General features: G+C 42.0%; 1 protein-coding gene across 2 annotated transcripts; it reads left to right on the forward strand.

Annotated features, from left to right (window-relative positions):
- The first annotated feature begins 14,174 nt into the window (after positions 1 to 14,174).
- LOC133561971 (transcriptional repressor scratch 1-like) lies at positions 14,175 to 56,617 on the forward strand. 2 transcript variants are annotated; one of them, XM_061915717.1, is made up of 2 exons: positions 14,175 to 14,746; positions 51,794 to 56,617. In XM_061915717.1, the coding sequence occupies exons 1-2, from the start codon at positions 14,632 to 14,634 to the stop codon at positions 52,519 to 52,521; spliced, it is 843 nt and encodes a 280-aa protein (XP_061771701.1). In that variant the 5' UTR covers positions 14,175 to 14,631; the 3' UTR covers positions 52,522 to 56,617. The 2 variants fall into 2 exon arrangements, with proteins under 2 accessions (XP_061771701.1, XP_061771702.1); XM_061915718.1 differs by having other exon boundaries at positions 51,797 to 56,617.
- The last annotated feature ends 15,472 nt before the right edge of the window (positions 56,618 to 72,089 follow it).

The following is a 72,089-nucleotide window of genomic DNA, read 5'->3' on the forward strand; positions in this document are numbered from 1 at the left end:
AACAATACCACCATCTTCTTACAGAAAAAATCCTGGTGACTGAGCTGCGAGTTGTTGTTTTTTTGTTGTTTTAAAGGTTAAATCTATGAATGTTATTTTTATAGAGTAATAACATTTAAATGGAAAAATGGTACAAATTTTTTTGTATGATAACAATCTGGCAAATGAGCTATCAGTTTTTTTTTCTGTAAAATGTTTTCATTCTTACAATACATTACTTGGAAAGACTGCTTTTTATGGTAACATTTTGGCGACTGACCTGCTATTTAAAAAAAAAAAAATATTGCAAATTTTATCCGCCACCTCAGGAAGGGGAAGCAGTACACTGTCAACACCGTGTATGGTGCGGATGGTGATCTGCTGACCTCAACTGCGGATGTTGTGGATCGGTGGAAGGAATACTTCGAAGACCTCCTCAATCCCACCAACATGTCTTCCTATGAGGAAGCAGTACCTGGGGAATCTGTGGTGGGCTCTCCTATTTCTGGGGATGAGGTTGCCGAGGTAGTTAAAAAGCTCCTCGGTGGCAAGGCCCCAGGGGTGGATGAGACCCGCCCGGAGTTCCTTAAGGCTCTGGATGCTGTGGGGCTGTCTTGGTTGACAAGACTCTGCAGCATCGCGTGGACATCAGGGGCAGTACCTCTGGAGTACCTCTGGATTGGCAGACCGGGGAGGTGGTTCCTCTCTTTAAGAAGGAGGACCGGAGGGTGTGTTCCAACTATCGTGGGATCACACTCCTCAGCCTCCCCGGTAAGGTTTATTCAGGTGTACTAGAGAGGAGCCTATGCCGGATAGTAGAACCTCGGATTTAGGAGGAACAGTGTGGTTTTCGTCCTGGTCGTGGAACTGTGGACCAGCTCTATACTCTCGGCAGGGTTCTTGAGGGTGCATGGGAGTTTGCCCAACCAGTCTACATGTGCTTTGTGGACTTGGAGAAGGCATTTGACCATGTCCCTCAGGAAGTCCTGTGGGGAGTGCTCAGAGTGTATGGGGTATCGGACTGTCTTATTGTGGCGGTCCGCTCCCTCTACGATCAGTGTCAGAGCTTGGTCCGCATTGCCGGCAGTAAGTCTGACACGTTTCTAGTGAGGGTTGGACTCCGCCACAATTTTTAGGCACAGTCAAGGCGTTGAGGGGTTCCGGTTTTGTGGCCGCGGGATTAGGTCTCTGCTTTTTGCAGATGATGTGGTCCTGAAGGCTTCATCTGGCCGGGATCTTCAGCTCTCACTGGATTGGTTCGCAGCCGAGTGTGAAGTGACCGGAATGAGAATCAGCACCTCCAAGCCCGAGTCCATGGTTCTCTCCCCGAAAAGGGTGATGTGCCATCTCCAGGTTGGGGAGGAGACCCTGCCCCAAGTGGAGGAGTTCAAGTACCTAAGAGTCTTGTTCACGAGTGGGGGAAGAGTGGATCGTGAGATCGACAGGCGGATCGGTGCGGGGTCTTCAGTAATGCGGACGTTGTACCGATCCGTTGTGGTGAAGAAGGAGCTGAGCCGGAAGGCAAAGCTCTCAATTTACCGGTCGATCTACGTTCCCATCTTCACCTATGATCATGAGCTTTGGGTCATGACCGAAAGGACAAGATTACGGGTACGAGCGGCCGAAATGAGTTTCCTCCGCCGTGTGGCGGGGCTCTCCCTTAGAGATAGGGTGAGAAGCTCTGTCATCCGGGAGGAACTCAAAGTAAAGCCGCTGCTCCTCCACATCGAGAGGAGCCAGATGAGGTGGTTCGGGCATCTGGTCAGGATACCACCCGGACGCCTCCCGAGGGGAGGTGTTTAGGGCACGTCTAACCGGTAGGATGCCACGGGGAAGACCCAGGACACGTTGGGAAGACTTTGTCTCCCGGCTGGCCTGGGAACGCCTCGGGATCCCCCAGGAAGAGCTGGACAAAGTGGCTGGGAAGAGGGAAGTCTGGGCTTCCCTGCTTAGGCTGCTGCCCCCGCGACCCAACCTCGGATAAGCGGAAAAAGATGGATGGATGGATGGATGGATTTTTTCCAGTGCCTTAATGCAAATCGAAACAATGGTTACTTTGTTTTTTTACTGCAATATTCTTGCGACTGAGGTTACTTTTTTCTTTACCGTATAATCAACAGTTCTTATTTTTACAGTGTGTCATCGCGAAACTAAATATGGTACCGCTTCTTTTTTGGTAAAATTCCCTTGACTAAGCTGCAACTTTTTTTTACCATAACATCTACAGTCATTTTTACAGTGCTTTACTGTAAACTGAAACACTGTACCACCGTAGCTTACAGTAAAATCCTGTTGACTGAGTTGCCATTTTTTTTACTGTCAAATATACAGTTTTCTTTTACGGTGTATTACTGTAAACAGAAAAAGGGTAACACATTTTTTACAATTTTTTTTTTTTTTACCATTAACTCTATGAACAATATTTTTACAGTGTTTTAATGTAATCGTAAATATGGTAAGATTGTTTTTAATGGTAACATTTTGGTGACTGAGCTGCCATTTTTAACTGTAAAATCTTAATTACATGTGTAGTACTGGAAAAACGGTACCACCGTTTGTAAAACTTGCTTTGAGTGTTTGGGTATTATTTAGGTTATATTTTACAAGTGTTTATTTTTATGTAAACAACACCAAAAATAGGTATGTTCACTTTTGTGACATTATTAGATATTATTTAAATTTAAAGTAAAACATGTATGCAACTAAAGGCAGTACATGTGTTTTCTTTCTGTATAAATGGAAAAATCTAATACGTTTGCTAAAAAAATATAAAGTAGTTTACTAACCTGGCTTTCGTGGGCCAGTTAAAATAATGTGGCGTGTCGGATTTGGGCCGTGGGCCTTGACTTTGGCACCTGTGCTGTATATAAATAGATAAACAGATAGATATGTAGATGAATAGATGGATGAATTGATAGATGAATGTATCGACTGATCGATACTGTAGATAGATGGATAGATCAATAGATGAATAGAAACCATACAACTGGTTCACTTTATCAATCCATTTTCTACCGCTTGTCTTTTTCGGGGTCGCGGAGGGTCGCTGGAGCCCATCTCAGCTGCATTCAGGCAGAAGGCGGGGTTTACCCTGGACAAGTCGCCACCTCATCACAGGGCCAACACAGGTAGACAGACAAAATTCACTTTATGGATTATGAAAACACCCTTTGAACTTGTGAGTATGCAAGGAATGCATATGGGTCCACAAAAAAGAGCTGCTACATTATGTTGATAATTTTTTTGTTTTGTTTTTTCATTTAAAAAACATTGATACAGTAGTGTGTGTAGAACCCAGTCATTGTGTCCTGTGGTCCCGTGTGTTATACAGTGATGCACTGGATGCACCGTGTGGATCTATATGTGCGTTCACCTACAGTGGACTTTAACGATGATGAAATATGTTGCTAATGTTGTCGGTTATTTTTTTTAGCTGACCGTTGTTTTGGAGGTGTACACTATGTAAGTGTATGTGCATGTGTGTGTGTGTGTGTGTGTGTGTGTGTTTAATTGGACCTCCCTGAGCTATCCTCCAGGTGATGGAACTCATCTGCTCTTCCTCTGATTGAGGACAACAGATGGACTGGTAGCAGCATATACGCGCACACACACACACTTACACACACAAACACAAATGCACACACGCACACACACGCATTTACACAAAAGGGGATTAAAACCAGAAGTTAAAAGGAGTTGGAATTTACAGTATTTGCATGTCAGTATTTCCAACTAGTCATGGCTCCTTCAAAGATTTTATGATGGGTAATCATTTAAAGGACACATTCAGTTCATGGTTTTTCTTCGGCTTTTGGGTCTTCTTTGACAACAAAAGTAAACATAAAGATGGAATAGAAAATATATGATCAGGATCACTGAAAATGGTTAAAAATGAATGTGCCATAATAGAGTGGTACACACTACTAAGTAGTAATAATTATAATAATAATGCAACTACAATTGAGAATAAAATTGTAGGTTATGTCATCTCTCTTTAGGGCAGCGTGGCTCATATGGTAGAGCAGCGGGTCAGAAACTTGAGGAGCCTTGGTTCAAATCTGCTTCCGCCATCCTTGTTACTGCCGTTGTGTCCTTAGACAAGACACTACACTTTGCTCCCACTGCCACCCACACTGGTTCAAATGTAGCTTAAAGATGTAGATAATGGGTTCCAATGTGTAAGGCGCTTGGAGTCTCTAGAGAAAAAGTGCTATATAAATATATTTCGCTTCCCTGCACATGTGTGTTGACATGTTTGGCAAAGTAAAAGGTCAGCATATGATTTATTGTTGTTAAGTAGTAGTTCGCTTCTTTTTATGCCGAACCTGAAATATTTCCTGTACAGTTAGTAGAGGTAGTATGAAGGCACAAACACAAGTACAGTAGAAACAATTTAAACTGTTCATGTGATGCATGTCATTTCCCTCGCTTCTCTCCCCAGTTATGAATGAAAACTGCCACCTGTCACGGAACAAATCACAGCCACAAAGTCATAGCCTCCAATACGCTCTCTGACACACGCACAGTCACACAATAATGTAATGAATGCAATTGCTCATTTCACCATTTATACATCAAATACACAAAAACAGGCCACTAAGTTAAAGCCTCCAATATGCTCCCTGACACACGCACAGTCACCTGTATGATGTAATAAATGCAATTGCTCATCCAACCAGTTCTTAATGATAACTGCCACCATTTCTAAACTTAACACACAAAAAGAGGCCACAAAGGTGAAACCTCTAATACACTCCCTGACACACGCACAATCACATGCATGATGTAATTAATGCAATTGCTCCTCTCACCAGTTGTTTATGACAACTGCCACCATTCATGAACAAAATACACACAAATAAGCCACAAAGTTAAAGGGGAACATGATCACCAGACCTACGTAAGCGTCAATATATACCTTGATGTTACAGAAAAAAGACCATATATTTTTTTAACCGATTTCCGAAATCTATATGGGTGAATTTTGGCAAATTAAACGCCTTTCTGTTTAGCCCTCTTGAAGCGATGACGTCAGTACGTGACGTTGCCCAGGTAAGAAAGCCGGCATTTTCATTTTCTCAAACACATTACAAACACCGGGTTACAGCTCTGTTAGTTTCCGTTTTTTCGACTATTTTTTGGAACCTTGGAGACATCATGCCTTGTCGGTGTGTTGTCGGAGGGTGTAACAACACTAACAGGGAGGGATTCAAGTTGCACCACTGGCCCGAAGAGGCGAAAGTGGCAAGAAATCTGCCGCCAGACCCCCATCGAATGTGCCGGAGTGTCTGCACATTTTACCGGCGATGACAGACATGGCACAGAGATGTATGGATAACCTGCAGATTCATTTGCAATGATAAAGCCAACAAAATCACAAAGGTACGTTTTGTTGATGTTGTTGACTTATGTGCTAATCAGACATATTTGGTCGCGGCGTGACTGTCAGCTAATCGATGCTCACATGCTATTTAGGCTATAGCTGTATGTACATTTGAAACTATATTACGTTTCCTTCCACTCACATTTAATGCGAAAAAAACACTTACCAATCGACGGATTTAAGTTGCTCCGGTGTCACAAGATGCGAAAGTCCTGATCGTTTGGCCCGCACATTTTACCGGCGATGCTAACGCAGCTATTCGGCAATGCTATGGCTATGAATAGCGTCAATAGCTATTCGCTCAATAGCTTCAGTTTCCTCTTCAATACTTTCATACTCCAACCATCCGTTTCAACACATGCGTAATCTGTTGAATCGCTTAAGCCGCTGAAATCCGAGTATGAATCCGAGCTAATGTCGCTATATCTTGCTGTGGTATTCGCCATTGTTTGTTTACATTGGCAGCACTGTATGACGTCACAGGAAAATGAACAGTGGCTTCGAGAGAGGGAACATAAGGCACTTTAAAGCTTTTTTTGGGGATATTCTGGGACCGGTAACATTTTGAAAAAAACTTGAAAAATACAACAAGCCACTTGGGAACTGATTTTTATTGTTTTTAACCCTTTTGAAATTGTGATAATGTTCCCCTTTAAAGCCTCCAATACACTCCCTGACAGACGCACAATCACCTGTATGATGTAATGAGTGCAATTGGTCCTCCCACCAGTTGTTAATTAGAACTGCCACAGTTCATATACACCCCACACAAAAATAGGGCACAAAGGTAAAGCCTCTAATACACTTCCTGACACACGTACAATCACAAGCATGATGAAATGCATAAAATTGCTCCTCACACCAGTTGTTGACGATAACTGCCACCCAGGTGAGGAGCCTGAGCTAGTGGGCGAAGTAGAGAAATTACGGCTGGATATAGTCGGACTCACTTCGATGCACAGCAAGGGCTCTGAAACCACTTCTCTTGAGAGGGGCTGGACTATCATCCACTCTGGCGTTGCCGGCAGTGAGAGGCGACGGGCTGGGGTGGCAATTCTTGTTGCCCCCTGGCTCAAAGCCTACACATTGGAGTTCAACCCAGTGGACAAAAGGGTAGCCTACCTCCGCCTTCGGGTGGGGGGACGGGTCCTGACTGTTGTTTGTGCTTACGCACCCAACATCAGAGTACCCACCCTTTTTGGGTACACTCGAGGGAGTACTGGAAAGTGCTCCCCTGGGTGATTCCCTTGTTCTGCTGGGGGACTTAAACGCTCATGTTGGCAACGACAGTGAAACCTGGAGAAGCATGATTGGGAAGAGTGGCTGCCCGGATCTTAACCCGAGTGGTGTTTTGTTATTGGACTTTTGTGCTCGTCACAGTTTGTCCGTAACAAACACCATGTTCAAACATATTGGTGTCCATATGTGCACTTGGCACCAGGACACCCTAGACCGCAGTTCCATGATCAACTTTGTAGTTGTTTCATCGGATTTGCGGCCTCATGTATTGGACACTTGGGTGAAGAGAGGGGCGGAGCTTTCTACCGATCACCACTTGGTGGTGAGTTGGCTGCGACGGTGGGGGAGGATGCCGGACAGACCTGGTAGTCCCAAACGGACTGTGAGGGTCTGCTGGGAACGTCTGGCAGAGTGTCCTGTCAAAGAGAGTTTCAATTCACTTCCGGAAGAACTTCGAACATGTCACGAGTGAGGTGCTGGACATTGAGTCCGAGTGGACCATGTTCCGCACCTCTGTTGTCGAGGCGGCCGATTGGAGCTGTGGCCGCAAGGTAGTTGGTGCCTGTCGGGGCGGTAATCCTAGAACCCATTGGTGGACACCAGCGGTGAGGGATGCCGTCAAGCTGAAGAAGGAGTCCTCTCGGGTCCTTTTGGCTCATAGGACTCCGAAGGCAGTGGACAGGTACCGACGGGCCAAGCGGTGTGCAGCTTCAGCGGTCGCGGAGGGAAAAACTCGGACATGGGAGGAGTTTGGGGAAGCCATGGAAAACGACTTCAGGATAGCTTCGAAGCCATTCTGGACCACCATCCGCCGCCTCAGGAAGGGGAAGCAGTACACTGTCAACACCGTGTATGATGCGGATGGTGATCTGCTGACCTCAACTGCGGATGCTGTGGATAGGTGGAAGGAATACTTCGAAGACCTCCTCAATCCCATCAACACGTCTTCCTATGAGGAAGCAGTGCCTGGGGAATCTGTAGTGGGCTCTCCTATTTCTGGGGCTGAGGTTGCCGAGGTAGTTAAAAAGCTCCTCGGTGGCAAGGCCCCAGGGGTGGATGAGACCCGCCCGGAGTTCCTTAAGGCTCTGGATGCTGTGGGGCTGTCTTGGTTGACAAGACGCTGCAGCATCGCGTGGACATCGGGGGCGGTACCTCTGGATTGGCAGACCGGGGTGGTGGTCCCTCTCTTTAAGAAGGGGGACCGAAGGGTGTGTTCCAACTATCGTAGGATCACACTCCTCAGCCTCCCGGGTAAGGTTTATGCAGGTGGACTGGAGAGGATGCTACGCCGGATAGTCGAACCTCGGACTCAGGAGGGACAGTGTGGTTTTCGTCCTGGTCGTGGACCTGTGGACCAGCTCTATACTCTCGGCAGGGTTCTCGAGGGTGCATGGGAGTTTGCCCAACCGGTCTACATGTGCTTTGTGGACTTGGAGAAGGCATTCGACCGTGTCCCTCAGGGAGTCCTGTGGGGAGTGCTCAGAGAGTATGGGGTATCGGACTGTCTTATTGTGGCGGTCCGCTCCCTGTAAGATCAGTGTCAGAGCTTGGTCCGCATTGCAGGCAGTAAGTCGGAAGACGTTTTCAGTGGGGGTTGGACTCCGCCAAGGCTGCCCTTTGTCACTGATTCTGTTCATAACTTTTATGGACAGAATTTCAAGGCGCAGTCAAGGCGTTGAGGGGTTCTGTTTTGGTGGCCGTGGGATTAGGTGTCTGCTTTTTGCAGATGATGTGGTCCTGATGGCTTCATGTGGCCGGGATTTTCAGCTCTCACTGAATCGGTTTGCAGCCGAGTGGGAAGGGACCGGAATGAGAATCAGCACCTCCAAGTCCGAGTAAGTGGTTCTCTCCCGGAAAAGGGTGGAGTGCCATCTCCGGGTCGGGGAGGAGACCCTGCCCCAAGTGGAGGAGTTCAAGTACCTCGTAGTCTTGTTCACGAGTGAGGGAAGAGTGGATCGTGAGATCGACAGGCGGATCGGTGCGGGGTCTTCAGTAATGTGGACGTTGTACCGATCCGTTGTGGTGAAGAAAGAAGGAGCTGAGCCGGAAGGCAAAGCTCTCAATTTACCGCTCGATCTACGTTCCCATCTTCACCTATGATCATGAGCTTTGGGTCATGACCCAAAGCTCATGATCACCCAAAGGTGAGGGAGGCTAAGGACAGCTACATGATCACCCAAAGGTGAGGGAGGCTAAGGACAGCTACAGGAAGAAGCTGGAGCAGAAGCTGCAGCAGAACAACATGAGGGAGGTCTGGGAAGGTGTGAAAACCATCACAGGCCACAAGACAAAGACCAGAGCTGTTGTGGGGACAATAGAGAGGGCCAATGAGATGAATAACTTCTTTAACCGGTTTAACCAGCCCGTGTCCTCTCCGTCCCCCACTTCCCATCACAGCCAACCCCTCTTCTGCTCCCCTCAACGCACCCCCCCCCCCCTCCCCCCCCCCTCCATGGCAGCACCCCCCTCGACCACCTCTACGCAGACATTAGTCATCTCTGCGGACCAGGTCAGAGGTCAACTGAGGAAGCTACAGCCAAGGAAAGCAGCAGGCCCAGACAAGCTGTGCCCCCGACTCCTGAAGACCTGTGCTGCAGAACTGGGTGAACCACTTCAAAGGATCTTCAACCTCAGCCTGCAGCTGGGAAGAGTGCCCACCCTCTGGAAGACGTCATGCATCGTTCCAGTTCCCAAAAAGAACTGCCCCAGTGAGCTGAACGACTACAGACCAGTGGCGCTCACCTCTCATCTAATGAAGACATTGGAGCGGCTATTTCTCAGCTTCCTCAGACCACAGGTGAAACATGCCCAGGACAGCCTGCAGTTTGCGTACTAGGAAGGCGTTGGTGTGGAGGATGCTATCCTTTACCTGCTGCATCGAGCCCACTCACACCTGGATAAGGGAAATGGCACTGTGAGCATCCTGTTCCTGGACTTCTCGAGTGCCTTTAATACCATCCAGCCCCGCCTCCTTCAGGACAAGCTCTACAAAATGCAAGTGGACCCCTGCCTGGTTGCCTGGATTTTGAACTACCTCACCGACAGGCCACAGTACGTCAGACTGAAGGACATCACGTCTGACACTGTGATCAGCAGCACCGGAGCACCGCAGGGAACGGTGCTGGCCCCTCTTCTCTTCACCCTGTACACTGCTGACTTCTGCTACAACCCAGAGCTGTGTCACATCCTGAAGTACGCGGATGACACAGCCATCGTCGGGTGCATCAGGGACGGCAGAGAGGAGGAGTTTCGGAACCTGGTGAGGGACTTTGTTGTCTGGTGCCACACGAACGTCTTGCAGCTCAATCCATCAAAGACCAAGGAGTTGGTCATTGACTTTGGGAGGTCGAGTCCACGGTCACAACCTATTGTGATCGAGGGAGTTGAGGTACAGACCGTGGACTCATTCAAGTACCTCGGGGTTTGGGTGGACAATAAGCTGGACTGGACTGTTAACATGGACCATCAGTACAAGAAAGGACAGAGCAGGCTGTACTTCCTCAGGAGACTGCACTCCTTCAACATTTGTAGAAAACTCCTGTGGATGTACTACCAGTCTGTGGTTGCCAGTGTTCTGTTCTACATGGTAGTGTGCTGGTGGGGCAGTACATCTAAGAAGGACAGCTCCAGACTTGAGAAACTGATCAGGCGGGCCGGTTCTACAATCGCAATGAAACTGGACACACTGGTGACGGTGGCAGAGAAGAGGACTGTGGACAAACTAGTGAGCATCCTGGATGATGCCAGTCACCCTCTGCATAGCGTTATCAGTAGCCAGAGGAGCCTGTTCAGTGCTAGACTGCTTCATCCCAAGTCTAGGACTAATAGACTCAAAAACTCCTTTGTCCCACACGCCATTAGACTGTACAACTCCTCTCTGGGACAGGGAATGGGGGGTATTAGGATGACAGGGGATGCAAAACATTAACAGTGCAATACGTTTTCATAACATGGTCACTACTGCCTACTTTGTCTTGTTATATTCTTATTTTACTGTTATATTGTTATTCCCATTGTTTTTATTCTTTTTGTAATATTTCTCTATTTTGTTTCCTTTTAAACCCCCATTATTTACTTTTTACTTTTTTTTAAATTAATCTCAACTCTGTACACTGCTGCTGGAATTTTAATTTTCCTGAAGGAACTCTCCTGAAGGAATAAATAAAGTACTATCTATCTATCTATCTATCTATGAAGGAAAAGACAAGATTACGGGTACAAGCGGCCGAAATGAGTTTCCTCCGCCGTGTAGCGGGGACCTCCCTTAGAGATAGGGTGAGAAGCTCTGCCATCCGGGAGGAGCTCAAAGTAAAGCCGCTGCTCCTCCACATCGAGAGGAGCCAGATGAGGTGGCTCGGGCATCTGGTCAGGATTCCACCCGAACGCCTCCTGAGGGAGGTGTTTAGGGCACGTCCAACCGGTAGTATTCCACGGGGAAGACCCAGGACACGTTGGGAAGACTATGTCTCCCGGCTGGCCTGGGAACGCCTCGGGATCCCCCGGGAAGAGCTAGACGAAGTGGCTGGGGAAAGGGAAGTCTGGGCGTCCCTGCTTAGGCTGCTGCCCCTGCGATCCGACCTCGGATAAGCGGAAGAAGATGGATGGATGGATGGTGATTGCGCCTTCTGCCAGTTATTTAGGAAGACTACCACCTCTGATAAAACAAGATGCATAAATAAACAAAGCCAAATCCCACACTAAGCTTATCGACATCAAAACTAATGAGATTGTTCCTCCCGCCAGTTAAAGATAACTGCCAATTTAAATACATGAAATACATAGAAATAAACCCCAAAGTACACAATTTGCACATAGGCACACAGATTGCAAGATATGTGGAAAACAATTTATGTAATCACTCGTCTTGCCAGTTGTTAAAGATAACAGCCAACTTGCACAATATAAATTAAAATAATAACTTATATTCTAGCGTTGTATTATGAAATAAACATTTTGTAGAACAGTGTTTGTAAACTCCTACTTAAACTTTTACACGCACTTTTTCTACGGTAGGTTATTTGTACCCAAGTCAAAGGCGCGACCAATTTTAGTCTCATAACATTGATGTTAACTGACTTGAAGAAAACCTCAAATTCAAATCTATATACCCATTCTTCTTGTGGGATTGTCTCACTGATGAAGCTATACTTCATCTTTTCAACGAGACCATTTTTTTGTCCCTCAAATGTATCTCTCCAAAGACGAAAAGACTTGTATGAACTTGACTTTTCCACCCAAAAAAATAGATCGTTATTAAACATGATAGAGACCATCAGCAAGGTGAGGGAGGCCCGCCTCAAACTTGCCCAAGTTGCTCTGGCAAGCACCAACTTTCACATTACTTCAAATTCTTCATCTTTAAGTCGTTTCCCTGTAGATGAAAGACATGCAGTAAAATGAATCCAAACCTTAACAGATGACCGACAACTTGACCCCGCCTGCAATTATGAGCTAATATATATATATATATATATATATATATATATATATATATATATATATATATATATATATATATATATATATATATATATATATATATATATACGTATATATATATTAGAGCTGTTAAAAAATAAAACTCCACACAGAGAGATCCCAAACCCGGGATTGAACCCAGGACTGCTCAGGACCTTCATATTGAGAGGCAGATGCATATTCAACTGAATATGGGTTAAACATTTTTTGCAAATCATTGTATTCCGTTTATTTTTACATCTAACATAATTTCCCAATTCATATGGAAACGAGGTTTTGTATATTGGCCCTAGTGTGTGAATGTGAGTGTGAATGTTGTCTGTCTATCTGTGTTGGCCCTGCGATGAGGTGGCGACTTGTCCAGGGTGTACCCTGCCTTCCGCCCGATTGTAGCTGAGATAGGCGCCAGCGCCCCCCGCGACCCCGAAAGGGAATAAGCGGTAGAAAATGGATGGTTGGATGGATATATATATATATATATATATATATATATATATATATATATATATATATATATATATATATATATATATATACCGTATTTCCTTGAATAGCCGCCGGGGCGCTAATTAATTTAAAAGCTCTTCTCAGTCCTGCGCCTATTCAAAGCATGCGGTAAAAGTAAGCAGGCGCTAATAATTTTAAAACCTCTTCTCACCGCTGCGCTTACCAATGGCTTGCAGTAAAAAATTGAATGTGATATAAAAGAAAAACATTTTTAAAAATGGTTCTGCGTCTTCTGCCCGGTGGTTGGAGACCACTGCACTACAACATGTCATCATGCCCACTTTTACACCATGCTGTCTGCGTGCCTGCCGGACGCATGCATTTCGCTGCTTTGTATACGAGATTGCAATGCATACTTGGTCAACAGCCATACCTTTTACACGGATGGTTGTGATATAAACAACTTTAAAACCCAAACACTAACGCATATGCGCCACACTCTGTGAACCCACATCAAACACATTTTCTGGAGAGCATTGGCTCTGTGGCACATTATAAATGCAGCATAAGGATTACCCAAAATGCCGTGCATTCGTGACCTTGGATATATTATACACGCGCCCCCAACCCCGCCCACCTCAACCAACATATATATATGTGGTTTTGTATAGTTTAATAGAGCATGTTGGATTCTCCTATATCAACGAAAAATATTAGATGAGAACAAACATAACAATAGATGTTTTTATGCAACGGACAATGGTATGTATAGTTCCAACTGAATAGTTTGTTAGTTCATCCTTCATCAGAATCAGCTTTATTGGCCAAGTATGTTTAAAAAACAAGGAACTTGACTTGGTAGACTATAAAGAAGAAGAAATTAAATAAAAGAAATCAAAAAACCCCTTTCAGGAATTGTTGTTTTTTCGCTAAGAGATCATGATTTTTTTTTGGTTTCTTGTTATACAATTGCATCTTTATAAATAAAAATACTAACAGAAAAAACATGATGCCTATAACAGAGGATATTGGAGAAAATGTGTTTTTTCAAATTTTATCTTTTCTTATCTGTGTCTTTGAAAAACACCTCAAACTATCAAACGGACAAAATATAATGAATATACAAACTAACTTGCATATCTTTTGACCTTTAGTCATGCTGGTTGGCTTTGCAACTAATTTTGGTGAGACATCTCTTCTATTTTATTGTATAAAACATTATTTATGAGTGAAATATAGTGTGAGACACATGTCCTTAAAAGAAAACATTGCTGGCTGAGAAACCAGTCGACTAATTTGAATGAATTGTCTCGAAGCAACAGAGAGGAAATATTGTGCAGTACTTATCTGCAACCAGCAGAGGTGCTGTTGAGTCACGCTCAACTAATATAAAGAGAAACCTGATGATTATACAATATTTCATTTTTGGGGTTTTCTATCACTCCCAGAACGAAAAAACAAAAGAGAAAGAATGAAACAAAGATAGAAAATAGAATGTTGGAAGGCTTCAATAAATCATTCGGGCCAGTCAGCTCTCCCTGGAGAGGTGGGATGGATTAAATTAAGCACTCTCTCTCTCTCTCTCTCTCTCTCTCTCTCTCATATAAATGCAGTCAGCTGATCGCCAGACGCCACACGCACCGAGCAGCTCACCGCACAGAGCGGGAGAGGAGAGAAGAGAGAGGGAAGCAGCAGAAAGAGAAGAGGACGTGGAGAGGATGCAATGAGCCTCCCACTATAGTCGCAGCCCACCGGCGGACTACAGGACTACATCTGAAGGACTCCAAATTCTCACATCCCTCCCTCTTTCTCCTCTCCTATTCTTTAAGAGGCAGACTTATATTCATCTTTTTTTTTTTTGCTGAGTTTTTATCCAAGAGGACTTCCATCTGTCGGGTGCACACAGAAGGCACAGGTTCAGCACCAGGAGCTGTCCGGTGCTGAACTTGCTTTCGGAAGGAGCCAGCAGAGGAATTTCCCTACAGTCTTCCAAATCTCCAAACAAAGGTCACGCTGGACAGGCTGGACCGCTGTGTTTGGGTGTGTGTGGACTTGTGTGTCTGAGCGTGTGTGTGTGTGTGTGTGTGTGTGTGTTTTGCACAACCATGCCGAGGTCTTTCCTGGTGAAAAAGGTGAAACTGGATGATTTCTCCACCGGGTCTGATTTGGAGCACGCATACCGGCCCAGGACAGCGCTCAGTTTGCGGCTCCATGACAAAGGTAGGTGTGCTTGAACGAGTGTGTGCTCCACCACATACTCGCTTAGTTGAAAACAACACAATGGTGAAGGATTCTTTCAATCAACTTATTATAATTGTGAGCAAAACTGAACAATCTTTAGAAAACACACCTCAAGTGCAGATATTAGGACGAAATAGTCCCTGCACATCCTTGAGATGTTCCCGGTGTATCGCAGCTGTAAGGTCACATGACAAATCAACTCCATCATGCATTCCATGTTTCATCGATTTTCAGCTCACAGTCAACACGGGACCAGCCCCTCCCATATCCACATCCTCCCACGCGGGCTAAGTAAGGTTAAAGTAGCGAGGAGACAGGTGGTTATTTGCGGATGTTGAAAACAGTTGTGTGGACAGGACGACGCTCAACAGGTTTTTTGCGTTTTTCTTTCTACAGTTTTATATTTCTTCGACAAAAGTTGTATTTCAGTACACTTTACGGATGGTGAAAGTCGCCTAGCTGACTGAACCACGGATGACGGCGTGGCGCAGTGGGGAGAGTGGCCGTGCGCAACCCGAGCGTCCCTGGTTCAATTCCCACCTAGTACCAACCTCGTCACGTCCGTTGTGTCCTGAGCAAGACACTTCACCCTTGCTCCTGATGGGTGCTGGTTGGCGCCTTGCATGGCAGCTCCCTCCATCAGTGTGTGAATGTGTGTGTGAATGGTAAATGTGGAAGTAGTGTCAAAGCGCTTTGAGTACCTTGAAGGTAGAAAAGCGCTATACAAGTACAACCCATTTATCATTTATGAAACATTCAAACAAAACGGACAATTGTGTTTGTGTTTATGGAAACAGTAGCACAACAATATGCAGTAAAGTTGCAGATTACTCCAACTGCCGTCTTACATGACATCGTGTGGGACTAAGACTGGGTACTGTTCACCAATTCCCAGTACCTGGGAAACAATAACCCGTACTCAACAGCATGAACTTTTGTGTGTTTTAATGAATATAAATTGGTTATTGACAATAACATGTATTTTTTGTTGCTACATTTGTACTCATTTAAAAATGAGCTGATTTTGTTAATGCTGTTGTTATATCTTGATATATTATCACATATCTCAGTCTCATTTGAAAGTATGACATAAGGTTGCAACTGCAGCTGCAAGCCCAGGACGTTAGATGGCAGTAGTGTATAGTTTATGGTGTGTTGTTTTTTTTGTTTTTTTGCTGCTGTCTAAAAAGTGTTAATACTGTAAGTATTGTACTAGTTACTCGCCAGCTGTCTGCGTGTAATGCATGTCTTAGTTGTAGTCTTCATTAACAAATATAGAGTACACAGAACAAAAATTATGATGAACATCTTGAACCCTTTTTTTTCCTTTTTTTATTGAGACAGAGATTCTTTATGTATTTAATATTTGTTTGCTTACTTTGGTATATTATTATTTTTCACTGTTCTGTTACGGACAACAAAGAAATTGGGTAAAGTTGCTTTGGTATGAAATGCGTTATCATTACATAAGCTCTGGAAATGAGTTGTGCATTACATTGTATTGTATGCATGTTCGAAATAAACTGAATTGAACTGAACTGAGGTTGAAATCACCATGAAAAATTGCTAATGCTAATCAGTAGCATGTCAATAGCAACGCCTATGTATATTAGCATCAAGATTTTTAGGAAAGTGGGGCCTTTTTTGAGACAATTATTTTGTTGGCATTGGAAATGGTAAGGTACAGGTAGATTGGTTGCCGGCGTAATCGACAAGTGCTGAAGTCCGAAGAGCGGGCGCAACGTCGCGTGCAACCCAGGTATCGTTGGATTTGAATTCAATTAGGACCGGCGTGTTTCGGTCCGTGCCAGAAAAGTACCAAATTTGGTAACCATCCCTTTGTGAGACACTCACATAAAGACAATCAGGATGTTTGTCCCAATTCCCCCTTCTGATAAAAAAAAAAAAAACTCCTTATTATGTCTTCAAAGGTTGTCTTGTAAGATTGTCCTGTGGTCTGAGATGTCTTTAAAGCAAGTTTGTCCCAATAATTGTCACCAAAACGGGTCGGGGCCGACACAATCCAAACTTCTCTGGTCTGCCTGGAAAGCCGAGTAGCAATGGGATTAATGGCTCTTTGAGGGACAACAAATCTTGAGGAACTGTTCCTTTCAAAGAGCCATTCAAAAGATTGCTTATTTAAGCGAGATTTGGGGCTTGAGGGACAAAAATAGTGGTCTCAGTTCAGAATTAGGTTTTAATCATGCATACTGTTAATTAGCAGCTATATTAAATGTACAATTGTTTGTAAAAAAAGTAACATTTTGACACGTTTGAGTTCCCCAGGGGATGTTCAGACCCACTTTCAGCTTGCTTACAAGAAGTTGCACTTTGTGTTGCACAAAGTTTTTGTTGTGCTCTAATGTTTGTGTTTTCACTGTTATTCTATTTAAAGTTGTATAATTTACAGTGGGACTCAAAGTTGAACACTTTCAGCTTGCTTACAGGAAGTTGCTCTTTGTGTGGCACAATGTTTTTGTTGTGTTCTCATGTTTGTGTTTTCACTGTTATTCTATTTAAAGTTATATAATTTACAGTGGGACTCAACGTTGCCAAAATGTACAGAATTCAACTATTAGCCACCCCGGGTGGGTGGGCTTCAATCACACTAAACTTTGAAGTTAAGTTGAGGGCCACAACATGTGGGCATGAAGGCTGCGAGTTTAAGCCCCTGGGACTACAGTAGAGTCGAGTTTGGTGCTGGCACTGATTAGTTAGGTGTCTGCTGTTTTGTGCCAGTAATATTGTAGCACACCACACACATAATAACCATGACAACTGTTCAATGCCTTATTTTATCATTATATGTGTAACATATTAACAAATCCACCTTATGTGTGTATCCCACTTTTGTTATGAACTTTTGTAGTGTTTTCATTTGTTTTATTGTGTTAGGGGGTTGACTTTGCTCTACATTTGTGTAACATTGTTTGTAATTAAGATTGAGGGCCTGATCTAATAACGTTTTGTGTGTATAAAAACCAGGGATGTCAAATGATTGAAATATGTAATTGAAATATAATTTCATTTCATTTTTTAATCATTAATTGCTGTACCATTGACGAATAATTATCAAGTTTTAAAGGACATGACTGGACAAATAGTTTTCTTGGATGACGTTTTTTAAATAGATATTATGCTTGTTTAAACAGCTCAACACATAAAAGACAAAAACAGGATTTTAAAGAGGATTAAAACACAATGGCCTGCAGTGCGTGCGTTGGTCTTTTACCAGATGTTTACGTACCGGAGTCAGGTATGAATACAAAACAATTGTTTTGCGATGATCACAATTTGATTGTCAAAGATGTTTGCAAATATATATATATATATATACATATATATATATATATATATATATATATATATATATATATATGTATATATATATATATATATATATATATATATATTTCTATCTGAGTATATTCTTCTGATATTCCATACATTCCATGTTGTACAAGTTAATGGTCTTCATATTGCTGCATGACAATGTTTCAACCTTCTCTATTTATGAATTAATCATAATAAATAAAATGAAATAAATAAAAGCCTGTTAAAAATTCTGTAACTGAGGGGTATCAACCAGAACAGGTAATAAAATTAATTTGCAAAATATTTCAGCCAGTCATTAAAATTCCCTCATATTCCTTGAATACTAGCATTTATTTAGGTGCAAATATCACAGATTTTTTTTAAAACAAGGCAATTTAAACATTTTTGTTTTGTTAATTTAGTTAAAACAGATGTAACGTGTAGCACTTTTATTTTGAAGCCAGAAAAGTGTGATTGGTTTGAGAAAGTGTCTTGACCTGCTTTGAAGACAAATATTTTGCAAAGAAAAAAAAATGTCCCATTTCAACGTCCTGCTTTACATCTTTCATTTCTGTTGATCTGTAATGCCATTTTACTAAAGCAATCACAGTAACAATCTACATTTCAAGTTATCATTTATCTTTCCCGTAATCCAAACACGGAAGCAAAGCTCCTCTCTGAAGCGGCAATGCGCGTCAGCAGGCGTTCGCTCCAATGATGTCGTCTCACAGCGTTTGAAAATAAAAGGGTATTTTCTTGTTGGGAGAACGATTCGCCGTGGCTTTGAATTTGATATTTCCATAATGTCCCCCTTTTTCTTTGTGCATATCTGTTCCCTATTTACAAGCTGGTGGCTCAACACCAACTGAAGCAATGACAACTTCTTAAGCTACAATAGAGCCCCCAGGGTCAAAAGGAGTCAGGACGCATGGTCCTCAATAGCACGTAAAAACAAACAAACATATATATCGCCGTTAAAACACAACAACTTACAGTTAACACATTTTTGTTTGTTAACTTTGACAGCCTTAAATAAATAATGTACAAAATTGATCCACTAAACTAGTGGGCAGAGGATTTCGTCTTTTTTAAGTGGGCAAAATAAGGAGCGCAATTAATTTAGCATGTCTGTCTATAATGTAAATGCAGCATACATGCTCATTCTCAGAAAACCCATAATACTGACAGAAGAAAATGCACAAATAATATATTAGCACCTGCAATATGATTCACTAAGACAACATTTGTTTTTGCATCAATGCTTAGTATGTCTAGAATGTTTTTGCAAACCTGCACAGCTACGCACAAATGGTTGTAAGAAATGAGGGGATCGCACTGCACAGACAGACGATGGAGAGAAACGATATTTCGTTCTACCTGTTGGTCAACTGTCAGAAATAAACATCCATCCATCCATTGTGTACTGCTTGTCCCTTTCGGGGTCGTGGGGGGTGCTAGAGCCTATCTCAGCTGCATTCGGTGGGGGTACACCTTGGACAAGTCGCCACCTTATTACAGGGCCAACACAGATATACAGACAACATTCACTCTCACATTCACACTCTAGTTGCCAATCAGCCTATCCCCAGGTGCATGTATTGGACATTTTTCTATTCAGCAATATCATTTTATAATTTCATAGATGCTGGATGATTTAAATGGCTGAATTTGATAATGTTGGTGCCTGGTGGTGTTTTTTTTTTTTTAAATGGCATGCCTTTTTTCATTTAAGAAATATATTATTAGAACATATCTCCTAATTAAAAAAAAATAATGTTTTGCAATATGCACTTCTGGCATCTGGTTCATTTTGGACTCACCATCACAACACTGCACAGCGCACTTCCAGTGTGCTAAAAAATAGGCTTTGTTGTATAGATTGCAATTCAAGTAAACATGGAAAAAGTGACACTTATTCATCAACATGTACAAAGTGCCACTGGTTGGACCATATGATGTCATAAATGTGGAAGGAAATGAGTGTCTCCATGGTGACAGACGGTATACACACACACTCTTCATTTTAATAGGGCAGTCTGCACCACTTTTGCACTTTTTATCAATTCTACATGTAGTCTTAGACGATCAAAACGTCCACAAATGGTACTGGGGATGTATCAATAAGAAATTTTCATACCACAGTTAACAAATTGACGGACAACATACTTTTTACATTTTATTGTTGCATGAGTTTTTAAAAAATGTTTATCTTCTTTCGCTTTCGTTTGTCGTTTCGTTTTAAAGTGTTTTACTAATGATAGATAAAACAAGGGATCATGTGAGTTCACGTCCTGTTGCCAATATTCCTTCGAGTGTTGATCGATCACAGTTCTAAGATAGCAGAGTCTGTAAGTTCAATGTGCAAAATTGAATAGTTTAGTATAGTTGCTCGGACAGCATTGTTGTATATTGGATAATGTCCTTTCTTAATGGGGAAGGCTGTAAATATATATCGTATTTGTGTTCGCATTTAAGTCAAATCAAGTCAAGCTTTTGACCGAAAACAAAAAAAGCAATAAACAGTGAATAATACAACAAACAGTAATAATATGACAGCCTATTTTTGTAAATAAAAATCAAAAACAAACCCTCCAAATTCCCATTCTTATCCAGTGAATGAAAAGTATTATCGGTCTGTGAGTTTATCAAAGTTAAAGTACAACTGATAGTTACACACACACTAGGTGTAGTGAAATCACCCTCAGCATTTGACCCATCCCCTTGTTCCACCCCCTGGGAGATGAGGGCAGCAGTGAGCAGCACCAGTGACCGCTTGGGAATCATTTTGGGTGATTTAACCCCCCAATTCCAACCCTTGATGCTGAGTGCCAAGCAGGGAAGTAATTGGTCACATTTTTTTTTTGTAGTCTTTGGTATGACTCGACTGGGGTTTGAACTCACAACCTACCGATCTCAGGACGGACACTCCAACCACAAGGCCACTGAGCAGACGTTAAAGTGATATCAATCTCTTGTTTTAAGATCAGTTTAATTTAAAAAACTAACATCAACTGTCGGGAGTTTTACCGCGAGATTATGATTATACCGTTCATTATCAATCAATCATCCATCCATTTTCTACCGCTTGTCCCTTTTAGGGTCATGGGGGGTGCCGGAGTCTATCTCAGTTGCATTTGGGCAGAAGGCGGTGTACACCCTGGACAAGTCACCACAGGGCCAACACAGATAGACAGACAACATTCACACTCACATTCACACACACTAAAAGTTTACGTATATGGCCCTTAATCACAAATGTCTCAAAGGGGTGCACAAGCCACAACGACATCCTCGACTCAGGGCAAAAAAACTCAAACCAATTGGAACAATGGGAAAACTTGGAAGGGACCGCATATGTGGGGACCCCACCTACTGGTTAATAGTGTGAGAGTCTAGTTCATAGTAGTAGCATGTAGGCTACACACAATTGTATAGTTTGCACATGCTTTTGAGCCCTTATTTGGATCGTAAAACATTTAGCCTTGAGTGTTTTGTTGTGTTTACATATCAACATCATCAGTGGTTTAGGTTCTTTTACACTTGTATGACATTTTTTTTTTTTGGATAGTGACAGTTCGAGGCTTTTCACAGGTTATTTCTGTTTTCTTTCGCAAAAAAAAGCAGTGAACAAAAAGACAACGTGTTCAACTTCAGAGGTTACACAGTATCGCTGCAAATAGACTCGTTTCCTCTTGCTTTTAGTTGGAGATAAATCCATCATGCTGTCAATGTAGCCTTTAAGAGTGAAGTACCGGCATTTTTGATTAATGAAAGTGTGGGACCGTCACAAAGAAAACAATGTGTGTGTTAAGTTGTGTGTTTGATTCCTGAATGTGGTACAGTAGCAGCAAGCGGAGTGATTCATTGTTATGTGCTGTGAACTTCACTCCACCCTTGAGCAGGCGTTTCCATGCATCCTCTCGCTGCTTCCACTGACACGGTGTTGCATCAGCATGTGTTTCCCCCGCTTGTGTGCCCCTCACTGGCAAGGTTTTTTTCTCTCCAAAAAAGCTGTCAGTGGTTTATTCATCATGTCGAGGCTAACAAGGCCCGCGTGGCTCCACACGCGACCTGCAGTCGTCTTGTCCTCCGCAGCTCCTCTACCTTTTTCTTTCTCCTCCCTCCATCCTCAGAACACTCACTGCAGTGCAGGATTTAGCCTCTCTGAGCCAAAGCATGTTGGCAGCAACTTTCTGGTCAAATGAAGCAGAGTTGGGAATAATTTATACCACACTTGTGTTGCTCTGTGTGTAATTGGACTGTTATGATAGGAGGGATGCCCTGCGGATACAAACTAGTCATTTAGGGCTTGTTGCCTCTACTGAATAAGAGCAACACAAAGCCTACTGCTACAACTACTACTTCTGTGGAGCTTACATCTACAAACTCAATTGGTTTTTGACATGGTTCGTGAATCGAAAAGATTGTATGGTGAACCCAAGTTCCCCCTAAGAAACAATGTAAACATGATGAATTGGTCACACAATTCCCTATTTTTGTAAAAGAGTGCACACTTTGAACACATTAAAATGAGTTTGTGTGTGTATATATATATGTTTAATATATATACATATACATGCATGTTTATATTAAAATATGTATATATTAATATATATATATATATACACAATATACATAAACAAATACATACATCTACATATACGTATATGTACACATACATATACATACATCCATATACATATATATTAAAGTTTATTTGAAATAGGGACGGATACAAAAACATAGATATCTGAAACAGTTATCCAATGTGTGCATCATAGTGTTTGTAGCCAAAGCTAATTTAAAACACTTGTCCCCAACAACAACAACAACAACACAGATCCAACATCATTAAAACAGGAAAATAAAAATAATTAGGCAAACATTTGTCGATAATAATGATAATAGAAACAATACAGACAAAGTGCAAACTAGATAAAAGCCAATAATAATAATAACAACACAAAGTGCAGACTAGATAAAAAACAATTAATAAAAATTTGTAAAAACTAAACATGGGAACACGATTGCTGCTCAACTAGCCATAATTGTGTTTGTTTTTTGAAAGTGACAAGTGCAGATATACTTTTCAAAGTGTCTTGTAAAGAGTTCCATAGTTGCGGTCCTTTTATTGAAAAGGCAGTTTGCGCAAAATATGTTCTACAGAATGGAACGCAACAGTTGCCTTTTGACATTGCTCTGGTGGTAGCTCTGGTACCACTTTGCAGTCTTGTAATTGCCTTGCAGAGCAATTGGGGAGCAGAGTTATCCACGCATTTAAAAAAATAGTTTGACTGTATGTAACAAAATAAAATTGGTGAAACTTAAAATATTGTATTTGGTTAAAATTTGGCAATGATGATATCGTATACTCTTCTTGTCTAGGACTTTCAAGGTGCGGTTATTAAGACACTCAAAGGTCTTGACTTGTGACTGGTGTGCCTGAGACCATGTAGTTAAGCCATGAGATATGAGTGAAAGAATCATTGAATTCATGAAAGTAAAAGCACAGCTGAGAGTTAAGCAGTTTCTTATCATCTTAAAACAGCCTAGGTTGGCCTTCAGGGTTTTACACATTTTCTTAATGTGACTTGTAAAATTCAGCTGATAGTCTATGATTATGCCCAAATATTTGACTTCAGGTACTTGTTGAATAACCTCATCATTACTTTTTATATTCAGGTTTGTTTGAGGTTGCTTTTTTATGGAGACGCAGACAGAGTTAGTCTTTTTGGTGTTCAGGGTTAAACAGGATGATGACAGCCAAGATGTTATTTTGTCTAATTAAGCATTTAGCTTTTCAGCAACTAGAGCACAGGTCTTACCAGATGTATATGCGACTGTGTCATCCGCATACATCTGTAATTCTATATCTGTGCATACATCTGGTAGGTCATTGATGTATAGACTGAATAGTATCGGTCCCAAGACACTACCCTGAGGTATCCCTGTTTCAAATTTGCGGAAGGAAGATCTCACATTATTAATGGTGACACATTGTTCACGGCCCTTTAGATATGACTCAAACCAGGACAATGACTGTACTGGATAAGTAATACACAGATATACTGTATATATATATATATATATATATATATGTATTTATATATATATATATATATATATATATATATATATATATATATATATATATATATATATATATATATATATATATATATATATATATATATATATATATATATATATATACTGCAATGAGGTGACGACTTGTCCAGATTGTACCCCACCTTCCACCCGATTGTAGCTGAGATAGGCACCAGCGCCCCCCGCAACTCCAAAAGCTAATAAGCGGTAGAAGATGGATGGAGGGATATATATATATATATATATATATATATATATATATATATATATATATATATATATATATATATATGTAAAACAAACATAACAAGGGGAAAATATATTAACAATCTCTTCATTATCAAAACAACTTATAATGTGTACTCCACCTTCCGCCCAGGTGCAGCTGGGATAGGCTCCAGCATCCCCTATAACCCCGAAAGGGCAAAGTGGTATAAAATTAACTGATGGATGGACAACAACAACAACAAAAGCAAGCTAATTTGTCAAAAGTCCCTTTGGTGTTCTCCAAAACGTTCACAAACACGTTGCTACATTTATAAAAAGAAAATCATTTTCACCTGGCCACATGCCATCACTAGGCAGAGAAGGAAAGGCGGTCAGAGCCAGGTGGGAGGTTTACCGATTTCCAGGCTTATTTGTTGACTTTTCTGGACCCATATTGACTAAGCAAAATAAAAAAAACTTGTTGAATGGCGAGAAAAGAAAAACACGCACTGAAACGCTGAGAAGTGGCAGAAGTGGAAGTAATGAACTGCGTACACAAGATGTGACAGAAGGGCCTCTGCTTCTCCAAAAACGGCAACGCCCTCACAGAAAGGGAAAATGGCAGCCCACTTAGGGTTCCGGTGGCACACACAATGAATGAATTGGGTTCGCCTACAGAGGCATATATAGCGCAAAACGTTTGCAAATAGAGGGGATCATATAAAAGGGTGGAGACTGAATACTACTACTTTATGCTGTGTGAAAATACCTGCAATAAATGTGTCATATATGTACAATGTGTTTGTTGATATAATGACTCATTTAACACCTTACAGTCCGAAAGTCATCAGCTTTGTTTGCAAGACAATGAACCATATTTGATTGCTTTGATCATGAACAGACATGTCCAAAAGTGAGGCCCAGAGGGCCATTTGTGACCTAAGGATCTTTTTTTATTGGCCCGCGACAAATTCTACAGAGAGAATAAACATGTCTTGGATTAACCCAAATGGTGGACTTCCTCTGCATCTTACTTTGCATTGTCAGTGATGACTCCCTTGCGTCCTGTCATGGTCTGTACATTTTTTATGTTTCTGAGTGAGCTTAAGCCCTTGAAACTGTTTCAATTGGCAAAATAGTACTAGTAGCGAATACTAAAAATACAAAATTAACTAGTACAAGGGATTCGGTTAAACTGTTTTACTAATTTGCTTAGTTACCTACAGTACAGTATAACACAATGCTAAGTTGTGGGTGGTTTGTTCTGATAGTTTAGCATCTATTGATTGACCTGCTTTGTATTTTTTTCATTATATCTCTATTTGTTAACTGGGACAATGCACATTATTGAAGACAGAAAATGCAAATTTGCCAGATTGTAGCCAAAGGCTAATTTCCATTAGTAGTACCAGGCAGGATGATGGTTTATAGAAACCCCGTTTCCATATGAGTTGGGAAATTGTGTTAGATGTCAATATAAACAGAATACAATGATTTGCAAATAATTTTCAACCCATATTCAGTTGAATATGCTATAAAGACAACATATTTGATGTTCAAACTGATAAACTTTTTTTTTTTCAAAATAATCATTAACTTTAGAATTTGATGCCAGCAACACGTGACAAAGAATTTGGGAAAAGTGGCAATAAATACTGATAAATTGAGGAATGTTCATCAAACACATATATGGAACATCCCACAAGCGTGCAGGCTAATTGGGAACAGGTGAGTGCCATGATTTGGTATAAAAGCAGCTTCCATGAAATGTTAAGTAATTCACAAACAAGGATGGAGTGAGGGTCACCCCTTTGTAAACAAATTGTCGAACAGTTTTGGAACAACATTTTTCAATGAGCTATTGCAAGGAATTTAGGGATTTTACCATCTACGGTCCGTAAAATCATCAAAAAGTTCAGAGAATCTGGAGAAATCACAGCACGTAAGCGATGATATTACGGACGTTTGATCCCTAAGGCTATACTGCATCAAAAACCGACATCAGTGTGTAAATGACATCACCACATGGGCTCAGGAACACTTCATAAAACCACCGTTAGTAACTACAGTTGGTCGCTACATCTGTAAGTGCAAGTTAAAACTCTAACATGCAAAGCCAAACCCATTTATCAACAATATCCTGAAACATTGCCGGTTTGGCTGGCCCGAGCTCATCTAAGATGGACTGATGCAAAGTGGAAAGGTGTTCTGTGGCCTGACGAGTCCACATTTCAAATTATATTTGGAAACAGAGGACGTGGTGTCCTTCAGAACAAAGAGGAAAATAACCATTCGGATTGTTATAGGCGCAAAGTTCAAAAGCCAGCATCTGTGATGGTGTGGGGGTGTATTAGTGCCCAAGACATGGGTAACTTACACATCTGTGAAGGCACCATTAAAGCTGAAAGTTCCATACAGGTTTTGGAGCAACATATGTTGTCATCTAAGCAACATTATCATAGACGCCCCTGCTTATTTCAGCAAGACAAATGTTACAACAGCGTGGCTTCGTAAAAAAAGAGTGCGGTACTTTCCTGGCGCGCCTGCAGTCAAGACCTGTCTCACATCGAAAATGTGTGGCGCATTATGAAGCGTAAAATACTACAGCGGAGACCCCGGTCTGTTGAACGACTGAAGCTCTATACAAAATAAGAATGGGAAAGAATTCCACTTTCAAAGCTTCAACAATTAGTTTCCTCAGTTCCCAAACGTTTATTGAGTGTGGTTAAAAGTAAAGGTGATGTAACACAGTGGTGAACATGCCCTTTCCCAACTACTTTGGCACGTGTTGCAGCCATGAAATTCTATGTTAATTATTATTTGCAAAAAAAATTAAGTTTATGAGTTTGAACATCAAATATCTTGTCTTTGTAGTGCATTCAATTGAATATGGGTTGAAAAGGATTTGCAAATCATTGTATTCCGTTTATATTTACATCCAACACAATTTCCCAACTCATATGGAAACGGGGTTTGTACAACAAGGACTATAAAAAATATGTACATAAAAGTTAGACACACCAACAACAGACAAAAACACTAGAATAACATACACATGCTCGGATATAATATTAAACATGACATTAAATGGAGACCCATGTAAAACAATAGGTTGCTGTATGACCTCACTCAGATCAGGACAGATCAAGAATAAAGTCACCATAGTTGTTTATGTACTCAAAGCAGATCGAGAAATGCTATGGTGCAAAAGTGCAAGTGTGCTAAATTGTTGCATATGCAGTAAGTTAAAGTGCTGCTCTAATTGCACATAGCCCAGTTGCACAAATAGTTAGCATTAACAGATATATTTATGCATAGAAAACTTCACCAAAAGCACACATAGTGTAAGTCGATCTCTGTATGAAATATGCACAAAATATGAGCATTAAATGTTTACTGTGTAAGCATAAAAATATTGATATATTTAAACATAGTAACAATTCTGGTCTGTCTGGGGCCACACTTTCAGATTGCCTTTAAAACTTGCAAAACTGGAATATTTCCTGTATTGGTTTTAACATTTTCAGTTGGTGAAAAAAGGTTGATGATAGTAATGGAAAAGTTGGTATGTTCACGGTGTATCTCCTCATCCTAAAAATAATGATACTATTTTGTAATATTTGTATAATATTTAATGATAATATAGTATAAAGGTAGCAACAGCACGACTAATCATAGCTGACTTCATGGGAGTACTTTAGGACAAGTGATGATCCAGAACCTTGCATTGTTTTAACCTAATAAATATTTAAAAAACAAAAACAAAAACCGTTTATAAGTAAAGCACTTACACTATTATCACTTCTTAGGGTGAAAAAATACAACAAAAAAGAACCACCATAAACCATACACTACTGCTAACGTCCAGGAATTGCAACCTCCATCCATCCATTGTCTACAGCTTGTCCCTTTTGGGGTAACGGGGGGTGCTGGTGCCTATCTCAGCTGCATTCTGGCAGAAGGCGGTGTACACCCTGGACAAGTCACCACCTCATCACAGGGTCAACACAGATAGACAGACAACATTCACACTCACATTCAAACACTAGGGCCAATTTAGTGTTGCCAATCAACCTATCAATGCCATGCAAGTGAAAATATGATACAACAACAAGACAGCAGTTGTCGGACTCATTTTATTTTAAAATGGTACCGTATCGGTTAAAATGGGAATGATACCCATCCCTAATGAGAAGCACTGCTTCTACTTTAGAGTCAAAACAATCCCATAATTGCAACAATAAGAACAAAATTCAACATATTAGGTTAATATGTGGAGGGGGGGGGCACAGATTTGGTGACCACAAATGAAGCGCTAGCTGTCCAATGTGGAGACCCAGGGTGGACCACTTATCTGTGCATCCGTTGGGGACGTATCTGCGCTGCTGACCTGTCTCCGCTCATGATGATCTCCTGCTGGCCCCACTAGGGACTGGACTCTCACTATTATGTTAAATCCACTATGGACTGGACTCTCACTTTTATGTTAAATCCACTATGGACTGGACTCTCACTATTATGTTAAATCCACTATGGACTGGACTCTCACAATATTATGCTAGATCCACTCGACATCCATTGCACCAGTCGCCAGGTGGGGGTCCCCAAATCTGCAGTCCCCTGCAAGGTTTCTCATTGTCATCCCATTGGGTTGAGTTTTTTCTTGCCCTGATGTGGGATCTGAGCAGAGGATGTGGTTGTGGCTTGTGCAGCCCTTTGAGACACTCGTGATTCAGGGCTATGTAACTAAACATTGATTGATTGATTGACTTGCAGGACAATTTTACAACTTGACGAAAAGGAGACATTTTATACGACTGAATGATGCGGGGACATAATATCAGGTTTGAAAGGTTTTCTGCCATTCCTATATGTTGACTAAAGCGGTCAACTTTTATGTGTCAACACAAGTGATTATTGAAAAATAAATTGTGCTATCAAAACGGTATAATGATTGATTACAGTGTTTGTTTTGACTGCTGCGCCCAATTTCAATTCAATACAATATCAGACAGAGCTTTAGATACAATTAGTTGGTATTTGTCACATGTGGCGAGGTCGCTTTGGGGTTTGTTTCCCGGAATGCAGAACGGACGGCTCCGGACGACAGTGTGAGGTAAGAGATGATTCATTTCTCATTAATCATAAACGTACCAAAAAGACAGAACAAACAAAAGAAAAACGTGCCGATCACACGGGAAGCTAAGGAAACAGGAGCAAGAATCAAGGACATGAAAACGTAACCGTTGCGTATAGCAAACAATGAAGCCACCCCGACTGTAGCAAGCAACGTGAATAAACAGCTCTCTGATTAGTGCTCAACAGCAGGTGAACGTGCCGAGCACTAATCAGAGGCAGGTGAAACCAATTATCACCCATGGTAACCAAAACATGAGGTGGCAACTTGTTCAGGGAGTACCCCGCCTTCCGCCCGACTGTAGCTGAGATAGGCACCAGCGCCCCCTGTGACCCCAAAGGGAATAAGCGGTAGAAAATGGATGGATGGATGGTAACCAAAACAAACACCCAAAGTGCACAAAACAGGAACTAAGGGAGTCCAAAACTAACCGAACTTAACTAAACAAAACATGACCTGGACCATGGATCATGACAAATGCAGTGACAAACTCTCTTGTAATTGGCGCACCATTCATCCATTCATTTTCTACCGCTTATCCTTCTCGGTATTGCAGGGGTGGCGGGAGCCTATCCCAGCTGCATTCGGGCGGAAGACTGGGACAAGTCGCTACCTCATCGCATAGACAGCAAAAAGCTGCCAACAAACTATGCTGGCACATTTCATTTGCAGTCTGGAATATGAGTGGTGAGTGTCTTCGCTCTGCTTACTAGCAGACTGAACGCCTGTGAGTGCTTTGGCAGGGGTTCACGGCAGCACTCGTTGAGGAAAGTAAATGCAGCGTGCTTTTGCCTCAGAGCCTCCAAGACAGGAAAAAAGCCTCCAGTAACACCCGGAAAAATCAGTAGATTGGTCGCTAGTACAAAAAAAGTGATGAGTGTTGTCATCTGTAAAGGTAAATAATCGTGTTTGTTTGAACTGTTTAGACTAAAGAAGAGTAAATGCAAATGTAAGTGGTGCACTGTACATGGCACACAGTCTATGCTTTGTTGGAGTTGGTGTACTACGACAGTGGAGTGTGGTGCCTTGAAGGAGATTATAATAATTAACAGTTGTTTGAGTACACAGTCTACTTAGCATATTCTTGGACATAACATTGACGATAAGGATGGAGCTTCCTTTGCCTCCCTTTCTCGCTCCTTCGGGCGAGCCGCAGATCCTGAGGTCCCGCTGGCATTTGTGCTTTGAGACCTCTATTGCGGCCGTCAGGCTAAATGATGCTAGCAATGCTAGACTACATGCCATACACATCCACAGCTTGGATTGCAAGAGACAAAGGATTTTTAACACTCTTGGACTAGTGCAGATATACGCGGACTGTGTCGCTTTGCAGGCTGGGTATTTTGTAGCCCAAAAGAGCATTACTGTCAGGCGAATCATCTTCAGCAAAAGCACCGACAACACGCCGGCATGTCGGTACGCGACTCCATTGCCGATCTCCGCTGCCTGGCAACCCTATGCAGGTTCGACCGTTTGGAAGACGAAATGATTCGCGATCAGCTGGCTGAAAATGGGACACTCCCAAAGCTTTAGTAAAACTGTTAATGTCACCGGACGAAGACGGTGGAAACATACTTGCCAACCCCCCCGATTTTACCGGGAGACTACCGAATTTCAGTGCCCCTCCCAAAAATCTCCCGAGCAACCACTCTCCTGAATTTCTCCCGATTTTCACCCGGACAACAAATTTGGGGGCGTGCCTTCAAGGCTCTGCCTTAAGCGACCTCTCTCACCTGAAAAGAAGACTATTATATATGCCTCTGTTATCCATAGGTTTACCTACAACCCATAAAGTAGGCAGGCAGGGAGCTATTTCTCAGCGTGTGTTTATTCCAGCTGGCACGTTAATACACTGACACACAACATCCAGATTCCCATCATGCATTGCTTCAAAACTATGGCAAGTAGTAATGTCCAAAAACCTAACAGAGACAAAGCAGAAGAACAAAGAAAAGACATGGCGACGACTAGTAAGAAGAAGTACGCCTGCAAGTTCCAAAATGATGGGAAAACATAATTTCAGTTCATCCAGGACAGTTTGAAGGGGAAGGGGTATGCTGCTTGCACATTTTGTAGATCAGACTTTTATGTGTGTGTGTATATGTGTAAATAATTGAACACTGAAATTCAAATATATATATATATATATATATATATATATATATATATATATATATATATATATATATATATATATATATATAAGTTAAGTGAATTCTAGCAATAAATATACTCCTCCTCCCCCCCTTACCCCACCCCCCGGCTCCACCCACCTCAACCCCCCGAATATCCCGAATTCGGAGGTCTCAAGGTTGGCAAGTATGGGTAGAAATGGCTTTCCAACTCGAGTCTGCTGCACAATTAGCATCGCAGCCTTAGACAGTGGCCCAAGATGCACAGTTTCCTGAAAGCCCCTCCCCTCATGTGTAATTCAAGGGGAATGTCACGGTACATAAGGGCACAAAAGCAGGTAGCCTGTGTGGAAATTGTGGCTCTTTTGGGTCGGTGAGAGATGGCACAATATACGCTTCGAAGCCCTCCTGACAATGACCGGCTCAGGTCACGAGCCGCTCTGCTTCTTCAGGTGGTTCGAGAGACTGCAGGCGTAGAACTTTCCCACACCAGGCAGGGACAATGTCGTGGTGGACTTGCTCCCCAGCGTCACACCCAGCACTCAAGGTGGTCCTCGTTCTGCACACACCCCTTCAAGCAGCTGTGTCACCGCAAGCAGCATCCACAAAGCTACGTTAGTTCATCCGAGAGGGCTGGCCAGCAAAAGTGCCAAAGGACCTAGCACCTTTTCATCGGGTCAAGGGCGACATCCGCTGTTGGGACAATGTCTGTGTGACACACTGGCTGTGCACTGTGGTGCCTACGCTTTGAGGACACGAGTCCTGGTCATGTTGCACGAGGGCCTTCTGGGCATCGTCAGGGTCAAGCAATGCTGTAGGTGTCTAGTCTGGTGGCCAGGCATCGACAGAGACCTGGAGGCTCTGGTTAAGGACTGTACAGTATGCCTCACCACTAGCAAGACTGTTTTATCCGACCCTGGTCGTCAGCACCGTTGTATCACATCCAGCTTGATATCTGCAGGGAGCTCCATGGCCTCCCTCAGCACCAACACTTCCTCCATGTCATCTATGACCTCTATTCTAAGTGGCCTGAGCTGCAGCACACCGGTTCAGTCACCACCAATGTGGTCACAGACTTTCTTTGCTCTTTGTTCACCAGTTGAGGCGTGCTTGATGCCATCACCACTGACAACGGGCCCCAGTTCATCTTGGCCAGTTGTTTTACCTTTTTGGAGGAGCGGGGAGTCAACCACATTAGGACCGCCTTATATAAACTTCGTGCCAACGGCGGTGTGGAGTGGTTAAACTAGGCCCTCAAGAATGGTGGGCGGCCTACCATTCTCCTCAGCATTGTAAACGACACTGTTGCATTACAGGGCGACCACGTATGCCACAACCAGCAATTCTCCAGCCCTCCTGATGCTCGGCCGTGAGCTCGAGTACCCCTGCGCCCAACAAAGGCAGATTATCCTGCTAAGGGCAACAGAGTCGTCGAACATTAACGCCACATGAAGCAGCGGTTTGACCAGACGCACGGTGCAATAATTTTTGTACTTGCTGTGTTGGACTGGGTCCGGGTCCGTGGTCCAAATAACTGCTCTCGTTTAGTCCACAGCCCGCCAGATAATCAAACAACTAGGACTAGCCTCGTTCTGCCATCAATCAGTCAATGCTTTCCCTGTGTAGAGTCAAATTAAGGCTCCACTTAACTCCTGGTGGTGCCCTCCAGTCAATTCCTTTAAGTTTCAGCTTTGCAGCCATGCCAGCTGCTTGAGTCCACTTCAGATCAGGCAGTGGACCCGCACCACAATGAAGGTGACTGCGGTTGCTCATGCACAGTTGCCTGTGCCACCTGTCCCACCTGACCCAGGTAGGCAGGATGACCCTGTGCAACCTGAGCACCGTCCTGTCAAGGCCCGCTAAAGACCGCTCTACTTGGACGACTATGTTACAGACTTAAAAAAAAGCAAAGGCCTCCAAAACAATGATGGTGGACCGGCAGTCTATCTGGCTATCCCGTTGGGTTAGTTATGTGTTTTGTTTGCTGTTTTTGTGTAAAGTCTTGCTATCATTGTTGTCGTTGTTGACATTCTTTAAAAGGGGAGTGAATGTAACATATAGTCTATACTACATTATGTGCTGGTGGTGTGTTATGACAGTGAAGCATAGGGCTGTAAATAATGATGAACAGTCTTGTGAGCACACAGTCGGTCTGTGTATTCTTAAATATACCACTATTTTTTATGAGTGTCTCTATTATTTTACAGTACTAATAATATACTATACAATTGTACCTAGTTTGCTATATTACTGCAAAGACTGTCTAATTGGGCCATTAATTCTTGCTATAGTTCCCCGCCTTCCGCCCGAGTGCAGCCGGGATAGGCTCCAGTAGAAAATGGATGGAATTCTTACTGTACTAACTGTCACCAATTTTTTGAGCAAATCTATGACTTGTAATTTAGTTAAACATTTTAAAAAATCTTCCACATCGAGAGGAGCCAGATGAAGTGGTTCGGGCATCTGATCAGGATGCCACCCGAGCGCCTCCATAAGGAGGTGTTTCGGGCACGTCTGACCGGTAGGAGGCCACTGGGAAGACCCAGGACACGTTGGGAAGACTATGTTTCCCGGCTGGGCTGGGAACGCTTCGGGATCCCCGGGAGGAGCTGGAGAAAGTGGCTGGTGACAGGGAAGTCTGGGCTTCCCTGCTTAGGCTGCTGCTCCCGCGACCCGACCTCAGATAAGCGGCAGAAGATGGATGAAAGGATGGTTTCTGTGTGACCTTCTGACTCCAAAATTGCATTTGAAGCCAAATATTGGGGTATTTTCTTAAGCAAATTGTGTCTATGCAAGCAAACTAATAACCTGTGATTGATCTAATTAAAGCACATATACATTATACATACTGTATGTCGTAGTGAAAATGTCCTGCAACAGAAACTCCTTATATCCCTACTCTCCTCTGTGTGCTTTCAATACCAATCACAATCTAAAAGCAACCATAAACAATAAAAGGATTAACAATTTGATAATTTCTGCAACGTACAATATGCAGACAACCTTGGATGGAACAAACAACAACAAATCTTTTAAGCTGATTGATTTACAATAAGTCCAATTTAGCCATACTAAGTCTAATTGGCATATCAACATTTGTAAGTCTGACTTGGCCATTAAATTATGAATCATTCAAATTTCATAGTAAAAAAAAAATATACTAATTCAGTGTGTTGACAACATGATGACTTTGGAGGGAAATATGTTTGTTGCTACTCTGCTAAAAATTACAAGCCAGTAAACAGGCAGCAGTTATTACGTCTATTCAACTCACAGACACACACACACACACACACACACACACACACACACACATACACACACACACACACACACACACACACACACGCAAAGTCACACACACACGCACACGCACACAAAAAGGTTTGTATTTACAACATTAATAATAGATAAATAATATGCAAATAAAAAAAAAGTTTGTTGTGAAAAATGAGTTGGAACTTTTACTCAACACAAGTCAAAATTTAACAAGAAAAACTGAACATTTGTACAATATATGAGAAAAGTTAGAATTTTACTCAATAAAAGTCGCAATTTTACAAGAAAAGCTTAAAATGTTGGCAATTTTATGAAAAGGGTCGTAAATTAACTGGACAAAAGTCACAATTTTATAAGAAAACTTTAAAATGTTGGCAATATTAAAATAATAACTTGGCAATATTAAAATAATAACTTTTGTTATAATTTTACTTTGTAAAATTATAACAAAAGTCATAATTTTACAAAACAATTGGCAATATTGTGATAAAAGTCAGAATTTTATATGACAATTGTCACCATTTTGCATTAAAAACTAATAAGATAAATAAAAATGTAATAATTTTACGAAAAAATATTGCAATAATACAGAAACAAAAATAGATATGAGAAAATGTTGCCGATGTAATAAGAAAAAAAGTCGACACATTGTCAGAATAAAAAAGCTTTTTGTTAATTATTTTTTTTTGTAATTGTTTTTTAATCTTCATGTTTTTTTTAATTGATTTTGGCCAGAGGGGTCGCATTTCAATTTCTTACACACACTTGTTATTTCATATGTTGACCAGAGGGGGAGCACTTTTAAAACCGACACATTTGAAAAATAACTCCTTTTTGGGTCCACCCTAATTTTGTTAGATTTCACCACCAGGGGTGCAAATGAGACATTCTCTATTAAATGCAATGGTTTTCCGTTTTGGGCCTGTGATTTATGTTCCAACTTGTTCACCGGTCCTCATATTGAAGGTACTTTTCCTTGTTGATGTCTCAAGAAGGGTAGAAATACAAGAACACACACACACGTACACACCCACGCACGCACACACACACAAACACACACACACGTCCACTTCCTCGAACAAAAAGTCAGCTAAAACATGAAACAGAATGCTTCAAGTGCTACAGATGGGTGTGTACAGTACATTTGAGAGGAAGTGCAGTCATGACTAACAGATTTATGCACACAGGATGTGGACATACAGTATATATTTTTCTAGTAATGACATCCGATGATAGCTCGTAACATCAATCCATCCATTTTCTACCACTTGTCCCTTTCTGGGTACAGTGTGGAGAAAAACGACATTTTACCACACTGTCCTCAAGGCATTGCATTGATAATATACATCCAAATTAACACCAATCTCGCTTTGAGGTCCAAGAGCCAGCTCTAGCTTGTAGTGCCCAAGACGAAACTTAAATTGAGGGGAGACAGGGCCTTCTCTGTGGCCGGCCCTAAGCTCTGGAACACTCTGCCCCACCATGTTAGAACTGCTCCCACAGTGGAGTGTTTAAAGTCTTGTCTTAAGACCCACTTTTATTCTTTGGCTTTTAACACTACGTGAGTTGTGTGGTCCTCTGTGTTTTTAAAATGTTGATTTATATGTATTGTTTTAATTGTTTTTTACCCTTTAAAATCCTTTTTCATCATATTTATTTTTATATATTTTTTTATGTTAGTGTTATATTTATTTATTTTTTTGTTTTTATTCAGTCATTGGTGGAGCTAAGGATAATATTTGAATATTGTTTTTAATATTGTTGTGCAGCACTTTGGAAAAATGTATGTTGTTTAAATGTGCTATACAAATAAAGTGGATTGGATTGGATTGGAACAATCCATAATTAATTGGTTATTTTAGTCACCAAATTTCCCATATGTGCCTCAATCAGACTTGGTTGAGCTAAAAATTTAACAATACATCTTTTAAAAACAATACAGTCCATATTCAACATTGTTGGCACTAATTCTGCATTTCCATTTCTCGGTGCTGGCTTTGGGTATTGGCTCAGTACCCTGGCTGCAGACTGACCAAATCGTAGAAATACTACCTGGTTATATCAAGCGTCAGTAGAGCCATGTATAATATGAGTAAATAAAAACCCTAGAATCTGCTTTAGTTAGTCCAATTTATGTCAATGTTGTCAAGTTCACCATGCACCTCGACATACATGGTCGACAATTTTTTTGTGTGTTTGCGACACTGTTAACTTCATCATTATTGTTTAGCAACTACAGCATAATCGTTGTCCACTAACAAGGCATCAAAACCTGCACGCGGTGTCTTCCTCTTCACTAGAAAAGTAGGCTTCAAAATAAAAACATGGTAATATTAACCTAGATCAGTGGTCTGCAACCTGCGGCTCTAAAGCCACATGTGGCTCTATAGCGCCACCTTAGTGGCTCTCTGGAGCTTTTCAAAAATGTATGAAAATAAAAAAAGATGGGGAAAATATATTTTTGCTTTAATAGGGTTTCTCTGGGAAGACAAACATGACACACACCTTCCTCATTTTTAGAAATACCATTATTTATTTTAAACATGCTTTTCTGATGAGAGTATTTGGCAAGTGCCATTTTGTCCTACTAATTTTGGCAATTCTTGAACTCACCGGAGTTTGTTTACATGTATAACCTTCTCCAACAATGCCAGTGAAAGATGTTTTACGCAACTCCATCTTTGTCTCATTTTGTCGACCAAACTATTTATGCTGTGTGTGAATGCACAAATGTGAATATTGTTAATGTTATTGACTTGTGTGGCGTGCTAATGAGGCATATGTGGTCAGTGCATGACTTCAAGCTAATCAATGCTAACATTAGGATAGCTTTATGTACATATTGCATCATTATGCCTCACTTGTATGCATATTTGAGTTAATTTAATTTACTATGTCCTCTGTGTATTTACTTAATATCTGCATTTCTCATGACATATTATCTATATGTAATATTGCCTGCATTTCAGCTTGCATAGATTGTTATAAATCCATTCGAAGAAGATAGTCTGCCATTTTCTTTAACTTGGACCTTTGGCCATTCTAAGCCAGTAATATCTAAACATTATCTCACCCTCTGAGAAGCCTCTGTTTTACTAATATTTTCCAATGTTGTAAAAATGGGTAGAATAAATAATATATTTCAACATTTCTGTCAACAAAGATTTGTGTAAGCCTGCGACACACTCATTTTGATAGTAGGCCAATATAGCTAATACAGACACTCACGTCCTGTGTTGCCTTCAATATAACACTTATATACGGCTTTTTATTTTGTGTGGAAGATTATTATTATTTTATTTTTTTTTTGGTCCAATATGGCTCTTTCACTATTTTGGGGTGCCGACCCCTGACCTAAATTATACCACAGACACTAACAAATTGCACCTGTTTAATTGTTAGTCCTAGAAGAAAGAATTGTGCATGTACCAAGGCTTTATAGTCATTTTAGTCAAGACATACAAAAAAAGAAAATTGCACAGACATTCTGTTATATAAGAGCATCAAATATCATATGATAACAGGAGAATTTCATTTAAATATGCACACATGGAGATGATTGAAAGGATAAACTGTTGTACTGTCTCTGAAGTAAAAAAAGGTGATATTTTCAGATTGATGCTTATCATATCGACCATCGTAACTAGATAATTTTTTGAAGTGCTAAGTATCATCAAATATAATAATAATGACACACAGAGTGCAAATATTTCACCGGTAATAATATCAGCTCCACTGTGAGTAAGAACAACTGCTGAGAAGAAGAAAAACATTTTTACTTCTGTTGGCAATGTCTTCGTCCAAATAATGTATTTATTATTTAGATGTTTATTTTGTCAAGTAATGCCAAATGTTGCACGACTCAAATAGTCATCATGAGAAACAGGAGTGGATTTAAGATAGGAGAACATTCTGGGTCTTCGCCCAAGTCTAGACAACATAATTTGCATAGAAGCATTTAAGTCTCACCTTAAAACTCATTTGTATACTCTAGCCTTTAAATAGACCTCCTTTTTAGACCAGTTGATCTGCCGCTTCTTTTATTTTTCTCCTCTGTCCCTCCCTCCCTTGGTGGGGGGACAGAGGGGGTCCGGTCCGATGACCATGGATGAAGTACTCTGGCTGTCCAGAGTCGGGACCCAGGATGGACCGCTTGCCTGTGTATCGGTTGGGGACATCTCTACGATGCTGATCCAACTCCGCTTGGGATGGTTTCCTGTGGACTGAACTCTCGCGGCTGTGTTGGCGCCACTATGGATTGAACTTTCACAGTATCATGTTAGACCGGCTCGACAGCCATTGCTTTCGGTCCCCTAGAGGGGTGGGGGTGGGGGGAGCCGTAGTGGTTTTGTTGCGATCTGCTGCTCAGATCTTCACGTTTGTTTTTTCATTCTCAGTCTGACCCGTTGATTTCCTGTTTTTGTCCATCACTATGATTACATATCAGTTCACCTGCTGCTCACGCCCCGCACACCTGCTACAGATAATCTCCGTCACTTTATAAACCGTCCTCTTTTGTTTGTTCAGCCTGGGTTCATAATTTGCTTTCACGCAACAAGTTACGCCTGCACTCTACATTGTATGTATATTCTCGCTAGCTTTTCACGCTCAGCCATTTGTTTATTCCAGCTCTCATGCTGTATGTTTTGTTTTTCTCTTTAATGTGTCTATGTGGCAGTTTATTTCTCATTTTTGTATATCCTAGCTTTTATGCTAGCGTCTTTGGTTTGCCTTTTTATTAGCAGCAGTGTTTTGTTTCATAGATCATTTTCGTTAAATAAATTGTTTATATTCTTACCTTTGCTGCGTTAACTTGACGCATCCTCGAGGGAATCGAACCCGGCATCACAATGCCGAACAGACGTAACAGTATGAACCCAGCAAAAAAGAATTCCCTCGCGTCGAACCAGAGGAAGGAACCCTTCGATTTAGGGTTGTGGTTGGAGCTCATGGCTTGGGAGCAGGAAAGACTCGGCTGTGGGGCTGAAGTCTCCTCCGAAGCCGTTCGCGCTGCCCCAAAAAGGCGGGGGGTCCAGTGGAGAGGTCCCCCGCGCGGCAGTAATGTTCCAGCACCACTTATTCCTCCCCATGGACACAGCAACTGTCATTCCATTCAAGATTCACCTTCCACTACCGGTAATCCTGCTTGTTTTTTTTTTAATCATTCCTTCAGCCGCCATGACACCATCTCAGACTGTAATGATGACATGTGGGGAACGCCCACCGGTGACGCAACACCGCCCCCTGTCGTCGATATCTTTGCTGAGGATTTTTATATTGTGGACAGTAAATCTACCTCTCAACAACTTTCTAACAATAACATTTATGATAAAATACAAAATTATCAGGACAATTTTTCTTTTTATTATTCGGGTAATTCACAATCTGCTTCTCCTACACCTCCTTTAAAACCTAATTCTCCGGCCAAGTCCAAGGTGTTTCCTCCCTTTTCTAAAGGAAATTGTGGTCAAATTAAAGGGGAGGAGTCGGCCCGCCTCCAAACCTCCCACCACCCTCCCTTAAGGTCAGTCCCTGACCATAGGGAACAGGTCTGGGATCCCCGTCTGGAGGGAGGGGCTATGGCCTATAGCTGTGCTACGGAGGTAGCACAGATACTACCCTCTAAACCACAGCCACCATGCAGACCACCTTTACCTGTTTTCCCCAGGCCAAGTCTCAACGGCTTTGCAGACCTCCTCCACCGATATTCCGGTTAGCACCTACACGTAGGCCAACTTTACCGGTTCTTCAAACTGTCAAACCGCAACCTCCTTTGAGGCCACCCTTACCTGTTTTTTGGCCCGTTAAACCACTAGCTCCTCCTAGGCCGCCGCCACCTGTATTCCGCTTACCTCTTCCCCGTAGACCTCCTCCACCTGTGTTTCCCACGGCCAATTCTCTACGGCCAAGTAGACCTCCTCCACCAGTGATTAGTATTGCTAGGTCATTACCTCCAGCACGTCCTCCACCACCGGTGTTCGGCATTTCTCCCAGTCTGGTTCTTACACCAGCGCATGACTCTGACCTGGTTTTCACGCCAGAATTGGACTCTCGACTGGTTTTCGCACCAGTTTCAGACTCTAAGCTGGTTCTCACGCCAGCACCAACTCATGGGCTGGAGCCCACTCCAGCACCAGTTCGTAAGCTGGAGCCCACTCCAGTACCAGCTCCATGCCGCCAAGCACCGGTACCAGCTCCACGCCGCCAAGCACCGCCGCCGACTGGGCTGGAGCCCACACCAGCGCAGACGACGGGGCTGGAGCCCACATCAGTGCAGACGACGGGGCTGGAGCCCACATCAGCGCAGACGACGGGGATGGAGCCCACATCAGCGCAGACGTTGGGGCTGGAGCCCACGCCAGCACCACCGACGACTACGCCTGTATTCACGTCGACGACGACTCCTGCGGCTTCCACGCCGCCAATGACGACTCCTGCGGCTTCCACGCCGCCAATGACGCCTCCTGCGGTTTCCACGCCGCCAATGACGCATTCTGCGGTTTCCACGCCGCCAATGACGCCTTCTGCGGTTTCCACGCCGCCAATGACCTCTTCTTCGGTTGCAGCACCCGCATCATCCACGCCAGCTGCACTCGGGCCTGCTTTGGCGGCAGTCCCCGCACCCTCGTCTGCTGCTTCCAAGCCTGCTGGGATTTCGGTGCTGAGGCGTCGTCCACCACGTCGACCACGGGCGTGGCGTCTGCGAGGTCGTCCTCCTCGCCAGACACTCCCTCCTCCATGTCGGCCACGAATGTGGCCGTGCCCGGGTCGTCCGCCTCGCCGGGCACCTCATCCTACGAGGCGGCCACTAATGTGGCCTTTTCGAGGTCGCCCGCAGAAACTTTTTCGGCAGCGGCGTTCCACCCGCCGCCGCCACATGATGTGTCCTCGGTGGATTCGGGGACATGCGATCTGGCGACCCTCCACTGTGGCCTCCCTCCGCCTTCCCTTCGTTTGTGAACTTTCTGGTTTTGGGGGGTGGGGGGGGGGGGGGGGGGGTTCAAGTTTTTGTTTGTGTTTTTTGAGACATCTGGTATCTGTCTTTTGTTGGGGTCTGCTGCTCAGATCTTCACATGTTTGTTTTTTCATTCTCAGTCTGACCCGTTTATTTCCTGTTTTTGTCCATCACTATGGTTACACATCAGTTCACCTGCTGCTCACGCCCCGCACACCTGCTACAGATAATCTCCGTCACTTTATAAGCCGTCCTCTTTTGTTTGTTCGGACTGGGTTCATAATTTGTTTTCACGCAACAAGTTACGCCTGCACTCTACATTGTATGTATATTCTCGCTAGCTTTTCACGCTCAGCCATTTGTTTATTCCAGCTCTCATGCTGTATGTTTTGTTTTTCTCTTTAATGTGTCTATGTGGCAGTTTAGTTCTCTTTTTTGTATATCCTAGCTTTTATGCTAGCGTCTTTGGTTTGCCTTTTTATTAGCACCAGTGTTTTGTTTCATAGATCATTTTCGTTAAATACATTGTTTATATTCTTACCTTTGCTGTGTTAACTTGACGCATCCTCGAGGGAATCGAACCCGGCATCACAATGCCGAACAAGACGTGACAGGTTTGTACAGTCCTTTGAGACATTTGTGATTTAGGGCTATATAAATAAACATTGATTGAGTAATTGATTGATAATATGTTTTTAGAAATGCAGAAGGTGTGCTCTGGTAGATGTTGGTGTTGTGCCAAACACACAGACAGTAATTGTGATGCTGCACTGGAATGATCCTGTGGTAAGAACATGCATGTTGGAATATTTTTTTTCCAATTTTACTTCAGTTTTTTTTTTCAATTAAAAAAATATGCCAACAGACACCAAAACAAAGTAATCGTATTTATTTCGGACTACCCTGCCTTCCACTGGAGTGCAGCTGGGATAAGCGACCCTGAAAGCGGTAGGAAATAGATGGATGGATGGATTGTTTTGGTGTTTTGGCTTAAGTCTTCCAGCAGCTATACAATTATATATGGCATTGCTCAATAGATATCATGTCTAATATGTTTTTTATTTTTTTATTTCTGACAGTTCAACCATGTTGACATGCACACGGTTGGAACATTCTCTCTCCATTGTCTGTCATTGCAGCGTAATCGCCTCATTTGTCCCCGCCATTTGTGCGTAACTGTGCCAGTTTTCACTTTCCTTTTAAATGAGCCAAAACATAGCTGCAAAACAGCCTTGATTAATCACATTGCTGCTGCTAAATGATTATTTGGGGATTAAATCACCAAAATGATCCCAGGGCACGGCCACCGCTGCTGCCCACTGCTCCCCTCACCACCCAGTGGGTGGAACAAGGGTATGGGTCGAATTCAGAGTGTAATTTCACCACACCTAGTGTGTGTGTGACTGTCAGTGGTATTTTAACTTTATCTACAGCTCCTCCTCTCAGTATTGTGAGCACTTTAATCATCAGCATATATTCTGCATATACATAAAGACAGACACACTAAATGGATTGCTTTTTTGCTTGCACAACCCCATGATGCAGAGACGACAGGCGTAGCGCAGGTTAACATGACTTTAATGTCAAAAAAAAAGGTATTAACAGTGCAAGTGGGAAGTGCACAGGGAACATGCAATACAAGCTAAGCGACAAAAAAACAATGATTGAGCACTGTGTGGAGGGCAAGGCTGGCATATAAAGAAGCCTGATTGGCAGCTTGGAACTGGTGAGCCCAGATTGCCTTTCAGGGACAGGTGACACAGGTGAGACAGTGCTCAGACCAGAGGAGTGGTGAAGGCAAACAGGAGGTTCAACAAAAGTAAGAGCACAGGAAATTAACTCAATACAGAAATGAGGAAAATACAAAATAAAATCAGGTCTGCTACGACAGGTACTGACACATTTTTATAGAGTGCTACGGTATGCCATTCTTTAAAAACTGAGAAAAAATAATAATGCTTCGGGGATCCACCACAATACAACTGCATGTACAATATAACTACAACATTACAACTTTATAATTTTTATATTTAGGCTCTAACAAATACATTATACACGCAATTAAAGAAATGCTAATTGTGAATGGATACGTGTATATATTTGATAGTACATGTATGAACTTTATTTTGTGTTGACACTGTCAGGTTCAAACACTGATGACACCTATTAAACAAGACAAGAAGCAAAAAAATAAACAGAGACACAATTAAATTTGGTTCAATTGAGGAGAGATGTCTGGGCTGTACTCTTGCGCAGTCTCCCAGCACGCTCTGGCGAAAGTTTTATTTGGACTTTCTCTGATTACATGGAAACAGCTGTTTCTAAGGGACAGGGGTCGTAAACAACCATCGCCTTTGATTACAAACATTTCAAAGAAAAGGTTGGTTCAAGGAAAAGGTGGTAAACAGCTCACAGAAAGATTGTAAACAGCCGTTGCCCTCGGTCACAGGACATATCAAAGAAAAGGTGCCTTGAGGGGTGTCAGGCCCTCCTTCCTCTCCGATTTGTATTTCTTGGGTCAAGACACAACCTTGCTGTGATTACAATAGATGAAAGAAACAGAACACCTTCATGTTGTTTCCCATCCTACACTGTGGAGTTTTACAAACCTTCTTCTTGGTAGATTCAAAGACTGCTTTTGTCTGCTCGCCCGGGAACTCATTGAAACACAACCTTTTTTTTATAACTTAGATACAATTATTCTGACCTACACCATTTGACGTCGATAGTAAAAAAAATGTGTAGGAATACGCCAATTTTTTGGCATAGATTTTTTTCAGTATGCGTACACACTGCGAGACTTTTTTGTCTGCTGCAATCTGGGTAAATGCAGCCCCTGGTCTTAATTAAGGCCAAAACATAAAGCTTTATTCAAGGCTTGGCAAAAAATATGGAGCCAAACAAAAAGTAGCTGCATGAAGCTCAACACAAAAAAAAGGAAGTCAAACAAAAGCAAGGAAAAAAATATGTCTGCAAAAGGCGTATAGGAGAGGGTCGGTAAAATAGGGACTACCCACATGCAGCCAGTCGTCCCTCGTCACATTGTGCTTCAAGTATTACGACTTCCACCCAACCATCCATTTTCTACCGCTTTGGGATCGCGGGGGGCGCTGGTGCCTATCTCAGCTACAATCCCTGGACAAGTCGCCACCTCATCGCAGGGCCAACACAGATAGACAGACAACATTCACACTCACATTCACACAATAGGGACCATTTAGTGTTGCCAATCAACCTATCCCCAGGTGCATGTCTTTGGAGGTGGGAGGAAGCCGGAGTACCCGGAGGGAACCCACACATTCACGGGAGAACATACAAACTCCACACAGAAAGATCCCGAGCCCTGGATTGAACCCAGGACTACTCAGGACCTTCGTATTGTGAGGCAGACGCATTAACCCCTCTCTCACCGTGCTGCCCGTATTGCAACTTCACTAAGAAAAAACAAGACATAAATTACATATTTAATATTGCTTAAGTTAGGTGTTGTTTTAAGTTTTGTGTGATATGTTTATTACAGTGCGGTATTGTTGTCCAGATACCAATATTTTGGTACTTGTACCAAAATAATTTCGATACTTTTCGGTACTTTTCTAAAAGAAAAGGGTACCACAAAAAGTTGCATTATTGGCTTTATTTTATCAAAAAAATCTTGGGTTACATTAAACATATGTTTATATTTGCAAGTTTGTCCTTAAATTAAATAGCACATACAAGACAACTTGTCTTTTAATTGTAAGTAAGCAAACAAAGGCTCCTAAATTAGTCCGTTGACAAATGCAGTAACATATTGTGTCATTATCCATTCTATTATTTTTTTTAAATATTAAGGACAAGCGGTAGAAAATGTATTATTTTTCTACTTGTTCATTTACTGTTAATATCTGCTTAATTTCTCTTTAAAAAAAATAAAAAAAAAATAACTTAGATTTATATTGCGCTTTTCTAAACACTCAAAGCGCTCACAGAGAAGTGGGACTCAACATTCATTCACACCTGGTGGTGGTAAGCTACATCAGTAGCCACAGCTGCCCTGGGGTTCTACCTACACTTCTGTTAAAATTTGATAATCACTTACTCTTCCGTTGTTTGGATGCTTTACATTAGTTTTGGATGATACCACAAATTTGGCTATCACGTCTATACCAAATAGTTACAGGATCATAGATTGGTCATATTTAAAGTTCGTCATGTGTCCAGGGACGTATTTCCTGAGTTTATAAACATAATATACATTTTTAAAAAATTAAAGAAGATGTTGTGATGCCAAAAAAATCGACGTAATCAAAGTAGTATTGACTTGATACTTTTCTGTACTTGGTGTCATTACAGTGGATTTTAGGTGTAGATCCACCAATGGTGTTTGTCTACATTTTGAAGCCGGTGAGCTGAGGTGTGTAGAGAAGCTTGTTTAGCTGACCCTCGTCCTGCAGGCATGATGCTTGTAAGAAATTTGTAAGAAAAAGTTCACAACATTTTTGCGGGAAAACTTTTTCATGTACTTCCATCTTAAACTCCTACCTCATCAGAAAACAAATTTCGACCTTAGTGAGCGTTTGACGTGAGCAATGTCAAAAGATGAGATGTAGCAGTGCACAGTGTGACGTCATCAGCTCCACATGACATTGGCGAACCTTCTGCGAGAGCGATGCAAACAATAAGCAATGTTAGCAACATGGAATGCTATCAACAAATCTACTGGAAGTCCCTGCAGAGAGTGGTGAGGACAGTGGAGAAGATCATTCAGAATCCACTTTCTCCCATCCATGAGATAGCAAAAATCTGCTGTCCGAACAAGGCTCAGAAATTTAACAGAGACATCTTCCACCCCCACCGCTTCTTCCCACGGGCCATAAGACTTTAGAACCCCACAAATATTCCCTCAATTCCCCCACGAACCCCGTACAGAACTACCTCACTGGAAAAAATACAGTATAACATACATCGCAAGTTTGCAAAATGTTCATTTTATGTAAATACAAATACTGCTGTTGTTTTAATGTTTTTAAAGACTTGCTAGTGTTTTTAATATGCAAATAGTTTCTGATATTTTCATCCTGCACAACATGTAATTTGCAAGGAGATGTTGTTCTTTTCTGCACTGTAAAAAAACACATTTGAATGACAACAAAGACAGCCTAAGCTTCTTATGATCTAAGGCAGGGGTGTCGAACGTACGGCCTGGATGTGTTTGCTAAGTATAAAAATGAGCCGAAATTTTTGAATGAAAGACACTGCTCTTCTAAATGTGTCCACTAGATGTCACAATAAAAAAATTTTGTATCGTTGTAGAAAGATGTACAATAAAACACATGATGTTAGTGCACCAGTCGAGGAAAATGAGCAAACTACATAAATAACATCCTGTTAATTTTTTTTTAATATAATTCTTTATCATGATGGATTGAAAATTAACAACAATGAGTTGACTGATGAACATTACCACATAATGTATTCACAAAGTATAAATAACGACAAATAAAGATAGAATACGATTAACCGCAACATATAAGTGTAAAAAACCCCAACAACATTATGATTCGTACATTTTCAGAATGTGCTTGTTCTGTTTTTAAACAAAGAAAACAATCTATAGTTGTCTTTTATTTTTATGTTATCGTGCCGTGAGTTTACCAGTCTGACCCACTTGGGAGTAGATTTTTATCCATGTGGCCCCCGATCTAAAATGAGTTTGACACCCCTACTGTACACTGCAAAAAGTCAGTCTTCAAAAACAAGAAGAATGAGGGTTATTTTACTTGAACTAAGCAAAATGATCTGCCAATAGAACACAAACGTTTGGCTTGTCAAGACTTTCCGAAACAAGTTAAATTAGCTAACCTCAATGAACCTAAAAATACCTTAAAATAAGTATGTTCTCACTAATAACAACTGTACTACTATGTGAGTACATATTTTCTATGTTTCATTGAAAGTAAAACAGCAAAGTCCATTTGGCTGTCATCTTTTTTAATTATGAGACACAATTGTGTCAAAGTCATGATTTTTTTTTCATGCTTGAAATAAGAAATTATTACTAAAAAAATAGATTTATACTTGTGAGTGTTGATGACACTGCTTTGCAACAGTTGATATTTTAGTTTCAAGCATGTTTTAAGTCAAAACATCTCAGCAACAAGCTGCACTATCTTACTGTGATCATTTAGGACCAAAACCCTTAAAACAAGTAAAACACTCAAACATAAAATCTGCTTAGTGAAAAGAATGATCTTATCAGACAGAAAATACGCAAATATCACCCTTATTTGAGATATTTAATCTCACTTTGATTTTTGCAGTGCAGTGTGACCAATTATCAATTTGACAAACATTTTGCATAACAAACAAGTGTTTAAAATAGCAACATTACTTAGAGGGAGTTTGACTGCTGACAGCTGTCTTAGTGATTCTTTACATGATCAGGTGTTTAGTCTGAAAGCAGACGTGACAACAAAAGACATCGAAATATGGCACCGTTTGATTTAATGTAAATTGACACCCGTAAGGACGGAATACGGTCAGTGCCTCAAAAGTACCAAATTCAATACCCATCTCTACTTAGTTTGAATTTATTTCACATAATTGATAAATTGGCCCTGCGATGAGGTAGCGAATTGTCTAGGGTGTCCCCTGCCTTCCGCTCGATTGTAGCTGAGATCAGCACCAGCGCCCCCCGCGACCCCAAAAGGGAATAAGCGGTAGAAAATGGATGGATGGATAATTCATCAATTATAATTACTAATCTGTCCAGCTTGAATGTCACAAAAATAAATAAAAATTACAATATTTTTGGTGTTTTGTTTACACAAAATTGCATGTTTTCCTATTTTTTACATACTATTTCAGGCATTGTTTAATGGCCTACTGAAATGAGATTTTCTTATTTAAACAGGGATAGCAGGTCCATTCTATGTGTCATACTTGATGATTTCGCGATATTGCCATATTTTTGCTAAAAGGGATTTAGTAGAGAACATCCACGATAAAGTTCGCAACTGTCAGTGTTAAGAGAAAAGCCCTGCCTCTACCGGAAGTCGCAGACGATGACGTCACATGTGTGATGGCTCCTCACATATTCACATTGATTTTAATGGTAGCCTCCATCAAAAAGTGCTATTAGGACTGAGAAAATGACAATTTCCCCATTAATTTGAGCGAGGATGAAAGATTTGTGTTTGAGGATATTGATAGCAACGGATTAGAAAGAAAAAAAAAAGGCGATTGCATTGGGATGGATTCTGATGTTTTTTAACACATTTACTTGGATAATTCTGGGAAATCCCTTATCTTTCTATTGTGTTGCTAGTGTTTTAGTGAGTTTAATATTACCTGATAGTCGGAGGGGTGTTTCCACGGGTGTCTTGACGCGCAGTGTCTCAGGGAAGTCGACGGCAGCTATGGACAGCACAAGCTCAGCTTTTCCCCGGTAAGAAGCGACTTTTTAACCACAAATTTCTCACCGAAACCTGCTGGTTGACATTCCGTCGTGATTTATGTTGTTTTGACCGCGCTCTGATCCATAGTAACATTTCACCTCCAGGAATTTTAAACAAGGAATCACCCAGTGTTTGTGTGGCTAAAGGCTAAAGTTTCCCAACTCCATCTTTCTACTTTGACTTCTCCAATATTAATTGAACAAATTGCAAAAGATTCAGCAACACAGATGTCCAAAATACTGTGTAATTATGCAGTTAAAACAGACGACTTTTAGCTCTGTGTGTGCGCAGCGCTCATACTTCCTAAAAACCTGTGAGGTCTTGCGTGCGCGTCATCATTACACAACGTTTTCAAGACGAAACTCCCGGGAAATTTAAAATTGCAATTTAGTAAACTAAAAAGTCCGTATTGGCATGTGTTGCAATGTTAATATTTCATCATTGATATATAAATTATCAGACTGCGTGGTGGGTAGTAGTGGGTTTCAGTAGTGGGCAGCGTTTTTAGAATACTGTACTCATTTGATATACGTTGTACACAATACCATCCCTACAGGTGATAACTGGGTGTAACCTACAGTAGAACCACTCAACATTATAGTGAGTGAATTTAGTGCAAAAAGTAATTATACATTATGGGTGTTATTTCATGTCTAGAGGGCTTTAATTATGTTCAAAACATATTTTGGAGGTTGGAAACATTTTTTCAAGCTACATCAATAAAGTTAAAGTTAAAGTCCCAACCGTTTTCACCCACACACACACTCTAGGTGTGGTGAAATTATCCTCTGCATTTCACCCATCCCCATATTCATCCCCTGGGAGGTGAGGGGAGAAGTGAGCAACAGCGGTGGTCGTGCTCGGGAATCATTTTGGTGATTTAACCCCCAATTCCAACCCCTTGTTGCTGTCTGCCAAGCAGGGAGGCAATGGTTCCCCATTTTTATAGTCTTTGGTCTGACTAGGCCGGGGTTTGAACTCACGACCATAGGACACTCTAACCACAAGCATATTCAACCAACCATAAACATATTCAATTTAATATTAATCTTGCTTTTTATAAAATAATTCAACACGGTCAGGCCTGGAATCGATTCGTCGTGATAAACCATGGACGACATTACTTGCCAAAATAAGGATAAAGACTAGGAAGTCCACAAGCAGGTAGTCCGCGAGAGCCTAAAAGTGGCGAGGAGGCACCAGCACATGCAGGTTCCACTGCACGAGCCACTGGAAAAGAGGTTTAGGTAACAATTATATCTTGTCTTCAGAGTCACACTGCAAAAAGTGAAATCTAAGTGAGATGAAATATCTCAAATAAGGGTGATCTTTGCTTATTTTCTGTCTGATAAGATTATTCTTCTCACTAAGCAGACTTTATGTAAGAGTGTTTTACTTGTTTTAAGTGTTTTGGTCCTAAATGATCTCAGTAATATATTACAGCTTGTTGCTGAGATTTGATGACCTACAGTATATTGAGTAAAACATGCTTGAAACTATTTTTGTCCAAATGTCCAAAACACACCCAGCAATGGTGCGCAGGAAGGCATCAAAAGTCCTAATATTGTCCAAAATACCTCCCCGGATTCCAGTTCCACGAGTTTCACTGCCGGCCGCAGAGGTCCAGGGATGCAAAAAATGTCCAAAACGCACCTGGCAAAGTCCCACGGGAAGTGGGGGAGAAAAGTGAGAAAAGTCGGCAAAGTCCCAAAAAAGTTAAAAATACCGACCCAGGTTAGAGTCCCACCAGTCCCGCCGCCGGCCACGCAAGTCCCCGGATGCCCAAAATGTCCACAACACACCCAGCTTAGTCCCACAAGGGTGGGTGTGTTTTGGACACATTGGTAATCCCGACCGGCAGTGGGACTTGTGGGACTCGAACCTGGGTAGGTATTTTGAACTTTTTTGGGACTTTTCCAACTTTTACCCCACCCCCCCCTGGGACTAGTTTGGGTGTGTAATGGACATTTTGGGCATCCCGGGACTTGCGCGGCCAGCGGCGGGACTGGTGGGACTCGAACCTGGGTCGGTATTTTTTACTTTTTGGGGACTTTTGCAGACTTTTCAAACTTTTACCCCCTTCCTCCCTGTGGGACTCGGCTGGATGTGTTATGGACATTTTAGGTATTTTTGGGTTCATTGAAGTTAGTTAATTTTACTTGTTTTGGAAAGTATTGACAAGCCAAATGTTCTTGTTCTATTGGCAGATCATTTTGCTTAAATCAAATAAAATACCCCTCGTCTTTGTATTTTTTTTTCTTGTTTTTGAACAGTGACTTTTTGCAGTGCACTTGTCAATCAATAGCCATCGCCATTAAAACAATAACATCATAAATCATGTATTTGTCAGACATGCAATCTCACTACATCAAAAAAGTCAATATTGTCATAAAGTGGCCTTACACGGTTAGACATAATGTGACGGAGCAGAATGCTAATCTGCATTGTTTTCTTCAGCAGGTTACATCAGCGACTACATCAGTCCGTCTGTGTATGATGGCGAGAGTGACGGCGGGATCAAGGTGCCCTCCCCGGACCCCCTCTACGATGGCATCCACAGTGACTACGGAGCCCCGGATTCGGAGTCCCCGGACAGCCCGGGCTCGGAACTCACAGACGGCTACATCAACGGCGACGCCGCCGTCAGCGAAGGCTACACAGTGGACGCCTTCTTCATCACTGACGGCCGCTCGAGGAGGAAAGCCATGGGCAGCCCCCGCAGCATCCAGAGGCACACATGCAACGAGTGCGGCAAGACCTACGCCACCTCGTCCAACCTGAGCCGGCACAAACAGACGCACCGCTCGCTGGACAGCAAGCTGGCCAAAAAATGCCCCACCTGCGGCAAAGTATACGTGTCCATGCCCGCCATGGCCATGCACCTGCTCACGCACGACCTCAAACACAAGTGCGACGTGTGCGGCAAAGCCTTCAGCCGGCCCTGGCTCCTGCAGGGCCACATGCGCTCCCATACGGGCGAGAAGCCCTTCGGGTGCGCCCAGTGCGGGAAGGCCTTCGCAGACCGCTCGAACCTGCGCGCTCACATGCAGACCCACTCCACCTTCAAACACTTCAAGTGCAAACGCTGCGACAAGACCTTCGCGCTCAAGAGTTACCTGAACAAGCACTACGAATCGGCCTGCTTCAAAGGCCCCTTTTCCCCTCTCGGGACACTGGATGCATGACCCCGCCCACTTCCCTCCCTCCCTTGCAAAAAAAAAACGAATTCACTCCTGCAAACTGTTTTTATTCAGACCTCACTCTCTCTCTCGCTCTCTCTCTCTCGCTCTTCCACGCTCACATTGTGCACCTCGCTTTCCCCTGGAGCCAATTAACGCTGATGAAGATAGCACAATTTTTCCCACCTTGACATCAAGGACTGGACTGTTTTACGCATGCACTTCCAGACAAAAACAAACTGATCACCTCGTCTTTCTGCTCTGTACAGAGGCAATAATAATGCCACCGATAGGAATATAGCTTCTATCTATCCACGGATTATTATGATGAGGTTGACACGGAGCTAACGGCTGGCTTCCTCTCTGCACTATGACGCTTACAACCACTTTTTTTGGAGGAATAATAGTAATAATTATAGTAATGATGATAATAATGCACCAAGTGACCATATTCTCTCCACTACTGAGGAAAAACATATTTGTTATTATTATTTATTTATCTATTTATTTATTATGAATGTGTTTTTTATTTTGTATTTGTGTATTTTTTTTAATCACAACAGGCCAAAGCATATGCCACTTTTTTGTACTATTTTTTCTGTTTCTGTTTTTTTTTTTTTTCACAAATTGCATGCAAAAACACACAAAAAAACTATGCCAACATCATAAAAGTTTTTCTTTGCCAAAATTCCATACATAGAACCGAGGGGCAATATTTTTCTCTTGGCGCCTCTATAGGACTTTTTTCGAAGCAATAATCACACTAATGCATGGTATTTTACGAAGTATTACCTACTACTGTATAGCAGTTTGAAAAATCAGGTATGTTTTACTTCACTTATAGTCAACGAAACAGAAAAAGGCAAATATTACATACATCAGGGAACATGCCAATGTAGTGTTAGCGAAAGAAAAGAAAAAAAGAAAAGAAAAACATATTTTCCTCTGGTGTTATGCACTGCCTGCCTCTTAGTGAGTAGAACTAATGTAGGGTTTTAGGGAAGAGAGCTGGGTTCGGCCGCCTTGGTTCCTTTAAAAAACACAGTGCAATCCTAATATTTAAGGTAAAAAATAAAAAACACCCCTGCGGTGATCTGCAGGTGCATGAAGCTGAAGTGAAGTTTCAGCAAGTTGGATGTTGCACTGTGGTCAAGTTGAAATGCAATGCATTATTCAACCGCACATCCTTTCAAACCATAAAGCGTGCATTCTTAGACCGCGGAGAAAAAGCATGCACTTATATAGCTGGATGGTCTTGCACCTTCACGGTCACACTTCTTTTACGTCAGCCAGAGCCATACATTCCCAGTGATTCAGTAGATGAAGCTATAGAGAACAATGCACATGGCTGATTGCAGTGCGGCTGAGGCCAGCTCTCTAACCCCCACCAAAAAAACAAAAAAACATCCAATGCAGATACCTGGAGCTTCCCTGGAGACACACGGAGAACACATGCACGAAAAAAAAACAAAAAACGATTGCCGTTATGTAAGCTTGCATAGCCACACACTCGGAGAACATCTGTCCGATTAAACGCCTCAAATCCCTTTTCCAACAATTGGAGAATAATAGGTTTGATATGAACAAGAGATTCTCTCACAAAGACCGTGTGATGATTGCAGCACTTCCTCAGGCGTGTTTAACCTTTATTTCAGCCGAGATGAAGAGTTTGGGATTCAATCGGTGATTCAGCTTTCAGAACATTTTTTTTTTTAGGGGTTCTAAGGACAAAAGCAATGATGGCCTACTTTCACCTTCATCTCAGACAGAAAGTAACACAAACACATCTGAGAAGGTTGTGAAGACTGCAGTTTTATACGGATCTGTTATGTTGCCCATCTGATCTTGAGCCTTTGAAAAATGAGCCTCAAATGCACTGCAAATGTTTTATCCAGGACTTTAAAAAATATAATATAATATATATATATATACACACGGTATTTTTCGGATTAGAAATCGCATATATAAATCGCACTGGAGTATAACTCGCATTTTTGGGGGAAATTTATTTGACAAAAAACAACACCAACAATAGACATTTGAAAGGCAATTTAAAATAAATAAAGAATAGTGAACAACAAATAGCCAACTGAGAAGGTGCCTGGTATGTTAACGTAACATATTATGGTAAGAGTCATTCAAATAACTGTAACATATAGAACATGCTATACGTTTACCAAACAATCTGTCACTCCTAATCGATAAATCTGATGTAATCTTCTTCCTTGATGTTGCTTCTCAACAACTATGCCAACTCCAAAGGTATGCGCCGCTTCCTCTTGTCGTTTTCTGCTGCATATTTCACGACGTCCAGCTTGTAATCTGCAGTACATGATTTCCTTTTCTGTACCATTTTTGTTCACCCCTTCTCAGTGTTTATAACTTACCGCCAACGTTGAAATGATTTTAATAGCTACAGCAATAGCATATAGCATATAGCAGTTAGCATCCCATGACCAACAATGCACTTCTGCCATAACCCTCCCCCGTGATAGAGTGATTCGAGCACAAAGTTCTTCATCACAAAAAACATTCATCAAGTTTGGTTCTTTTAAGAATTTATTATGCGTCTACTGAAAATGTGGCCAAATCTGCTGGGTCCAAAGTAATCATACGGCAATGTTAATGTTTGGTCACGTGTCGCTTGGCAAGTTTCACTGCAATAAGGCAATTTTGGTAGCCATCCACAAGCTTCTGGCAAGCTTCTGGTTGAGTTTTTGACCACTCTTCTTGACAAAATTGGTGCAGTTCAGCTAAATGTGTTGCTTTTCTGACATGGGCTTGTTTCAGGACTTTGGGAAGGCCATTCCAAAACCTTAATTCTAGCCTGATTTAGCCATTCCTTTAGCACTTTTGACTTGTGTTTGGGGTCATTGTTCTGTTGGAATACCCAACTGTGTCCAAGACCCAACCTCGGGCTAATGAAGAATTTGGAGGTAATCCTCCTTTTTCATTGTCTCATTTACTCTCTGTAAAGCACCAGTTCCATTGGCAGCCGTGAATTAATTAACGTGGACCCCGACTTAAACAAGTTGAAAAACTTATTCGGGTCTTACCATTTAGTGGTCAATTGTACGGAATATGTACTCTACTGTGCTATCTGCTAATAAAAGTTTCAGTCAATCAGCCATCAAAACAGGCCCAGATCATAATACTACCACCAGCATGCTTGACGGTGAGGATGGTGTTCCTGGGATTAAAGGCCTCACCTTTTCTCCTCCAAACATATTACTGTTCTATGTTCTACCAATATGCTTAAAATGGTCCAAGTTCCTGTATACAACAGGTGCACTTCAGTGTTTTTTTAGGAATTTTCTGCAAAAATGTTTGACTCCTAAATTTTGAACTGAACTTGGCGGCTAGTGTAGTATCACTCCCGGGCTAAATTTGGCATGGCCCTGCATTCCGCCAACAACGGATAAAAACGCTCTTAATCAATTAACTTTCATGTTGAAGCTGCAATTTTACATATGTTGGATTCAAACACCTGCGCAAACCAGTGCTCTCCAGGCAAGCTCCGCACCTTTCGCTCTCTAAGCACTTCCATTCTAATCATCGCCACCTTAAAAAGAAAGTAGCACAATGAAACAAACTAGTAATTCAGGTAGAGAAGTAAAATTGAAAACTTGTACTTGCTTAACCTCTCTTCATTTTGTTTCCCCCTTTTTTTTGTATTTCCAAGCTGAAGGGCAACTAAATAATCATTTATTGGACAAGGGTTTGTTAAAAAAAATTAAAAATAAAAAAAGAATGATAATAGAAAAAGGATTGAGGCGTTTTTACTGCTGTACAGTGATATCTGACACACTTTATCTCTGGAGATCTAGAAGGATCTCCTGGGTCTTTTGAGCCAGTATTTAGACAATGTAAGCACAATGAACACAAAGCATTTTGTGGCACTTCATAATAAAGAACTATCTTAACCAACATATTGTCCATGTGTGATCCTTTTTGGAGAAGAAGCTGGATGATGACTCTCTGTGCACACAAGCACATATTAGCACAGTCAATATTGTATGTTTAAAGAGATGCAGATGAGATAGAGGGAGGGCACAGTGGGCTCATTAGCGCTCCTGAGGCTGGAGGCTGCCCACTGCCAGTAATGGGCTGCTTTGCTTTGCTTAAAGAAACACAGCAGTTTCCAAAATCAATATGTGGACATTTAGCCATGTTTAACTGGGAGTGTCATGGAGTCTCCTTGCACTTGCACGTCTATTTTGCCTCCTGTTACTTCAGTTGGATTTTTGACCTTCACTGATTTCAGTTCTTACGCACCAAACAACGGTTCAGAGTACCCACACTTTTTGGGTACACTCTAGGGCAGGGGCGCTCACACTTTTTCTGCAGGTGAGCTACTTTTCAATTGACCAAGTCGAGGAGATCTACCTCATTCCTATTTATAATTTATATATGGCGACTTGTCCAGGGTGTACCCCGCCTTCCGCCCGATTGTAGCTGAGATAGGCGCCAGCGCTCCCCGCGACCCCAAAAGGGAATAAGCGGTAGAAAATGGATGGATGGATTTATTTATTTATGAAAGAGACATTTTTGTTAACAAGTTAATGGTGTTTAATGATAATACAAGCATGTTTAACACACATAGATTCCTTTCTTTCATGAAGACAAGAATATAAGTTGGTGTATTTGATTCTGATGACTTGCATTGATTGGAATTAGACAGTGGTGCTGATAACGTCCGCATTTTCAAATGGAGGGAAAAAAAAAGTCCTCCTTTCTGTCCAATACCACATCTCATTTGTCCAACTTGCATACTCGTTTTTAAAAACTTTGTTATGAGAGTAGCATATGTGTGTGGCCCTTTAATGTATTGCAGCAGGTGAGTGACGTCAGTGAGTGTGCGGGTGGGCAAGCAAGTGAGAAAGCGGTCGCTGAGGGCGGGGGAGAAATACATTGGCACCAAACTCCGTAGCTTGCTAGCTTGTGCACGCTAGCTTTCTGAGACTCTTATTTTGTTAGCACAGGTAGGATGAAACAGGTCTTTTATGGTGAAGAAAGGAACTGTGCAGTCGGTCTTTAGAGTTCTGACAGTAGGTAAGGAGTCTCTAGAAATAAAATGTGTTTCTCTGCGTCCGCCCTGTTAGTGATTTTTTTCTTAAATATGAGCTCGCAGCAGATCCTCGGGTGCCGAGAATGTCAAACAATTGACGAAAGTGAAGTCTTGGTATGATTGATGATTGCTCATTTTTATGTATATTTTTTAATGCCTGGCTTGAGATCGACTGACACACCCTCCAAGATCGACCAGTCAATCGCGATCGACGTAATGCCCACCCCTGCTCTAGGGAGTACTGGAGAGTGCTCCGCCGGGTGATTCCCTTGTCCTACTGGGGGACTTCAACGCTCATGTTGGCAACGACAGTGAAACCTGGAGAGGCGTGATTGGGAAGAATGGCCGCCCGGATCTGAACCCGAGTGGTGTTTTGTTATTGGACTTTTGTGCTCGTCACAGTTTGTCCATAACAAACATCATGTTCAAACATAAGGGTGTCCATATGTGCACTTGGCACCAGGACACCCTAGGCCGCAGTTCCATGATCGACTTTGTAGTTGTTTCATCGGATTTGCGGCCTCATGTTTTGGACACTCGGGTGAAGAGAGAGGCAGAGCTTTCTACCGATCACCACCTGGTGGTGAGTTGGCTGCAATGGTGGGGGAGGATGCCGGACAGACCTGGCAGGCCCAAACGCATTTTGAGGGTCTGCTGGGAAGGTCTGGCAGAGTCTCCTGTCAGAGAGAGTTTCAATTCCCACCTCCGGAAGAACTTTGAACATGTCATGAGGGAAGTGCTGAAAATTGAGTCCAAGTGGACCATGGTCCGCACCTCTATTGTCGAGGCGGCCGATCAGAGCTGTGGCCGCAAGGCAGTTGGTGCCTGTCAGGGCGGTAATCCTAGAAACCGTTGGTGGACACCAGCGGTGAGGGATGCCGTCAAGCTGAAGAAGGAGTCCTGTCGGGGTCTTTTGGCTCATAGGACTCCGGAGGCAGTGGACAGGTACCGACGGGCCAAGCGGTGTGCGGCTTCAGCGGTCGCAGAGGCAAAAACTCGGACATGGGAGGAGTTCGGGGTAGCCTTTGAAAACGACTTCCGGATGGCTTCGAAGAGATTCTGGACCACCATCCGCCGCCACAGGAAGGGGAAGCAGTACACTGTCAACACCGTGTATGGTGCGGATGGTGTTCTGCTGACCTCAACTGCGGATGTTGTGGTTAGGTGGAAGCAATACTTTGAAGACCTCCTCAATCCCACCAACACGTCTTCCTACGAGGAAGCAGTGCCTGGGGAATCTGTAGTGGGCTCTCCTATTTATGGGGCTTAAGTTGCCGAGGTGGTTAAAAAGCTCCTCGGTGGCAAGGCCCCAGGGGTGGATCAGTTCCGCCCGGAGTTCCTTAAGGCTCTGGATGCTGTGGAGCTGTCTTGGTTGACAAAACTCTGCAGCATCGCGTGGACATCAGGGGGTGTTCCTCTAGATTGGCAGACCAGGCTGGTGGTCTGTCTCTTTAAGAAGGGGGACCGGAGGGTGTGTTCCAACTATCGTGGGATCACACTCCTCAGCCTTCCCGGTAAGGTTTATTCAGGTGTACTGGAGAGGATGCTACGCCGGATATTCGAACCTCGGATTCAGGAGGAACAGTGTGGTCTTCGTCCTGGTCGTGAAACTGTGGACCAGCTCTATACTTTCGGCAGGGTTCTTGAGGGTGCTTGGGAGTTTGCCCAACCAGTCTACAAGTGCTTTGTGGAATTGGAGAAGGCATTCGACCATGTCCCTCAGGAAGTCCTGTGGGGAGTGCTCAGAGAGTATGGGGTATCGGACTGTTTTAGTGTGGAAGTCCGCTCCCTGTACAATCAGTGTCAGAGCTTGGTCCGCATTGCCGGAAGTAAGTCGGACACGTTTCCAGTGAGGGTTGGACTCCGCCAAGGCTGCCCTTTGTCACTGATTCTGTTCATAACTTTTATGGACAGAATTTCTAGGCGCAGTCAAGGCGTTCAGGGGTTTCGGTTTGGTGGCCGTGGGATCAGGTCTCTGCTTTTCGCAGATTATGTAGTCCTGATGACTTCATCCGGCCGGGATCTTCAGCTCTCACTGGATCAGTTCACAGCCTAGTGTAAGGCGACCGGAATGAGAATCAGCACCTCCAAGACCGACTCCATGGTTCTCTACTGGAAAAGGGTGGAGTGCCATCTCCGGGTCGGGGAAGAGACCCTGCCCCAAGTGGAGGAGTTCAAGTACCTAGGAGTCTTGTTCACGAGTGGGGGAAGAGTGGATCGTGAGATCGACAGCCGGATCGGTGCGGCATCTTCAGTAATGCGGACGTTGTACCGATCCGTTGTGGTGAAGAAGGAGCTGAGCCGGAAGGCAAAGTTCTCAATTTACCGGTCGATCTACGTTCCCATCCTCACCTATGGTCATGAGCTTTGGGTCATGACCGAAAGGATAAGATCACGGGTACAAGCGGCCCAAATGAGTTTCCTCCGCCGGGTGGTGGGGTTCTCCCTTAGAGATAGGGTGACAAGCTCTGTCATCTGGTAGGAACTCAAAGTATAGCCGCTGCTCCTCCACATCGAGAGGAGCCAGATGAGGTGGTTCGGGCATCTGGTCAGGATGCCACCCGAACGCCTCCCTAGGGAGGTGTTTAGGGCACGTCCAACCGGTAGGAGGCCACGGGAAGACCCAGGACACGTTGGGAAGAATACGTCTCCCGGCTGGCCTGGGAACGCCTCGGGATCCCCAGGGAGGAGCGAGACAAAGTGGCTGGGGAGAGGGAAGTCTGGGCTTCCCTGCTTAGGCTGCTGCCCCCGTGACCCGACCGCGGATAAGCGGAAGAAGATGGATGGTTTCAGTTCTGTTCAGTTCAGTTCAGTTCAGTTAAGTTTTGTGTTTATTTCGAACATGCATAAGATACAATGTAAAGCATCACACATTTCTAGTTGTTTCATTACAGCACGGCCGAAAAGGAGTAGGAAGAAGCTGAGCTTATTTTATCCTATTTCCTTGTTTTCTGTAACAGACGTTTTGTTAGAGTGTCCACCCTGAGATCGGTAGGTTGTGAGGTCAAACCCCGGTCGAGTCATACCAAAGACTGATTAATACAAACACGCACAGATACGAAGCAAAATTGTTATTATAAATTGAATATGTTTATGGTTGGTTGAATATGCTTGTGGTTAGAGTGTCCCAAGGTCGTGAGTTCAAACCCCGGCGAGTCATACCAAAGACTATAATAATGGAACTGATTACGTCCCTGCTTGGCACTCAGCATCAAGGGTTGGAATTTGGGGTTGAATCACCAAAAATTATTCCTGAGCACGGCCGCAACTGCTGCTCACTGCTCCCCTCACCTCCTAGGGGGTGGAACAAGGGAATGGGTCAAATGCAAAGAGTAATTTCACCACACCTACTGTGTGTGTGTGACAATCATCGGTACTTTAACTTTAACAATGAACAAATAAATAATACATAAACAATATACCATAGTAAGCAAATAAATATTAAATAAATACATAATATTTGTCTAATTAAAAAAAGAAAATAAAACAAAATGGTTCAAGATGTCCATCGTAATTATTGTTCTATGTACTTTGTGAACACTTGTAGTTTGAACAGTCTCTTAAACTGAATCATATTGGCGCTTTGTTTTATTTATTTGGTTAATCCATTCCATAAATTAATTCCACATACTGATATGCTAAAGGTTTTAAGTGTTGTACAAGCATACACATGTTTTAAATTAGATTTTCCTCTGAGGTTTAATTCTCCCAAATGTATCCTCTAAAATTGAAGAAAACCTGCAAACAAAAACCCAAATAAGAACCATATTCTCAGGCTGAGACTTGTGTGCTTCGTATGAACTTTAATTTAAGTTTCACTTGTTTAAGTTGGGGCGGAATAGCTTGGTTGGTAGCGTGGCCGTGCCAGCAACTTGAGGGTTCCAGGTTCGATCCCCCCTTCCGCCATCCTAGTCACTGCCGTTGTGTCCCTGGGCAAGACACTTTACCCACCTGCTTCCAGTGCCACCCACACTGGTTTAAATGTAACTTAGATATTGGGTTTCACTATGTAAAGCGCTTTGAGACACTAGAGAAAAAGCGCTATGTAAATATAATTTACATTCACAATTCAGATTCACATTTTGGAATGGTAGTAGGTGTCACCACACCAAACAGAGTCAGTGGGAACCAGATTAACCACATTAAGGTCTCGTTCACTGCCGACTAATAATTTAGGCTCTCAGTTTCCATTGCCTTTAATAGTCGACAATTCCACTCCTCCATTTTCTCGACACCGTAAATCCCCTCCTAGGCTGGATCATTCTGTCACATCTTGGCGTGGTCGTGATGATCGTGATCCAAAAAATACAGATGGAAATGACAGAAAGCAGGTAAGGCTATTTCTTTGAGCAGGCAACAATACAATGAGTTGGGAAGCGCACGAGAAGCGCAGTGTAGCATAGCAAAACAAACATGAAACATAGGAAGTAGCAAACAGCTAACAAGAAACGTAAACAGCAGCACAAAGCTAGCAATTGTCCAGCACCAACTGGACGGCGAGACTGGCATACAGAGCCCTCACAGCGACAGGTGAGACTCCTGATTACCAAACAAAGGCAGGGGTGCACAATCAACACTCCTAGCAACAAGAGATAGCTAAGAGAGGAATTGAGCACTGACAACAAAAAATTAACACGAAACATAAAAGAACTATAGGAAAACACAAACAAGATATCCCCTGGGGCGAAAAGTCATGACAGTGAAAAAAGGTAATTATCAGGTGCAAATCTCAATGGAGGACCACTGCACGAATATATGATAGTAGTGGCTAAGTCAGTGGTTCTTAACCTTGTTGGAGGTACCGAACCCCACCAGTTTCATATGCGCATTTACCAAACCCTTCTTTAGTGAAAAATAAAATGTTGTTTTTTTTCAAACTCAAGAAGAACTTATGTTGTTTTTATTGGTGCACAAACTGAACCGTGCATGAACATCACCTTGTTCACAGAGCAAAACCAACACAGTGCATGATTTCACCACAAATTGCACACCTTACACACATTACCATGAATTGATTAACATGGACCCCGACTTAAATAAGTTGAAAAACCTATTCGGGTGTTACCATTTAGTGGTCAATTGTACGGAATATGTACTGTCCTGTGTAAACTCTACTGTTTCATATGATGTATTCTATTCCTTTGCAATCTGCTAGTAAAAGTTTCAATTAATCAATCAATCAATCAAAAAACCTGCAAATCAGAAGGAAAATTAGAGGGAACATTGTTTGGGGGTATCCATAATACGACGACAGGGAAAAGTTTATATTTACACGATAATTCGGATGAGTCTATACTTCCGTGGCAGAGGCTCCGCCAAACCCCTGAGGCCGACTCACCGAACCCCTAGAGTTCGATCGAACCCAGGTTAACAACCACTGGGCTAAATTGATAGCCATACAGCTGAACCTTAAAATGTTACATGTTTTAACCAAAATGTATGGCATACAAGATTAGACTCAGTGAGCATTTTAAAGATAGAGCATCTTCAAGATCTCTGCGTTCTATTAGTGAATTAGTGATTCCCAAAACTCAAAAAAAGTCTGCGGGCTATAGAGCGTTTTTTTATTCGGGCTCCAGTACTCGGTAATGCCCTGCTAGCAACTGTTAGAGATGCTACCTCAGTAGAAACATATAAGTCCCATCTTAAAACTCATTTGTATACTCCAGCCTTTAAATAGACCCCCATTTTAGACTAGTTGATCTGCCGTCTCTTTTCTGCACTCCCCCCCTTTCCTGCGTGGAGATGTTATTAGGTGACCACCATTGAACACTAGCTGTTTAAAGTCGGGACCCAGGTGGACCACTCATCTGTGCATCAGTTAGGGGCGTCTCTGCGCTGCTGACTTGTCTCCATTCAAGATAATCCCCTGCTGGCCCCACTATGGACTGGACTCTCACACTATTAACTAGATCCACTGGATGTCCATTGCACCGGTCACCCATGGGGCAGGGTCCCCATATCTGTGGTGCCCTCCAAGGTTTCTCATTGTATCCCATTGGGTTGAGTTTTTTCTTGAGAATGTCGTTGTGGCTTGTGCAGCCCTTTGAGACACCTGTGATTAAGGCTTATGTAAATAATTTTAATTGATTGATTGATTGATTGATTCAGGTACGGTATGGTGAACATATGAATGTTAAACTGTGGCTTTATCACCTACCCTTTTTTTGATAATTAATTAATGTCAATCAATCATTTATAATGTATTCATTTAGCCCTTAATCACAAGTGTTTCACAGAGGTTGACGAAGAAGTAAAGGGCAAGGAAAAACTCCAAAGACCCCAACTGGGGATAACTTTCATAAACATATTTTGATTACCGAAAACCAGGATACTTCCATTTGATACACGAAAACATTTGCAGTTTACTCAAAAATACCTTGTAATTTTACATTGCAATTTGTTATTCCTACAGGCAGAACGGTGTGTTTATTTCCGTACTCGACGGCGGTCACGTGACGACCACTGAGGAAGGCAACAGTTGTAGCCGAAACTGCCAGGTATGGAAATAAACACACAGGTCTAGCTATAAGAATAATAAATTGCATCATTTTTTTAAAGTCCTAATGAACATCTTTGGATTACCTTATAATGTTAGTACATTTCACATATGCCTTCTCTGTATGGATAATTGGGGTGTGGGGAAAAAACGATTCAAATTCGAATCGCGATTCTCACGTTGTGCGATTCAGAATTGATTCTCCTTTTTAAAAAAACAATTTTTTATTTTTATTTTTTTATTCTTTGTTTTTATTTTTTTGAATTGTTTTTCATTAATCAATCAAACAAAACAATACACAGCAATACCGTAACAATGCAATCCAATTCCAAAACCAAATCTGACCCAGCAACACTCAGAACTGCAATAAACAGCGCAATTGAGAGGAGACACAAACACGACACAGAACAAACCAAAAGTAGTGAAACAAAAATGAAAATTATCAACAACAGTATCAATATTATTGATAATTTCAACATAGCAGTGATTAAAAATCCCTCACTGCCATTATCATTAGACATTTATAAAAATAAACATAAAGAACAATAGTGTCACAGTGGCTTACACTTGCATCACATTTCATAAGCTTGACAACACACTGTGTCCAATATTTTCACAAAGATAAAATAAGTCATATTTTTGGTTCATTTAATAGTTAAAAAACAAATGTATATTATTGCAATCAGCTGATAAAACATTGTCCTTTACAATTATAAAAGCTTTTTACAAAAATCTACTCCTCTGTTTGCATGTCAGCAGACTGGGGTAGATCCTGCTGAAATCCTATGTATTGAATGAATAGAGAATCCTTTTGAATTGGGAAAAAAAAATATTTTGGAATCGAATCGTGACCCAAAGAATTGATATTGAATCGAATCGTGGTACACCCAAAGATTCACAGCCCTAATGGATAACACATTGTTCTAATACTATTTATAATCAAAGACACACATTCAGAAGGTTGTTACTCAATATTTTTTTAACATGGTTAAAAACATATCTATATTGATAGAAATAATGCATTTTCTACATTAGCAAAATTGGCCTATGAGAAAATGATAGCTCTCTTTTCAAGTCTTACTGGATGAACAAATAATTACAAGTAAATAATATATATTTAATTAAAGATATACTAAACATAAATATGTCTTAGGGTTGTTGACAATTGGATTAAGATAAGAGTGGTCATTGAAACTTCCTTTTCTTTCTGTGGGAGGGAGGCGAGTTGGGCACCACCGCCCACAGAGGTTGTGTTGGGAGGATGTTACGAGAAGGGAAATGTGGGGCTTGTTGGGACGTGCTGCCGCCAGAGCCCCCCACCGGATACGTAGCTTGACGCTTACTCTGCACACCCAAGCCAGAGCCTGCACTCATCCCTGGTGAGAATTGGCAGAAATTGGACCCTGCTTATGATGTCAGGGTGTAGCGTCAACCATTTCGCTCGCTTGCTCCCCTATAGGAAAGGTGATCATCCTTCACCCGGTTTACCTAAGGAAACATTATTAAGCTAATTTGCTCTAAATAGTCAAGTTTGATTGTTTCCGTCTGCGTTTAGCTACAGCCTGGCAGTGCGACCTGAGGACTCACTAAGCCGGTGATTCTCTACACAAAAAGATCACTTGATTAAAGTACAGTGTTTTATTTTCCTATATTCAAACACAGTGTTACTGTTCAAACTGTGTGTAATGTTACATTGGCCAAAAATATTAAATACGCTTGTTATATAACTATATTTACTTTATCTCTAAGGGAAATCCCCACCACCCGACCAAGGAAACTCATTTTGCCGCTTTTACGCATGATGCTGTCCTGTCGGTCATAACCATAGGTAAAGATAAGGACTTAGATAGACCAGTAAATTGAGAGCTTTGCCTTCCGGCTTAGCTCCTTTTTCACAATGACGGACCGATGCAGTGTCCGCATCACTGCAGGTGCCGCATCGATCCGCCTGTCGATCTTACGATCCACTTTTCCCCCACTCTTGAACAAGACCCTGAGGTACTTGGGGCAATATCTCCTCCCAACCAGTATATAGGACTCCACCCTTTTTCGGGCGAGATCCATGGACTCGGACTGAGAGGTGCTGATTTTCATCCCAGTCGCTTCACACTCGTCCACGAACCGATCGAGTAAGAGCTGAAGATTCTGGCCAGATGAAGCCAGCAGGATCACATCCCTGCAAAAAGCAGAGACCTAATCCTGCAACCACCACGCCGGACCACAGCTTTGACTGTGCCTAAAAATGATGTTCATACTGCCAGGATTGCGGCCCAAGCTCTGACACCGGTCACACAGGGAGCAGACCGCTAGAATCAATCAATTTAACAATACTGATGTCGTAGCATCAAACTCGGTGAAGCACTTTAGGCTAACAAGACTGCTATTAACTATCAGCAGCTGTTCGGGGGTTGTATATTTGATGGTCGTGTGTGAGTGATGAGCCAAAATGACACCAACAAGGACTCATTGAACGAAAAGCTTTATTTGTTTCAGCGAGTCTCAGACTGGAATCTGCAGCTTCCAGGGGCTTGAGTATGGACCTAATCACTCTTCTGATATACTCTCAGACAATTGTCCTTAAATATCTTTTACACAAAGACCCCCATTCTTCGTAACAACATCCTTGGAGACGATCAATTTGCACAAAAGCCCAACTTGTTGTTTGGACAGTCAACTTATTTCCTGTGATCGGTTTGAGTCGGATGACATCTGACCCCTATCCTCTACTCCTACTTGTGAGGGCTTCTTACCAGATGTTGCTAATGTCTTTACACTTCCTCCTAAACTCCAAACCTGCAATTCTGTAGACTAACAGTTTCCTGGGGGCAAGAGCCACCACTCTCTGGAGAGTTTGTGATGGACATGTGCACTTTTGACCTTATTTGAATAATCATCTGAAGGATTCTGTGACCAAATACAAACACATGCTACTTCACAATCATGTAAGAAAATTGTATATGGAATAATTTATTACACGGGCAAAGTGAAAATTGACTTGTTTGATGCACTTCATTTTCGACATCAATCACACAGCTTTGACGTGAGCAACGCTGGACACTATTTACGGACAACAAGGAACACAAACACACGGTTACTGGTCATAGCTGCGACTGTCAAGTTCACCACGTTTTTGCAGAACAATTTACGCCTGTGCTTTTCAGCAAATGGAAGCCCTGTTCTAACTTAAAATGTGATGAAGTGTTTTCACATTGTGACCTTTTTTGTGTATTTGTTTGTTTGTTTAGTTATTGTGTAATATTGAATGTGTTTTGAGCAAACAATTATATATAAGAGCGGATGATATGGACCTGAAGCAGTATCTCAATTTACAAGCTTAATTGGTTCTGTGACGGAGCTCCTAACTCGAAACAATTGTATCTCAAATAAACGCCGCTTCTTTTTCTCAGCAGTGTCCTTCACACTCACTTACTTCATTCTAATTCTTGGGAAAAAACAGCTGTAAGCTAACGCTATCGATGTAATGCTTCTATCTCCAATTGTTGTTTGCAATGTAAAGCGTAACAATTAGCAAAACCTCATGTTGTGTGTTATTATTCTCCTGCCTTCCTCTTCATTTTGATGTCTGCATTGTGTCCTGTGATCTATGTTTTCAGTTTATTTGTCCTCGGCGAGAGGCACCTGCAATTAATTAGCCTGTTAGTATCTAAGCTTGTCACAGACAGATTTGCCTTGCCGGTTGTTGTTTCCTGTGCTCTCCATGTCTCTTGCACCTGCTTCGCCTACCCAGTCCTGGTATGTTGGTCGCTCCTTAGTCCTGATATCCCGAACCTCCTTGTGTTCTTTTCCTAGCCTCCCTGAGGTAGAGAGGATATCTTTTGTTGGACTTTCTCTGTGGTCAGTGTGCACTGGCCTATCCCCCTGCCAAACAATGAGGATCCTGTTTGGTCTGTGATATGGTGTGCACTTCTGCCCCATCACTTTTTTTTTTACCCTTTTTGGAATGAATACAATATTTACTTTTTCTAATTCCACCTTGCCTCCCTCTGCATCCTGGGGTCAACACCTGGACCCTAACAACACAGCTCTTATCCAAAGAAATCATCAACGACTTTAGGAGGCACCAGTCCAGTCACAGTCCACTCTTCATCAACGGCACAGCAGTGGAGATGGTAAGCAGCACCAAGTTCCTGTGGGTGCAGAGAACTGACAATATGACCTGGTCCCTACACACCGGAGCTCTTGTAAAACGAACTCAGCAGCACATACACGTTTTGCGTCGGATGAAAAGAGCACAGAATCCTCCCCAAATTATCAACACATTCTACAGAGGCACTATAGAGAGCCTGGTGACCAACAGCATCTATGTCTGGACTGGAGCCTGCAGTGCCTCAGACTGGAAGTATCTGCAGAGAGTGGTGAGGACGGCGGAACAGAGCATCAGGACTCCTTTTCCTCCTATCCAGGAAATCGCAAAAAGCCCCTGCCTGACCAGGGCTCAGAAAATCTGCAGAGACTCCTCCCACCCCCAACAAGGACTCTTTTCACTTCTGGACCCTAGAAAGAGGTTCCGCAGCCTCCGTAGCAGAACCTCCATGTTCTGTAACAGCTTCTTCCCTCAGGCCGTAAGACTCTTGAACGCATCATAATAATCCCCTCAATTCACCCCCAAAACGGATTAACTCGCTGGAATATAAAGGTAATATAACATACATCCATAAACCTGGATTCATATGCAAAAGTGCAATATATTTATCAGTACAGTAATCGATGTATGCCTATCTGCACCCTATTGCCCTTTTATCCTGCACTACAATGAGCTAATGCAACGGAATTATCTTACCTTATCTGTACTGTAAAGTTCAAAATTGAATGACGATAAAAGGAAGTCTAAGTCTCTAAGTCTTAGCTCAAAACACATTTTAACTTGAGGTACGTGACATTGTTACACTTTGTCAATAACATGCACCAAGAATATAAAAACATACTAATTAATTAACGTGATCGCATTGGACAATCTTCCTCACGGATAATCGGCAGAATAACACTGATGGAACACCCTTAGCTTTCTTCTTCACTTAGGAGTCTGTGCTGCTGTGACACCACAATCCAATTAGGCCGCGTAGTCCAAAAATCTGTTGCTACTGCTGTCATCACTTGTAGCATCTGACGCTAAAAACAATCTCCGCTATCTCGCAGGAGCCGAGCCGCTTCCAGAAACGACACAATGCAGCACTTTATGAAGCTTTATCAAGTGAAGTACATCTCACGACTTCAGGTAGAAAATTGGTTTCACAGCAGTGCCCGTGCACACCTATGAATCACCTTCAGCATCCCCCCACTCCCACTCCCACCCCACCGCGTACATCTTTTCATCCCTCTCTATCGCCTCCATCCTTTTACCCTCCAACCTCTCCTCCCTCTCCTGCCAAGCCAAACCAGGCCACCGGGCCTTTGAGGACCTGGAAGTCATTTAACTCCTGGTAGATAATAAGTCTTAGAATATAGCTCCCCTCTGATAATAAGCTTTATCGCTTGATTGCTCTGCACTCTCCTAACTGTCTTTAGATTCCTGTCCGGGGACTCAGTCGAGCAAATCACACCATTTCCTTCCTGGCAAGTCAAATTAACACTGTGCTTGTGTGTGTGTGTGTGTGTGTGTGTGTGTGTGTGTGTGATTGGCGAGGATCGAGGGAACGTCAAAGGTGCAAAGTAAACGCCAACAAGTAAAGCTTAAGGAACAATAGCGAAGACACCTGTACTGTTTAACAGCAAGACCACAGGTGGGATTGTATTTATGTTCCCAAGCCTCGTCAGAAAATCCCCCTTCCAAAAAAACACCCTCATCATTTGAGCTACCAATTAGAGGACAGCGAGGCAAAAAGTGGCCACTCAAGTGAAAGAGGAAAATGATATTTAATGCGAGGTCACATGGGGTGTGAAAGGGCGAAGACGTGTAATAATGTGATGTCACGCTGATGACCTCAAGCTTGAATGTGATCAGTGCAGGATGAGAGAGCAGCAATCTAATAACTACATGACCTTTTTCTCCTTTTCTTCTTGTTTCTCCACCGTCCACGCAACCTCACTTTTTCATCCACAAAGGAGAAAACACTCTGAGTGTAACTGCGGTCATTTCAAAGACTCCATGTCCATCTTTCAGTTGTGTCTATTAAGTAGGTCCTAGGAGCACTCACATGAGTGACTCGGACTGTCCCAGCTCAGCTTATATTTCTTGGAAATGCAACATGTTACCCATTACAAATATTTTGCCCTTGCACCAAATTCTGGGACCCCATACACAAGACTTCCATAAGATCCCCCGACCCCACCCCATCCCACCCTACACCCTACATTTCCACCTCATACACACACACACACACACACACACACACACACACACTTTGCACAAAAAAAATAATAATTATTGCATGAAGACAGCTTTTTAATTTAGTCTTTTCTTTTTAAAAATGGGATTAACAGATCAAAAACATCAAGAGCAAACAGAAAAAAAACAAAAAAAAAACAAAGTAGTATTTACAATTACATCAATTAAATAAAAAAAAAATAATAATACATTGATAATAATAATAAACAGAAATTAAATGAAATAAATATAAACAGATATATATATATATATATATATATATATATATATATATATATATATTAGGGGTGGGCAAATTAATGCGTTAATTACGAGTTAACTCATCAATCTATTAACGCCGACAATTATTTTATCGCACATTTGCTTATGTTGTTTACATGCTTTTATTTTGTTAACGCCTTTTCTTAACAAGATGGCGTCGCCCGGACGGGCTTCGACGTCGAGGGGCTCTTGGTAAAGATGGAACATTTGGCAAAAATACCGGACAATTCTGCAAATTTCATGGCTGGCTTACAGCGTGGTCACTCCGGGATCACTTACGACCGCCAGACAATTCTGAATGTGGATAGATCGGGCCGTTTTGGACTGAATGACGCGTGCTTGCTAGACCGGCTAGCTAGCATGGGAATACTTTGCCGGCTACATCCAGCGGCCTGAGAAGCAGCGGAGTATATGTGTTGTCTGTCTATTTAAGAATAATGCAGACGAGGAGTGTTGGCTGAGTTCTTAACGTTTGCTTTCAGAGTGTGCATATCACAACATACAAGATGCCGTCATGGCGACATAACCTATACCGGGCTACCGCGCATGCTCGTCACTCCTGTTGCATGCTGGGTAGGGTAGTTATTTTATTCTCAGGCTCATAACATCACAATATAGTACCATGTATATGTGTTCTGTTTATCAAAGCACCAAGCAAACTATCGGAAAATTCCCATCATATCAATTCCTAAATATGGTCATAATTATTTTAAGTGCACTACGCAGAATAAACACAACACTATTAATATTGCTACTACGGATAATTTGATCAAAAATTCCCTAAAACAGCCCACTACCTATAATATAGGTTTTTTAAACATAAGATCCCTGATAAAAAAAATAAATTCTGCTGTTACCTCAGAAATTGCCTGTTCAGATGTTATGATTGTGGCTCAGAGATTTGTATGTAGATTATATTTATTTTCCATAACAAACAGGATAACTTAAATACCCTGGCAGTGGTAGTAATAAGCTTAAATGTTTGTATTTACATTTTTTGAGTTGATTTTCACAAAATATGCTATTTAACTGCTACTGTTTAACAAGGACTGATTTAAATTGTGTTTGCACAACAAATATTTTGGCGCTTTTGTTCATGTGGGGGAATATTCCAATAAAGGTGCACTACACACTACTTTTGAATTCATTATTGGGCTTACGTATACAATGCAGTTAATCGCGATTGATCAGAGAAATAGTGCGATTAACTTCGATTAAAATTTGTAATCGTTGCCCAGCCCTAATATATATATATGTATATATATATATGTATATATATATATTTATGTATATATATATATATATATATATATATATATATATATATATATATATATATATATATATATATATATATATATATATATATATATATATATAAATGCATACACTCATATACA

Source organism: Nerophis ophidion, linkage group LG11, assembly GCF_033978795.1.
Source record: "Nerophis ophidion isolate RoL-2023_Sa linkage group LG11, RoL_Noph_v1.0, whole genome shotgun sequence".
Taxonomy (NCBI): domain Eukaryota; kingdom Metazoa; phylum Chordata; class Actinopteri; order Syngnathiformes; family Syngnathidae; genus Nerophis; species Nerophis ophidion.

What these genes read in the sequence shown, in the direction of transcription:
- LOC133561971 (XM_061915717.1), top strand. Translation starts at nt 14,632, where the DNA reads ATGCCGAGGTCTTTCCTGGTGAAAAAGGTGAAACTGGATGATTTCTCC. An exon ending in TTTGCGGCTCCATGACAAAG is followed by an intron (nt 14,747 to 51,793) that starts GTAGGTGTGCTT and finishes TGTTTTCTTCAG; the next exon opens with CAGGTTACATCAGCGACTAC.